General features: G+C 46.3%; 1 protein-coding gene across 3 annotated transcripts; it reads right to left on the bottom strand.

Annotated features, from left to right (window-relative positions):
- Positions 1–30,400: 30,400 nt before the first annotated feature.
- LOC146175402 (xaa-Arg dipeptidase-like) lies at positions 30,401–70,970 on the bottom strand. 3 transcript variants are annotated; one of them, XM_084581733.1, is made up of 7 exons: positions 70,774–70,970; positions 63,886–64,127; positions 60,281–60,426; positions 50,030–50,179; positions 48,848–48,989; positions 34,671–34,913; positions 30,401–31,964 (listed from the first exon to the last, which is right to left on the bottom strand). In XM_084581733.1, the coding sequence occupies exons 2-7, from the start codon at positions 64,115–64,117 to the stop codon at positions 31,651–31,653; spliced, it is 1,227 nt and encodes a 408-aa protein (XP_084437859.1). In that variant the 5' UTR covers positions 64,118–64,127; positions 70,774–70,970; the 3' UTR covers positions 30,401–31,650. The 3 variants fall into 3 exon arrangements, with proteins under 3 accessions (XP_084437859.1, XP_084437858.1, XP_084437860.1); XM_084581732.1 differs by lacking the exon at positions 70,774–70,970 and having other exon boundaries at positions 63,886–64,418; XM_084581734.1 differs by lacking the exons at positions 50,030–50,179; positions 70,774–70,970 and having other exon boundaries at positions 63,886–64,418.
- Between the last annotated feature and the right edge of the window lie 1,119 nt (positions 70,971–72,089).

Here is a 72,089-nt window from a genome sequence, read left to right as displayed (position 1 = left end):
CACAACAATGCGCGCTAGTTATAAATATATTATAACGGGAAGCTTGGAACTGTGACAACTATTACTGAAAGATTAGACAATGATGTGCAGAGCAAAGTGAGTAAAACAAGACCGTTTTTCTTATATTTTCCGTTGGCGTGTCATGGGCGCCCGAGCTTTCGTGACACATACTGCGCAATCGCGATGCTAAAGCTATGATGTATTTAAAGCTAAAAAACGCGCATATAGGCTTTCTACTCCCCTTGAGATGACGATATCACATGGGTGGCTATCCTATTCACCCCCAACGTCTCTCCTCCTTTTCATATCGAGGAGCCCTACACAATGAAAGTTCTATCACTTTGTGAAACGAATGTTAGCCACAGGGTTTGCTCCGGTACAGGGCATAGTTAGTATGAAAGCTATAGCATGTATTTGCTTTCCTTCTAACCATGCAAACCACCGTTAGCGCAATGCGAGTTAAAAATGTGGCTGCGTTTAGGTTCCCCGATGGAGTTGCAGTAAGAGCACTTGATTTTGGCGACGTCGTACCTTCTGGGTGGCCGAAAAGGCGCACCTCAGGACGTCTCGGGTGCCCGGGTACGCAGCCATGGCCGCATCGATGTCGTGGAAGGCGCCCTGCTCGAGCATCCATATCTTGCCCGCGTTGTCCTCTTTGGCCGGCGTGCCGAGAACAACGACCTGAGCGGTTTATCCGCGCTTTCAAAGGCTGTCGTTGTCAATGTTTTCCCTCTAAACACACGTTAGGCAGCCACCTTTTGTGAGATGCGGGTTTTCAACGCAAAATATAATAATTACGGTGTCATGCTGGCAGGACAATCAAATGAAATTTACGATTGAGGTTATGACAGTGCACAGTTTATACGCAAGTGATATCGGGCGAATGTGATGTGAGGCGCGCTACAATAAATTTATTACTGAGAAAACACACTCCTCAAACTTTTGCCCATGCTGCACATCAAAATATAAAATGCTAGGGAATGACAAATTAACAAGCATTCAGTCATCAAGATCGGATGCTGATGAATGCTAAAATGCCGTTCGCCGCGCACCACTGCACAATAAAGTTATTGTAGTAGCAACCGAAGTAAGAAGGAAAAGAAAATACACGGGCTCACAAACTGGCTCTGGCTGTGCCCCCACTGCTGCCCCGTGCGGACCGAGGTTTGGCGCGGCTTGATTTGGTTTATGGGTTTTAACATCTCAAAGTGTCAAGGCTATGAGAAACGCCATAGTGGAGGGCTCCGGAAAGTATTCATGTGCCGTGTGTTTTGATGTCATGTACCCGGATTCCCTGCACGTTTGGTTGTATGCATGTCGAAAACACACTTTCACCCTCAGACGAACGGCCTGGTCGTACAGGGCTTATCGTAGTTCGCGTAACTGCCACTTCACTGCATTTGTCCTCCGTTACCATGGCCCACGCTACCATTGCTGTCTGTCTCCCAGTTGTTCGGCAACCTAGAGAGTGCGTCAGCGTTACTATGAGCGGTCACACTTCGATGTTTGGCCCCTACTTTATAGCTCTGCAGGGCATAAGCTTCGATCCCTGAAGTGTGCTCATGGAAAGAAAGGAGACCGACCGCTTGTTGTTTTCTACTCTAAAGGTGCCCTTGTAGAGTTTTTAGAAAGGGCGAGTATATAAGGGAGTCGGTGAATTCGCGTGGTGCCATTAGGACTGCCAGCTATTTGGGTCAATTTCCCAGCACCCAGCAGAGGCCTTATCGCACTTACCCTCAGGCAGGTGTCAGGAAGAAGTGCGCAGACATTTTTTTTATTACGTCTTTATTTCTCCTTACGGTAGGCGTTTACCTTGCGGCAGAACTAATGCTGCTATAGGGCAGGGTAAAGCATAACCGAAACGTAGTTGTTGTGGCTGTAGGAAGAAGGAAAAGAAAATGCACGGGCCTGCTACTGGCTCTGTAGCTGAGCTAGCTCCGCTGCCTCGTGCAGACAGAAGAGAAAATAGAGAAGAAAGAAAAGGAAGAGGGAAAGAAAGACGCGCGCCGCAACAACAGCCGTCGTCCACCTCCAGCGGTGGCGTGTGCAACGACGGCCCACAACAGATAAAATTTCGGTGCCAGGCCAGACCCCGCTGCAAGCGGCGGTGACCCACCTGTACCAGCCCCATCAGGGGAGAGCCTACCGAAACGTAGGCATAGAGCGCCGGGGTGGTACAGTGGTAATACGACCGACTACTGTCCGGAATACCCGGGTTCGAACCCGACCTCGGCGGCTGCGTTTCGATGGAGTCGAAACGAATAGGCGTCCGTGTGCTTTACGATGTCAGCGCACGTTAAAGATCCCCAGGTGGTCTAAATTACACCGTAGCCCTCCACGACGGCTCCTCTTTCTCTCATTCCACTTTAACTCCCACCTTCCTTCCCCTACGGCGCGGTTCAGGTGTCCACAGACACAAGTGTGACAGATACTGCGCCTTCCCCTTCCTGTGAACCAATAAATAAAAAAGAGGGATTGAATTGGATTGGAAAACATTTATTCACCGGCAGAAAGTGGTTCAAGGTTAGTTCTTGGTCGCGCTAGATGGCCGTCAGCCCGTGGCTAACCGCGACCTCGTTGGCCCGCTCCACTGCCTGGAGTTGGATCTCCGGGCCGGAAGTTAGGAGCTGGATTAGGTCCGAGGGAGGTGGATCCTAAGGACAGTTCCACAGGTTGTGGTCTAGCGTGGCTCTGTCGCCGCACTTGTTACACTGGGGGGAGTATTGCCCGGGGTACATGAGCGGACGTACCGCCGGGTTCGGGTGGGAATGGGTTTGCAAGCGACGCTATGTGGTCTCCTGGGTCTTCGTGAGCGATTTATGCGGTGGAGGGAAGATGCGTCTTTCGAGGCGAAAGTGGTGTGTTATGTCGTGAAACGAGGTCAGGCCATCTTTTAAGAAACTCGGGTAAGAGGAGACCGCTGCCCGACCGACGAAACCTCGGGCGTAATTGTGGGCTGCCTCGTTCCCCGGGTTGCCCGAGTGGGCCGGAACCCAGAACTCGATCTCCCTTGGGGGGGGGGGGGGGGTGTGGTGGGTGCTTGTGAGGGTTTGGAGGGAGGTGGGGGAGACGCGGCCCCTCGCAAAGTTGCGTATGGCTGCTTTGGAATCGCTGAAAATAATGTTAGCTAAGCTGTTGGCTATAGCTAATGCAATGGCCGCTTCCTCCGCCGTCTCGGAGTTGGTGGTGTATATTAACGCGGCAGCGTTAAGGAGCTCGTGTCGCAGAAAAGCCAATGTCGTCGGCGGCGTTGGCCGTGAGCGATAAATCCCAGCATGCACTTCATAAACGGCAAACACAGAAGAACCCCTCCTCGAAATGTGCGGCGCTGCCCCGACACGTGGCGCGCCACACGCCCCTGACGTTTCGCCGTGCACCCTCACGGGTTGTAAAATCAAGCGTCTTTCCTTTCTTTAGATCCCTATCTTCACTCACCCGCTTCTCCCCTTCGGGCCGCGCGGGTACCGGTGCGAGGATGTCCCAGTACCCTTGCGTTTAATAAGTTTTCTCGCTCTCTCCCCTTCCAACATCCAGCGTGCGTCACTCGAACAGTGGTGTTTAGGCGACGCGGCTCCTCTTTCCGCTCACAGCGTGATTGCTAGGTGCAGCGTCTGATGCCGGACGCCTCTGAAGTGATCGCTGCGCCGTAGCGCTTCTGCTGGGAAAGCGTCCCCTGCGATGTGTGCCGAGCTGCTTCCGATGAATCATGCTTCTGCGTGGTGCTCCCAAGCGAGATAGAGGACGATTCCATCAAGGCGTCAGCCCCATGATCGCGTCTGCCTTCATGGCGCGTCGCTGCCTAGCTTTCTCCCTCCGAGACACCGAGTTCTTTGGTTCGTTCCGCTTGCTCAGGCGCACGTTTCGTTGCCGCGCCGAACACTGTGTGACTCAAGAGCATACCGAGCGAATGAGTGGGCGGTGCGAACGAGGTGCAATAACGCTATCGCGTTCCACTCTTGAAGGCGAAGCTTAAGCATCCTCCAATTTTTTTGTGGCGGCTGTTAGGGGCGAACCGGTCCCGGTCACTGCGCCTATCGCGTACGCTTTGTGCGGTGTTAGATATTCCGCCGCGTCCACGTAAGCGGCCGCGGGGTAGTGCTTGTATTTGGCGTGTAAGGCGCGGGCTCACGCCTTGCGCCTTCCATCGTGGTGCATAGGGTGCATGTTCTTAGGTAGGGGTTTAACAGTGAGCATTCTGTGTATTTCGGGGAAGAGTTGTTTCGAGTCCTCGGTTAAGGGTTGGGCGTTGATCTTTGTACGGTGCAAGATGACCCTACCTGCCTTGGATCGCGTGAGACGTGCGTATTGGGAAGTGAGGTGTGCTTCGCACAGTTCGGGTATTGTGTTGTGTATGCCAAATGCTAGCAATCTGTCGGTAGGCGTGTTGTGCGGAAGACTGAGCGCTGTCTTGTAAGCTTGACGGATGAGGCACTCTATCTTGATCTTTTCCGCTTGATAGAGGTGCAGGTACGGTAGAGTGTACACGAACCTACTGAGGACGAATGCCTGGATAAGTCGGCAGAGGTCGTTCTCCCTCATGCCGCGTCTCTTGTTGGCTATTCGTCGTATGAGCCGGGTGGTTTGATTGACCATGGCGGTCATTTTGCATATCGTTTCGGTATTCCTGCGGTTGCTCTGAATGAGCATCCCGAGAATTCTAATTGTTGATACTTATTTGATAGGCTGTGCTCCGACAGTTATGTGTAGCGGAGGCGGGGGTGCCTGGCCTCTGTGGCTACCTCTCGGACTGTCTCTAAGCACAAGCAATTCTGATTTGGGATGCGAGCATTCGAGCCCCGCGCCAGAGGCATCGGACTCGATTACGTTGACGGCCTCCTGCAGCATCTCCTCTATTTGGCTGTCACTGCCGGTGGACATCCACAGAGTTATGTCGTCGGCGTATAAGCTGTGTTGTAGACCCTCGATTGCGGCCAGTTTCGGGGGTAGCGTGGCTAGGGAGAGGTTGAATAGGAAGAGCGAGAGGACCGAGCCTTGCGGCGTGCCTCTTCTTCCTAGGGGGATAGGATCCGACGTGAGACCTCCGAGCGAAAGCTCTGCCGTTCTCTCCGAGAGGAAAGAGCAAACGCAACTGAACGCTTTCTCCCCTGGGTCGATGCGCGAGAGGTTCGTGAGAATGGCTTCGTGTGAGATGTTGTCGAAGGCCTTTTTTAGGTCTAAACCTAAGATGGCCTTCGTGCCTTTCATGTATGTAGGGTCTAGGACGTCTCTCGAGAGTTGGAGCATGACGTCTTGCGTAGATATGTTCGCTCTGAATTCTACCATCGTATGTGGGATGAGGTCGCGGTCCTCCGCGTAGCTTTGTAGCCTGTTGAGGACAACGTGCTCCATGAGCTTTCCCATGCACGAGGTTAAGGGTATGGGGCGGAGGTTCCATAGAGAGGTTTTTGCCTGGTTTTGGGATGAATGTGACCCTGGCGTGTTTCCATACCTACGAGATCTCGCCTTCCCTCCAGTACGAATTCATCAAGTCTGTCAGTGCCGCCACCGATGTCGAGTCTAAGTTTCTGAATGTCTTATTGGTTACTCTATCCGGTCCCGCCGCTGAGGTGGTGCGGAGTTTCCCGAGTGCGAACCACACTTCGGCGTCCCTGATGTCGGCGTCTAGAATCTCGTTGGGGAGTCCCTCGTATGTGGGAAGCGGGTCTGTGTGTGAAGTGTTAAGGTAACGGTTGCGCAGGTCTGCAAGCAGCTCTGCGTCCGTGCCCTGGTATAGGTGGATAAGCTGTGCAAGTTGATCACGTTGTGTGGACTTTGTCTGCGTGTGATCTAGCAGGTGTCGGAGCAGGAGCCACATTTTCTTGCTTCCCAGTTGTCCGGTTAGACTGTCGCAGATCTGTCCCCATTGTTGTTTCTCCAGTTCTAGCGTGTACGCTTCGATCTGTCTTTCTAGCTGAGCTGCTCGGTGCCTGAGCTGTCTGTTGTGACGCTGGGTCTTCCAGCGTTTGAGTATGCTGGCGTGCGCCTCCCACATGTGCGGGGGTTTCGTGTCCGTGGTTTGATGTGGGTCCGTGGTTTGCGTGTCTACCGTGGTGGCTGACGTCCCCCTTGAGCGAGCTAGTCCACTCAACCAGGTCAGTTGTGTGCGTGGGTGCGGTTTGTTCCCGGAGGCATCTGAACTTGTCCCAGTCTGTGATTCTGGTGCACGCGGGTGGGGGTTTGTGTGGCATGGTATTAAAAATCGTCGATATGATGTAGTAGTCGCTGCCTAGCGTGTGTCCGGTGTTTGATCATAGCGCTTCGCGCACGTTTTTGCTGAGGGTGAGGTCTGACGATGTGTCCGCGCTAACACTATTGCCGATGCGCGTCCCCGCTTGGGGGTCGTTTAGAATAGTGAGGCCTAAGTTTTGGATTCTCTGCCACAGCCTGGTGCCTTTGGGGTTGGTATTGCGATAACCCCAAGCCGAGTGGTGAGCGTTAAAGTTGCCCACCACTAATAGTTGTGCTTTGACGGCCAAGCGCGTGACTTTACGGAGGAGGTCAGGAATTCCCGGCCCCCTGTCTTTTGGCGAGCTATACAGATTCAGTACGAAGAGGTTGGCGTCCCCCTTCTTTCTGTGTAATTCAGTCAACTCTCCGAGGACGTTTCTGTGACACTCGAAGTCGCACAGACACGCAGAAGTTTGATCTCGCCTTCATAAGCTGCATCGCCCCGGAGGCTCTATTTTTAAAGAGCGTTATAAGTTGATACGCTGACGACAGCGTATTGCGCCGACTGTGCCTATCCACTGAAGGCAGCACGTTTGGAAGCTCGGCGGATCGTTCAAAAAGCAAATGATGCCAAGCGAAATCACTAATAAAAGAGACAATTTGTCGGCACAGGCACGGTCAGAATGTCTGAGTGATGGCTTCGATCCTGGATATCCACAGATCTGAGAAACGCGGGCGGGCTGACGAGAAAAAACGCCGCTGAACACAATTGATGACATTGCCCCGTTAGGAGACGGCGGCGCTGAATGGGTGTATCTGGACGCTCCTCGAGACCCTTGATTCCATCCTCGTACGTCAATACTCTTGTCAACACAATATGTGAAAAGCAATGATGATCGTTCAGTAAGCCCCGCCGGGGTGGTGCGGTGGTAAGACGCCCGACTACTTTCCGGGATACCCGGGTTCGAACCCCACCTCGGCGGCTGCGTTTCGACGGAGGCGAAACGAAGAAGGGTCCGTGTGCTGTGCGATGTCAGCGCACGTTAAAGATCCCCAGGTGGTCGAAATTACTCCGTAGCCCTCCACTACGGCTCCTCTTTCTCTCTTTCCACTGTATCTCCCACCTTCCTCCCTTCCCCTACGGCGCGGTTCAGGTGTCCACAGACAAAAGTGTGACAGATACTGCGCCTTTCCTTTCCTGTGAACCAATTATTTTATCGTTCAGTGAGAGCGGCTGAACAACGCGTGAACACTTGAGTTAACGAAAGGCGAGCAATTCGAGCAGAACCTAGACTCAACGCTCAGTACAGTGACCTTTCGGGGCAATCACGACTAGTTTTGCGGCGGAGTAAAGAATGAAATTCTTTTGAGCAAAAGCATTAATCCAAAGGGTTAGAGCCAGAAATATCCTGTAACGCTTTTGTTGTCGGTATGATTTCTGTGAGGTGACAACCACATAGCGAGTAATTCAAACTCAGGCCTGTATAGCGGCTCCAACGCGCGAGTCTCCGCGACAGTATTCCAAGTTCTCCAGACGACAGAGACAGTGATGGAGGATATACGACTAAACAATGACTAACCATGACCTCTTGTAGTGCTCTCACACGCACAAAGAAAATCACCAGGGTGGATTTGACTGATTTTACCCGGTCGGCTAGAACTCAGGTACTCGGCTTCAGTAGCCGAGTGAATTCAATTGACCCAGCGCAGCAAGTGACGTCGCTTGTAATCACGTTTAGGTAGCGTTGAACTTTGCCATTAGATGCGACGGCTATTAGATGACACTGCAAGAAGCGTTAAACGTATATTTGTTTGAGCAAACTCGGCAAAGCTTTACTGGTTCGGGCTCCCTCTTTATTTCTTAACGTTTTCTTTTAATTTATCCGCCAGGACAAAAGAAAACCCATGGCCTAGGCGACGAAGTGCGCGGTTGCACAGGAGCTGATGGCGGAGGGCGCGGCTTAACCACCGCCATTTGACGCAGCGTCCCCCAGATGGCGCCACATATACTGCTAAAATTGCAGCGTTCCAGGCCCATGGCTGTGAAAAGTTTCTGCAGCCCCGTTTTCCCACGGCATTGGAGTTCGGATTTTTTTCTAGATTCGACCAAAGGAAGAAAACTTTGACAACGTTTCTGATTAAAGTCATAATATATAGGCCACCCCACTAATCTTGTTTTCAGTTTCTACAAGGAGTACCTCAGTATGCCATTGCCAGCCAAATACGCAACACCGTGCGCTTTTCTGTTTGCAAAAAATAGTATATTTATAAACGGTGCTCTGTACAAATGTAGCACAAAACTTTTCCCAAGTATTGTATGATGTAGAGAGCCTAATTTTTATTTTGCTCAATAATATAGATAACAACGTTGAAGGACGCTCCAATCTAATTAGTTTTGAGCTAATATGCATACTAAAACCAAACAAAAATAGAGGCGTTCAACGCTCCTGAACCCAATTTGTAGCGAAAGCTTTGGCTCAGGGCATTGTTGTGGCTGTAGGAAGAAGGAAAAGAAAATGCACGGGCCTGCTACCGGCTCTGGAGCTGAGCCACCTCCGCTACCTCGTGCGGACAGAAGAGAGAATAGAGAAGAAAGAAAAAGAAGAGGGAGCGAAAGACCCGCGCCGCAACAACAGCCGTCGTCCGCCACCGATGCAGTGGCGGGTGCAATGACGGCCTACAACAGATAAAAATCGGTGGCTGGCTAGCAACCACCGCAAGCGGCGTTGACCTACCGTCCCAGCCCCGTATCACCCCCTCCTCACCTCTCCCCTGGCTCAGGGCGACTAGCGTTGCATCGAACACAACCAGCGTTCTGTTAAACGCATCAATGCTCACCGGCGTTCTATGCAGATCCCACTGTCATGCCCAGCGTCGTTGTTGTTGTGGCTGTAAGAAGGAAAAGAAAATGCACGGGCCTGCTACTGGCTCTGAAGCTGAGCCACTTCCGTTGCCTAGTGCGGACAGAAGAAAGTTGAGAAGAAAGAAAAACAAGAGGGAGACAAAGACGCGCGCCGCAACAGCCGTCGTCCACCACCTAAGCGGTGGCGGGATGGGGACGGAGAGGTGGTGAAGGGTGGCTGCTCCTGGCCCTACGTGGCTGGGACGACAGGTCAACGCCGCTTGCGGCGGGGGCTAGCAGCCACCGAATTCTTATCTGTTGTAGGCCGTCATTGTACCTGCCACCGCTTAGGTGATGGAAGAGTTATGTTGCGACGCGTGTCTTTCTCTTCCTCTTCCTTCCTTTTCTTTCTTCTCTACTTTCTTCTGTCCGCACGAGGCAGCGGAGGTGGCTCAGCTACAGAGCCAGTAGCAGCCCCATGTTTTTTTCTTTTCCTTCCAACAGTCACAACAACAACAATGACGGCCTACAACAGATAAAAATTTCGGTGGCTGGCTAGCCCCCGCCGCAAGCGGCATTGACCTACCGCCCCTGCCCCGTAGGGCCAGGAACAGCTACCCTTCCCCAACTCACTTTCATGCCCAGCGCATGCGATGCCGGCATATGCTTTCCTGCTTTGCTCGGTCAGCTCTCTGCTATCGGAGCGCGCAAGCGAAGCGCGGAACCGGAAACTACCTTTATCCTCCTCTGTGCGCCTACGCGCGCATAAGCTGGGATGCCAGGACCCTCCTCCTCCTCCCTGTGGCGAGCACCACGTACCTGCAAGTCACTGGGCGACCCACTAACGGTTTGCGCATGCGCAATGAGGCTGCATAACGAGTCACATGATGACAAAAGTCGGCGCAACAGCGGGACACCTTTCGAACGGTGCAGTTGGCTACCATGGTTACTGCGCATGCGCGGTTGGGGCCACAAACAGGCATGATTAAACTTGCTTCTACTATCCTAGTGTAGCTTTCGCTGAAAAAGCTGTACTCACAATTTCTTGAAGCCCGATACAAATGTGCGACTTGCATACATTGGCGATAAAATGTTTGAACGTTTTTGTACGGAAACCATATCTTTGAAACTGCGTGCGAAATTGAAAGTGTTTCCATATACAGTCGAAACTCGATTTAGCAAATCCCGATTTGACGAATGTTGCGATTTAACGAAGATGTCCCGAATCCCCCTCAGACACTCATATGGTCAATGCTTTGAGTAGCTCGAAATAACAAAACTAATTTCGCTGTCCTTCTTGATTTAAAGAAACTTTTGCTAAAAATGAAGGTGAAAAAGTCTATTTTTTGTTTATTTTGCCAGAAACGCTCAAGATTGTACTGACTGCGAGCTAACGATAACATCGTCCGGCAACTACGCCCCGCTTTTGCGAAACTGCGCGGTGCGAAACGCGAGTTATATTGATTTTCATTCACGAGATGTCGCCAGTGGTAGAAAGCCGACCCGTCGACGCGGTGTCGGCAGCGGTACCGTAGCATGCCAACACCGGTACAAATTATGGTTGCCCTTAATTTGCTGCGACAGTTTGCCGGAATACATGAGGGAAGAACGCACGAAAAATCCGGGAAGATGTTGCTTACAAACCACAAGCAAGCAAAGATCAGCAACGTCTTTTCTGGGAAAGAAATTTAACCACCTTGGACCTTTCTTGTCCGGGTATCAATTTCGTTGCTACATTTCATACGCGCTATCGGGGTCGGTGGTTGCGCGGGCCGCAATTTCATTGCAGCAGCAGATATTGCATTTAAAGATGACGTAACAGTATACAGCTTCCCTGGGCCTTCGTTTAGGCTGGTTGTTACGTTCTTCCAAACATGATTTCATTTTCAGCTCATTTGCGCATCGCAATTATGATGCCGCGTGGTACTTCCTTCATTCCGCGACACCATATAAGAATCGACTGTATAGGATTAAGTAACCGAGAAATGCCTCCCTCGATTTACCGAATTTGGCGATTTAATGAACTATTGCGCGGCTCCCCTCAATTTTGTTAAATCGGGTTTTAACTGTGACCGGACATTTTTGCGCGGGAAATATTAAGTTTGAAGGTTAAATAAAGGGCTACAAATTCTTTCGAAAACGTAGGAGGGGGTCTAGCGCAAATGTTGTTACGTTTGTCGTAGAACAATTCAGTGAATGATCCCAACGTTGTTTTACTTCGCCTGTGTGTAACCGGTTACGCGTCATTGGCATATCACTCACTTCACGTCACGTCTAAGTCCTCTCGTATATCACCTGCGCACGTACACCTGCAGCCGCACGCAGCGTGGTACAATAGTAGTACACCGGCTTCAGTCATTCGGCTCCTCCGTAAATCTCAAGCAAATGCCCTCAGATTCGCAACTTCGGTGCAATCGTGTGGTGTCTTGCGACACCGACGTCTTATTGAGCCCAAGTGAAACAAAAATGCACTGACGTAGGACACGACCACGTACGCTAGGTATACCGTCCTTGCAAAAGTAACCAGGCAAAGGGCTTGCTTGTATCCATATGACGGAGTCCTTATTCAAAGACCAAAAGGTCTCGAAGATTGAGCAGAAGGTTCTTCTTACTTTAAACTTAAACAAACCCTACTGTCCGATAATTCTTGGTAACTACAGCCCCTGCGCTTCCATCCATTATCGTAATGCCCTTCCCTAATATGCGGGGAAGTTTGATAGCGATGGTTTCGGCGCCTCTCAACATTTCAATGCCCCCTCCCCAACAGCGCTCCGCTCACCATCTCCTCCGAGTCATCTGGATATGTTATCTGGATTCACATCTTTTCAAAGGTCACTAGCGGTGATTTCTACAAGACTTAAAGCCTAAAAAAAGAAAGAAATAAAGGTTTTACAATCAATCACAGATGTCATCACCTGTGACTTCTGCCACTTCAATAACACTGCACATTGTGACGCCACTGCCTCAGAGACTCCCGGTATATAGTTGTGTCATACCCTTAATATCATGTCCGCATCACCGCTAACTCCATCATATTTCGTCTCCAGATGAACTCGCAACAAAGCAAGATCAAACAAAGCGCAGCTTGCAGTGCTTCCCGTGAACATTTGTACAAGCAACGTTCTGTCCATGCACCGCACCTTTCCCCGAATGTCTGTGAACTTGGCCATGACCTCCTTGACGGCGAGAGCAGCGCCGAGCGAACTCTGGGTGACCAGGTTGCGCCCACAGGCGTGACCAATGTCGGGGAGTGCATCGTACTCGGCCATCAGCGCCACCGTCGGGCCTGCAGACACAGTTGTCTGTGAACACCTTAGAGACTTGCCTTTACATTGCCCTCATTCGTGTATATCTACGGGTCACTTACATTGAGGCGATGAACACAGAAAAGGGTCTTTTAGGTGACAGTTTCCCGCGGTAAGGCGTACGAAAGGCGCGCTTATCCTTCGTCTGGATATTCGGTGTGCCAGCCGTTAATATGTGCTGACTTTATGTCCATGCGAATGCATCAGGGTTTTCGTGACGTTCAGTTCGGCTCCCTTCTTTTTGCAATAAGTGTACTAAACCTGCTGACGTCTCACCAAGTCTGTTCGTCATTTTGCGCATCCATAAATTTTAAGCAGCACAAACTGTGAGAGTAGCCAGTTCAAGAGAGTAAGCGATTAGTTTACCATCACGTACCGTCAGCACCACCCGGCGCTGCGTACTCAGCCCTGAACGCCGTGTCCAAGTAGTAATGACGGCTCACATTGAAGTCCTGGCCTTCCAGGTACTCGCACAGCCGATCGTGTGCCTTCGTTTCCCGCATCGCCGTTTCCGGGTTCTCCCACAGGAACTTGCCCACGTTCCGCAATTCACTATCTTGCTTTTCCAGTGTGGTCGCCACTAGTGTGACGAAATCCGCAGCCGGCACACTTTGGGATGCTTGCGAGGAACGCTGAAAGTTCAGCGACGGTCAGTTTCTTGGTTTTCGTCGTCGAATATCGTCCGTATACAAGTGATTTTGCTACGAAGCCATTAAAATCATTTGATTGTTCAAGTAATATCGAATTATTAATTTAAATTCAATGAAAGGTTCATTATTTCATCCTTAACTGAGTGATGCATGGAATGATCGATCGACATAGCCGCACTGGATTGCTTTGTACTAATTTAGACAACTACGTAGTGTTTAACCACCACACAAATAAAAATGGCGCTGTTGTATTTGTGCTTCTCTGAAATAGGGCCGTCACGGCCGAAATAAAACCCGAACAGTTTTTTCTGAGCACCTGTAATTCATAGCCATTGATCCAGAGTGACAGTTTAGCTACGATTATTTTAATTAGCTGAAGTAATAGTCGCAGTAGGCAAGAGCGCAAAGTCGTGGTCCAGTTGGTTAGGAAAATTTCCTAAGATGTAGTAAGCTTCTAATAAGGCAGCAGCTGATCATACTAGCTAGGCTTCGCTTTAAATTCTCCTACCCGTAATATCCTTACCTACTCAGCACCCTACTCCTTCTCGGTGTAGATTAATGCAGCACTTCTGAAGCCTTAGAGCTAAATTCCCCGATTTGCCCATTAGGAGAAGCTGTCGCCGTTGTCAGCGAAAAATCACAGACGTGGCACATGACGGTGGTTGGTAAATGACAAGGCCGGGTACTGAGGCGAGGTCTCGCGTCAGGTGCCCGCACCGTGATTTGGCAGAAGCTTAGCAAGGTTGCTCCTAGGAGACAGAGGGGGTGATATGCGACTCGAGTCCATTAGAACCATTGTATACCTCGAGTTAGGCACAGTGCACCACTCAAACATGTTTTGTGCGGAATGATTAAAGCGGGCACTTGTATCCATGCTGGTGGTCGTTCAGTAGCTACGACTGAATGCTATACAAATTAGGATATTAATCATTAGGCGAACAGCCAAATCCAAGTATGCGAACGTTAATCTGCAAGGGAAGCCGAAGAGGTGAGGCGTTGCGCTATTGTGTCACATCCATAAAAAGGGAGGTCGAGTTTCGCCCCCAATTTTATTAGGCCTGTTCATACGCCACCAGGAGATGCGCAAATGAAACTTGCCTTGGAAGACATGCCACCGTGTAACGTTGGCTGATGGCGTCGTAATCGGAGGATGCGTGCAACGGAATCTTACGAGTGCTGCTGGACACCAAACGCCGCAGTGACCTCGGACGAAATTACTATAAAACGCTTCTTCCCTCACGCATGCATACGGTAATGTAAAATTCTTCTTCTTCTCTCTTCGGTGCACAGTGAGGACCAGAGTTCAGTGCACGTGTAAGAAACGAATTCATGATAGATAACTTATTAATTAGGAATCAGTGTTGCTAAATGAATTTTCAGGTGATAGGAATAGTAACCAATGAAAGAAGGATATTTAAAGAGTGCAATTAAAATTTGTAAGTAAAATCTAGATAGAGCCGCCCTAACAAATAAATCTTCCGGTAGCAATATTATATCTATGGAGTAACTCACACACAGGTTTTAGGGTGTGCCCTTTGACGGTTGCATCAAAAGAGGAAGACAGGGACTGGGTAAACGGCAGTCCTAAGCGAGTAAGAGGAATTCCTAAATAATTATTTCTTTGAGCAGCATACCTGCGGCAGGAGAAAATATAATGCTTTATGGTTTCCATGTAATCCAATGACGCACAAATATTCAACGGCGTATATCCAGAGCGACATAACTAAAGCCTGAGGCAAGGAATTCTACATGAGCCTCATGGAGATCTCACATTGCCCCGAGCTACAATACCGAACATTGCAATGGAAATTTGAATGTTAGAAATCCGTAATCGCAAAGAGTGGCTCATCCTCAAGGAGTGCACTATTTGAAACCGTTCAAACCAGGATATATTTAGCAAAATATAGTTCGGTTGAATTGAAAATAATGAAGGGCTGAATTCACTAAGACATTGGCCATTAAATTGGAAGTAATGCCGCAGTGCAGCGGAATCTACTGAAAATGCCCTTTCTGTAAATGTAACAGAAGGAAACACAAGTGTTTGCTTCAAAACACGCATCTTTGGGCTGTCCAGCACTTCTAAGACTGACAGGCAGTTAGAGAGTATGATTAGGTGAGTAATAATGCAGGAAACGTTTTGAAGGGTCAAACCAATTGCAAGCGATTCAGCAGTAAATATTTGTTTGTAATATGGAATCTGTACACAGAAACTCCAATTGCGTGCCTGGGAATAAATACATATTACTGCTTTTTCATCGTATTGGAAGGCATCTGTGAAAATAGCTGCCTGCCGTGGATACTGTAATAAGTAATCTTCCAAGTGGTCATTTATTACACTAGTTGTCAAGTACTTTGCCTTAGATGGCCCCGAATGGTCCAAGAACAGTGCAGAAGTATCTTGAATATTATCAACACGTCTTACTTAACTAAGGGAAACTGCAATTTTGGACAGCAAGGTCTGAGTAAATACAAATTGTTGTTGCTTATACTGCGGAAAATATTTATCACAAAACTGAGCTTCGTGTGCAATAAAAATGGGAGAAGCCGCTTAGTCACAGGCTCAGATGCTCTAAAAAGGTTCCCAGAGTGAGAAGTTCAGAACGAGACTATAAGTCTCGTACACGGACCTCTAAATAGACGACTTAATTTGAAAATGATTTTGGTAAACCAAACATGGTCGTAAAGCGCGCCTCTCCAAGAGCAACAAAGCTTGTAGTTTTTATCAAGGACTGCCAGAGAAAAGAACACAACTGAACTCCAGAATTGGTCTCACATGATTTTACAGAGAAACAAAAGGGTATCGATGCGCATACTGAATTTATCATGGCTAATTCTAATCAGGCGGTAAAGAGCTCGCTCACTTTTCAGGCGATTGCTTTGGATGTGAAGCCGCCAGTCTATTGAGAGTAGTATGATACACACAAATATTTTGAGGATTCAGCCTGCGAACCGCAGCTCGGCAGGAGGCAGACTCCGCAGCAGAAGCCAGCCGAAGATGCGTCGGCCGAGTTCACGGCAAACGTGGATGACAATATTATGGCCGCTCCTGTGCCCCATATTGTATGCCCTTATCATCTCATAACAATAGGCGACTAAGAGCAGCGGTGCTCTCAGAGGAATGGGAGTGGAGAGGGCGCTGTCAGAGATGTAAAAAGAGCACAGATGGCACCAAAGCTACCGGTCGCACGGTGGCCCGCACCACACGAAGGAGTTAGTATTGCGCACCAGCGCTTCGATCGCGACACCCTAGAGAAAGCTTGGGAATCGGTTTGTTTATAAGACTTTAAAATTGAACATTTCTGCAAATTCCACTGGCCTGTGTTGGTTGCGAACTAAAGGCCATAAAGACAAAAAAAAAGGGGGGGGGGGGGGAGGGAAGGGGGGGAAATCTGGTGTCACTGTGCTGCCGAACTTCCGCCGTTATACACGCAGGCGATCCAAAGTGTCCGTGCTGAATTTTTGGTCAGGTTGTGCCGAGGCGCCTCGGCTTTACGAAACGCAGATATGTCCGCAGGTTTAAGTGCCTGTATCACGACTGTACGCGCTATTGGAACTGTCATCGGATCTCGTATGCCGAAGCGTCTAATTTCGAGACCCATGAAAAACTGTTTACTAACATTATCAAACACGCACTAGCCTTAGGTATCCCGTCAATACTCGCTATTTAACCTAGTTTCATTAGCACCGAATATAGGCGCGCTCAAAAATGGTGCTCCTTCTCTTCCCCCCTCAACTCAACCCACGCCGGCTCGCAAGACTAGACTAGAAGCAACAAGTCACGATGGTGCCCCCCTTCCCCCCCCCCCCCCCCCCCCGTTTCGTCCCACTCGCCTCACTTGGGAGCGTGCAGTGAGCCGGCACACCTAGCAGCCCAACCGACGTCAGTGGGGAGGCTTTAGCCCGGAGATGCGTCGCCCAAATCGGTGGCGAGCGGTCATCAGAACCACAACGATTATTAGGAAATTATTGCCTCCACGTCAAGCTTTCAAATCTGACTCGAGTACTCACTAAGTCCAGTTCATACATGAATTGCTCGCATTAGAAATGCACCCCAACTGGCATTTCAGGGGTCCTTTAAAGGTTCCCATTAAGAGTAGAAAGCGATTGCGTTCGCAGCGGGCAAACACCAAGCCCATTTTTATTTACCACTAACCAACGATGTTTCGTTACAAGAGAAAAATAGAGTACTACATAGCTTATTGAAAACTAATTAAAATGATGGCATTGTGGAACAGTTGTTTGGACGAAATTTTTATTTGTGCTAAATGATTCTTCAACTGAGAAAGTGTAAGAACAAACCAACATGTCGTCTAGTGCTCTGTTACTCTGTACTTTTGATATGTATTTTCTCGGGGTTTTATGAAACCAATGTAAATAGTCTATGTAAATACAACAAATTTTCGCCGTAACAAATACATTTGAAACCTTCATCATGTAGGCGCGCTGAACTTTAACTCAAGACGATTCACTAACACAAGACAAGACTGGTACGTGCGCGAACTTTCAACTGTCTATTACAAGTACTTCTCTCCTTATATACACACATACAAAGAAAACATGTACAAACACGTGTCAGAAACATGTTTATAAGTGCAATTCATCAACCCGTAACCCCTGAAGCACTGCTTTCCATCACGTTGCCTGTTAACAATTGGATCTCTCTGCGCGTCAGCACTATGGACGGGTCGCTTACGCATTCCGTGGAACCGGCCCGTGCCATTTCATATGCTTCAAAGATTATTCTTTCGCGCCGGTCTGTGAAATGTGCGATTACAGCAGTTTCTTAGAATATTGGGATGCATTTTTTACAGCTGTTAACGTGCTTGGCGAGGTTGCTTGGGTCGTTATTTTTGCCACAGTTCCTTCTATGTTCACCCAATCTTATGTTTATGCATCTTTCGGTCTGTCCCACGTATCTCCTGCCGCAAGACAGGAATGCTGTACACAACACACTTATCACAGTTTATGATCTTCTTTTGGTGGTCGATTCCGCATGTTGTGCTCTCTTTTTCCTATCCCGGGAGTTAACTTTTCTGCAAATTTAGATTAGTTTTGGGGGGCCTGAAAAGACAACGGGGGTTTCATGCTTTGCTGCAATTTTCTTAAGTCGGTGCGATACCCTGTGTACGTACGTTACCACGACCGGCCTCGCCCATTATTTTTCCTTCGTTTTCCCAGTTTCTCGTCCGGTTACCTTTTTAATCAACTTCTCTGCTATTGCACCAATCAAATGTTCGGGAAAACCACTTGCGGCCAGCCTGTTAACTTGCAGTTGTACATTTCTCCCCATTTCATGATCACATGATTCCTTAACGCACTGTCAGAGGGACGAGTATGCTACACTTCTTTTTACAAGCTTAGATTGGCATGTGTCATATCTCATTATTGGCTTTTCACCTTTAGTTCAGTACATCCAGCATGTATGATCCGGGTACAAGTGTATTTCAATGTCGAGGAACCTGATAGTGAAGTTTGCCGGCAATTCATGCGTAAATTCTAGACCTGCGAACATCGTTCTAAATTGCTGTAATACAGGACCAATATCAAGCGACTTGATCATACGCTAGGGCAAACAAAGTAGAAAGTCATCCACATACCGGAAACATGCCACAAACCCAAGGGCCTCTAGCTCGCTGCTCAGCGTACGGTCGCCTTTCGCCATGTACAGATTAGAAATCAAAGGCGCTATAATCCTATGCATGTCCCGTCTCGTTGGCCGTACACTATGCCATCATGCTCGACAAACAACGAGGTCATGTACACACGCAGTAATTCCAAAAACCACGTGCACTAGTTCCACACTGCTTCTCAAATTTTATAACCCCATATTCGTCTATGCACTCCTCCACTGCTTTGAGTGCGGGTTTCTGCGGAATGTTATAAAACATGTCTTTAACATCGATGGATAGGCATTCTACAGGTTCATTTTGCTTGAATAATCCAATAATTTCCTCCGATCCTGGCACCATGAACGAGTCATTGATGGGGAGCGCGGATAGGTGTGCCTGAAGGTACCTGGCTACATGCCTTTGCCATGTGCCCCGGTCCTCGACGATCATTCGGAACGGCAACCCTTTCTTGTGAGTCTTCACGGCAAATAATGGTCTCAGTGAAAGCTCACTACTTCGTTTCACCTCAATCATTAGCTTATCAAGACCCATACGTCCACAACTCTTCGCCACCCCCAAGCGTACCTGGTTAAGGTGCTCCTCACAGAGGTCCGTTGCCTCGAAGTTACTGTTGATGGCTTCCAGAGCTTTCTGGTTGTAGTCATCCTTGTTCATGACCCCGAATATTGCTGTCTTGTCTGATAGCAACAGTCTAAAGTTCCTCTGCTTCAAGAAAGACACTGTTTTTCCCTCGGAGCACCCTCTATTCTTCGGTCTTGAGTATTTCAGGATGCACTGCAGTCCTTCAGACACACGAGAGTCCTTCTGGTTAGCTGGCACCCGGTCCGCGACTGTGTGCGCCATGCAGACTGATCAGCTGCAGAAGCTTCATGTGCGGCTGCGGTGCGAACTTGGGGCCTTTATCCTTTATTTTAGTGAATCGTCTTGAGTTAAAGTTCAGCGCGCCTACATGATGATGGAAAACCAACTAACCGCCATTACAGCATTACATTTGAAACCAAAACTTTTTTGTGGTCTATAACAGCATGCCTGTCTCACAACCAAAAATATTGAATTCGATTTACACCGCCACCCAAATAAACTCAGCTTTCGTTTCCTGGGAGCTACTTTCCTTTTGTTCCATGAATCTCCATGAGAAATTTGGCACTAATCCGTACTTTTTGGAGCGTAACCTCAACTGTGCCCATTCAGTGAGTTTGTGGTGATGCCGCAATCGACCCCTGCCCCGCCGGGGTGGAGCAGCGGTTAAGGCGCTCGACTACTGTGCCCAAGGATGCAGGATCGAATCCCAGCGTCGGTGGTTGCGTTTCAATGGCCTCTAAGCTCCGACAACACCGCGGAATGCTTGCTCGACGTCGGCGAGCTGCAGAAGTAATCAGCAAATCTAGCTATTGCCCAGCACCGCCGCCTTCATCCCGCGCAAAAGTGCAATTTGCTGCCTTTTCCCAGTATACCATAACGCCCAATGATAACTCTGCAACATCGCTGCTCCGCTGTATGGTCAACCAGTTGCCCAACCTGACATCTGTGATACTGCAACGCTTGGACTAGTACCCGAAAATGGCGAAATCCGGTCGTCCTGGTGTACTACAGTTGAACTGCAGAGGCATTTCCACGAAGGTGGGCGAGCTCAAGACCCGACTGCGATTTAACAAGCTCCGGGTGTGGGTTATGTTACTACAGGAAACGAACGCCTTGCCATCAATTCCGAGCTTCAGCGGCTACGTGTCTCTCTCAATGACCGACCGTCGCATGCAGACCGCTTCTCCCCCGGGAAAGGCGGCGGTATATGTTGAAACGCGTATTCCTCATGTGCGCCTTTCTCTCGAAAACTGGTGCACATCATATCAAGAGGTAGTAGCAGTTGCTGCGAAATTTCTTAAAGGAACCGTTGTGCTTGTTTCATAGTACGTTAGACCGGCTGGAGGCGCCCCTTCCCGTATTAATCTTGGCTGCTTATTAAGTGTGCTTCGGCAATACCCCGGGTGTCCAATTTTAGTCGGATGCGACTTTAACGCCCCTCACCCGGATTGGGCGTATCCGACTGCAAGCCCTCGCGTGGTAGGCGTGTGCGGGACACCTTCACTGATGCCCTGTTTGTTCTGCTTAATCACCCTGGGACAGCAACACGGCCTGTGCGTCACATACGTAGTGCTGCCAATGCTCCGACGTGTTGGTTGGGCGCGGAAACTCCCTCATGGCACAGGGAGCCAGACTGCTGGGGAAGTGATCACCACCCTATCATCATCGGTCTCCATCCCTCCCGTCTCCGTCCTTTACGCCGCAAATGTTCTGTGATCAACTGGGACAGCTTTCGCTCATGTCTCGACAGTATGTATTCAGATTCGTAGTCCATCCTTGTTGACCGTGTACAAAGAGCACTAAACAGCGCTACGACTACTACCTGGATTGATGTAGGTCGACCGGCACCAGATCTCGGCCTGCTTGACTAGTGGGCAGCCCATCATCAAGCTGAACTGGCTGCTACACGAGACCCTACTTCGGGGATAAATTAGACGAATTATCTTACTGTCAAGGCTCGAAGATATGAGCGCGATCTCTCGCGACGCCAATGGCATGCATGGTGTGAATAATTTTCTGATAAATCCTCGAATGCTTCACTCTGGTGAACGTTTTGTGCAATGGAACACGGTCGTCGTTTTACTGACGTAGCTGCAACAGCATGTTTTGCGGCTAATCTGTCACCGGGCGATTTCGCCAAAGAAGCTGCTGGAACATTTTTTCCAAAATACTATATATTGCCTCCCTCAGCTGCAAATTTTAATTTAGCAGGTATCCCTGCAGATGCATGGAAACTACCATCTGCTGCCGGCGCAGATGGAATTGCGGGTCCCTTTTCGATGTCTGAGCTGCTGTCTGCAATTTACTATACGAAACGGAAAACAGCGCCTGGCCTGGACAAAATTCAGTATGAGGTTTACAAGAACCTCAGTACTGCTGCACTCCCTCAACTACTAGACACCATAAACAAAGTGTGGCTTGATGATGTCGTACCCGAGAGCTGGAAAACCGGTGTCGTGATCTCTATTCCCAAACCTCGGAAGCCTTCAACAGACCTCGCCAACTTACGATTAATCTCCTTAACATCAGCGCTTTGCAAGCTTTCAGAGGAAATGCTACCCACACGACTTTCTTGGTGGCTTGAACAGCACAGTTTTTATCACCCTGCTCAAATTGGATTTCGTCCATACATAGGTACAGAGGACGGGTTGGCGGTCTTGGCATCAGCAGTTCTATCATCTACCCGCATTCGTAATGTACGTACCATATTAGCAATGGACGTTGAAAAGGCATATGACAACATCAGTCATGCTGCAATCCTGAATGCCATTGACATGCTTGATCTCCCTCCGAGAGTGCGCACTTTTGTCGCATCATTTTTGGACGGAAGAAAATTTGCAATACGCCTCAGTGGTGACACAGTTCGTTCATTCGTTTCACTACGTGGCGTGCCCCAGGAATCAATATTGTCTTCGACATTTTTCAATATTACTTTCATCCCATTGGCGTGGCGCTTACATGATATCCCTGACATCAAGTTTTTGCAATACGCAGATAATATCACGGTATGGAGCACTCACCATGGTCTTTTCACTCAAGAGGCCGCCCTTCAGTAAGCATTAGATGTAACCTCTGATTACGCATCCTCCGTTGTCCTTCAACTTTCTGTGTGCAAAACTACATACACATCAGTCGCCAACCGCTGGGGGCGCCGTAAACTTACCTCAAATCCAATTCATCTCTCTCTATCAAGCATCAAACTAAAAGAAAGTTGGAGCCTGAAAATTCTCGGCTTAACAATTCACCAATCAGGATCAGCGACTGCTTGGCTTTCTCAGGCAAAAACCAAGCACTTCAAACTATGAGTTTGATAAGAAGAATTGCGCCTAAAACAAACAGGTGGCGCTGGCTCGTCTGTTGCACACCAGTTAGTGAGGGCGGTTCTGCAGCCACGTATTGTTTATCAGGCTCAGTTCCAGCATCTTACAAGACCACAATGGGATCGCCTTGAAGCCGTAAACCGAGAAGCTATGAGGACCATAAAATGCCTTCCACGACTCACACCGCTAGCGTTACAGGAGAATGCACAGCTCAACACCATCGATGAACTGGTGCAGCAGCGCCGTGATGCTCGCAGACTCAAGGCCACATTGTCACATTCCACGAAAGCACTGAGGCCGTATGCAAAGTCACACATTATTCTTCAGAGTTCTCCCTCCCTGGAAATTAGTACAGTTAGAAGACAACTTTCGGAACCACTTATATCTTTCTGCGTTGAGCTCGTGGCAGTTCAGGAGGCACTCTGCTCCGTGGCTTGCATAGCCATGTACACTGCAGCCCACGTTGTCATCCGCACTGACGCACTTCAAGCAGTACGTTTGCCCCGATGTGCCAGCCACTGCCCTGAAATTTTCCAAGACATCCACGAGCTTGCGGCGGCATCCCACAGTCAGTACGCATTGAGTGGGTCCCACGGGACCTGCTGCCTTCCCAAAGTCAAGCAGATTTAGCGACCCGCCTCGTGAACCAAGACGCATCAATCCCACGGCTCCTTGAAGTGGACGACGCTGCCCTCCTTTTATCAAGAAAGGAACATCTCCGGCGCCGCACACGTACACTTATCCCTCCGTGTGCGGTATCCCTTCCATGCGGTCTCACCCGTGCATAGGAGATTGCGCTTAGGAGGATCCGGGTCGGTGTTGCACTCACACCAGCTGTCAATAGGACGTGGTCATATTTCAGACACTTATATCCCCGCCCAGGATGCCCGATCTGTTAAAACGAAGATGTTGAGGCCGACATTCACCACTTGCTGTGGGACTGCCCAGCACTGAAACCAACACGAATCCGGCACCTGAGGATAGCTGGCCTTTCATTAACCAATCTTGCCTCAAATGTCGCTTGGACGCAGGGACCTCATCATCGCTCAATCCTGGACTTCATAAAATCAGCCAACCTTTTACCATTCATTTAATCATTTATTCATCCTTCATCTCATACCTTACTGATGCCCTGAGGCAATAAATATCGATTAAAAAAATACTCTCTGGATTTACACAGCGATTTACCAAGGGTTTCCACCGACGGTGGTGTGTCATGAGCAAAAGCGCGATATCCAGTTTCGGCAGCATCAAACGGCATGAATTTGTTTTTGTTCACCTGCTCATGATTTTTATCGTTCCATCGACGTTTTACGCCCAAGACAAAGGAAGACGGCGGGAATTTTCTGCGACACGAGAATCTTGACGATGTCGCGTAAAAATCATATGAATTCGGCTGACGAAAAGAAAGCGGTGCTGCCAAGAGGCTTATAAGGTAGCGCTGGGTCAAAGTGCCGTGTATAGTATGCACACATGAAATGTGCTTTCAGTGCTGATCCATGGTTAAAAGAAATAAAAGTGACAGCGAGAGAACAACGAATTCCTGAGTTAAAAATTTTCCTGTGAAGTCTGCCCGCAATGAAGCTGCGCTGAACATTTTAGCTCGAGATCTACCATTTGCTTGTCGAAGGTACATGGCGCGTTTTCGCCTTATTTTCTCCCAGGTGGCTGCGCGTACCGTCACCAATGTTTTCTCTTCTACACAAACTAGTACCAGGTATGCTGCTGGGCGCAGTTGAAAAAATCGGCAGGAGCCGGCAGTGGCGCAAGAGCAGCAGTAACTCGTCTCCCGGACGCACTTCTTTCGAAAACGACCGTTAGGTTGCTTTCAGTGGTGGCGCTATTCGCAACCACTGAAAAGTTTACATGTCCGGCAGCACTGCAACACATAACAAAAAAACGTTTTCCCAAAAAGGCTCGAGGCGGCACTGTGCCTCAATTTATAGTCAGTGTGCAGAATTCTTGGTGATTTATCGAAGGCAAGCGGATTATAGCAGCCAGCCAGTTATGCATCATCGGACTGGATAACTACAGTTCCTAAACTGTTGCCCGGTGCAGCTCTGTGTGTGATGACATTCATCCGGATCACAGCACCAGCTGCCCAAATTCGCCCTCATAATAAAACGCCTATACTTGGACAGGCCAATGTGCCGGGAAGCCAGTGCGCATGCGTTACCGGCCTTTCTAAAATGTGAGAAACCATTTGCTCAGCATCTATTTACGTATACGCACTTCGACAGGCAAGTAGTTTTGGTGTATTCGCCGAACTGATTCCTTATTTTCGTTCTCCCCTTTTCGCTTGAGTGATGAAACGCTGCAGTTCCCAACAGCCAGCGAAAGTGTTTATTAATCTGAGCAACGTGAGATGATCGCATGAGAAACGACAAACCGGCTGCGCTTCAGGCAAATATGCATTTCCCTAAACACGCATTAATGTTAGAATACCGAAGGCCCGTCTTCTGTGGGGGTCAAGCCGCGTTCTCATTGGACCAGATGCCAATTTGTGTAGCAAGCGCTCTTTATAAAGTTTGGTATTTAGAAAACGTCAGTGTGATGTGAGGTGCAGCAATATAGGGTAAACGACTTTTTATGGAGAGAAACGTGCGTACAAATACTTTTGTGTTTGCAGCGACTAATATGTACTTACCAATCTGCTATTGTAGAACTATTCGCAGTGCGTACTCGGTGACCGACAGTTGCACACTATGGAATCGCGGTAAGCTTGAGAAGGGCAGACAGCATAGGACGACAGAGTGCGTAGTTTTATACCCTCCTTTTGCTGGTTCCGGACAAGCTAGAATTTAAAAAAAAAGAAAGATACAAAGGGGTGGAAGGCTGTGGGTTGGGAACCGATGTCGATGCTACAAGGAATACTAAATTCTAAAAATATAACCTCAGTTCAGTTCAGTCGTTCAGTCGTGTCTGACTCTCTTTACGGTCTCTCACTATCTTCCTAACATCACATAACTTTGTCTGCAGCGCCTCGAAGATGCCATCTAACCATCGCGTTCGCTGCCTACCCCTACTCCGGTAACCCTCAACCTTTCCCAACATCAAAGCTTCCTCCAGCGATTCCTTTTTTCCCATCAGATGACCAAAGTAGCTAAGCTTTAACTTTAGAATTTGACCCTCCAATCAGCAGTCAGGGTTTATGGTCGACAATATCGACTGATTTGATCTTCTGGCAGTCCAGGGAATTCTCAAGAGTCTCCGCCAGCACCACAATTCAAAAGCGTCAATTCTTCGGCGGCCAGCCTTTTTCACAGTCCAACTCTCGCATCCATACATCACAACTGGAAAGACCACAGCTCGAATTATACGGATCTTGGTTGGCAGTCTGATCTCTCTGCTCTTACCTAGGCGGTCAATGCAAGCCATGGCTCTCTTTCCCAAAGGCAGGCGTCTCCTAATTTCATGGTTGCAGTCATTTTCCGGAGGAATCTTGGAGCCCAAGAAGACAAAATCTGTCACGGCTTCCACTTCTTGTCCCTTGATGCCCCAGGACTTGATAGGGCAAGACGCCATGATCTTTGTCTTTTTAATGTTCAGTTTAAGCCCAAACATCTCACTCTCTTCTTGTACGCACATCAGAAGCCTCTTGAGTTTCACTTCACTTTCTGCCATTAAAAAGTGGTATCATCCGTATACCTAAGGTTGTTGATACGTTTTCCAGCAATCTTCACTCCAGCTGAAGACTCGTCCAGACCGGCCTTCCTCATGATGCACTCTGCATATAGGTTAAATAGGCAGGGCGAAAGTATGCAGCCTTGCCTCACTCCTTTCTCAATCGGAAACCAATCAGTAAGACCATGCCCAGTTCTGACTGTGGCCTCTTGTCCTTCATACAGGTTCCTGAGGAGACAGATGAGGTGAATTGGAACTCCCATTTCTTGGAGAGCTTGCCACAATCTGCTGTGATCTACGCAGTCAAACGCTTTCGCATAATCAATAAAGCAGAAGTAGATGGGTTTCTGGAACTCTCTTGCTTTTTCCATGATCCAGCGAAGGTTGGCAATTTGGTCTCTAGTTCCTCTGCCCTTGCGAAACCCAGCTTGCACGTCCGGAAGCTCCCGATCCACATACTGCTGCAGCCTACCTTGGAGGATTTTCAACATCACCTTGCTAGCATGCGAAATAAGCGCGATCGTGCGGTAGTTGGAATAATCTTCAGCACTATCTCTCTTTGGAATGGGGATCTAAACTGACCTCCAATCCTGTGGCCATTGCAGGGTTGTCCAAATTTGCTGACATAAGTTAGACAGAACGTTAACAGCGTCATCGTTACGGTTTTTAAGCAATTCAGCTGGAATGCCATCAATTCCGCTAGCTTTGTTCTTAACAAGGCTGGCTAAGGCCCATTCAACTTCACTCTTCAGGATGCCCGGCTTGAGATCAGTGATCACAGCCGTCTTATGTTGGGTTTGCACATCCAGGTCCTTCTTGTACAGTTCTGTGTATTCTCGCCACCTCTTCTTTATCTCTGACGCTTCAGTGAGGTCCCTGCCTCGTTTGTCCTTTATAACGCCCAGCTTAGCACAGAAGCTTCCTTTGATATCTTTGATTGTCTTATACAGAGCTCTTGTGTTCCTCAATTGGCTGTTGTCCTCAACTGCTTGGCACTAAGTGTTCAGGAAAGCATTCTTGTCTCTCCTTGCTATTATCTGAAAATCCGCATTGAGAACCTTGTATCTTTCTGTTTCACACATAACGCTCTTCTTTCTCTTTCACCCAGACAACCAGTTTGCTTTCTTGCATTTCTTTTTCTTTGGAACTAGATTAGTAGCAACTTGTATTATATCACGAACATCAGCCCACAGCTCTTCAGGCTGTCGCTCTTCTAGATCTAATTCTTGAATTTGATTCTTCACTTCCACAGCAGATTCTGATGAAATTTGATTCAGATCATACCTGTAAGGCCTTCTAGTTTTCTGCGTTTTCATCAATTGAAGCTTAAATTTGGCAACAAGAAGCTGATGATCGGTGCCACAATGGGCCCCAGGCCTTGTTTTTACTGCTTGTATAGCGCTTCTCCATCTCTGTCGGCAAAGAATATATTCAATCTGATTCCTGTACAGACCGTCCGGTGAAGTCCATGTGTAAAGGCGCCTCTTGTGCTGTTGAAAATGAGTATTCGCTATGGCCAGGTTTTTTTCTTAACAAAACTCTACTAGCCTGTGCCTAACTTCATTTGATTCGCAAAGACCAAACTTGCCTGTGATTCCGGATATTTCTTCACTCCCCATCTTAGCATTACAGTCTCCTATGAGAAAAAGGACGTCTGATGATGGAGTGTGGTCTAAAAATTGCAGGTCAGCATAAAATCTATCAACATCAGCTTCTTCAGCAGTAGTGGTTGGTGCATAGACTTGGATAATAGTTATGTTGAAAGTGTGACCTTGGATCCGAAGTGAAATCATTCAGTCGTTTTTGGGGTTGTACCCTAACACTGCTTTGCCCATTCTTCTGTTTACTATGAGAGCAACCCCATTCCTTCTCCTGGATTCGTGCCCACAATAAAAGACATCATGGTCGCCGGAATTTGAATTCTCCCATTCCGGTCCACTTGAGCTCGCTGATACCCAAGATATTAATGGTCAATCTGTCCATTTCTAGCTTGACGACATCCAGTTTACCTTACGTCATAGATCTTACATTCCATGTTGCTTTGTGATATATCTCCTTGCAACATCGGACTTTCCGGTCGCTTCCCGACACGTCCACATCTGAGCGTCCTTTTGGTTTTAGCCCAGCCGCTTCATTCGTCCTGGAGCTACTAGGAATCGCCCTTTGTTCATCCCCAGTAACATTTGGGACGCCTTCCAAACTGGGGGGCTCATCTTCCGTCGACCTATCATTAATGCTATTGTGACTGGCCATAGGGTTTTCTTGGCAGAAAATACTGCAGTGGGAATTACTGGAAAATATTGGAAAATACTGCCATTACCTTCTCCAGTGGATCACATTTTGTCAGAACTCTCTGCTGTGACCTGTCTGTCTTGGGTAGCCCTACACAGCAGAGCTCACGACTTCATCGAGTTTCGCAAGCCCCTCCGCCACGACAAGGCAGTGATCCATGAAGGGATGCGCTATCTCTATGTCTTCTCCTCTAACCATCCAAATTTTTATTCAAAATGAAAAAAATATTTTACATGTCTTCACCAATATACAAGTTTGCTACGGAGCACTATAGAAAAAAAATTTCCACCAGGACCTGCTGAATATTATTCACACAAACCCGAATAAATTTTGAACCCTACTGACACCAAGCACCAGCCGTTTACAAAGCATAACCTTGGTCTACCAAGATGGATTATCTGATCCCACTGAACATCGTTCAGACATCATGAATTAATATTTTTCATCACTTTTCACCCACGAACCTCCCTTAGACATGCGACCATTTCCATATTCAAAATTTTCTCAGATGCTTCCAGTTTGCTTTACAGCAGATGGTATTATAAAAATAATTGATAATCTTAAAACATCGAGCGTACCTGGGCTTGATGGAATACCCGCGAAATTACTTAAAAGTAGTAAATAAATTTCCTGTCAATTCCTGAAAGCAATCTGCGAACAGTCTATCAGCGGGTGAACTACCTAAAGATGATACGTAAAGTTGAGCCGATGTTCAAGGCTTATAACCGATAGGATCCATCCAATTATCTCCCTATTTCCCTGACATGCATTATCTGCAAACTTCTGGAACACGTAATTTATTCACAAGACGCATCGCATCTCGATCATAACTCTTTCTTTTTTACTAAGCAGCATGGTTTCCGCTCTGGTCTCTTATGCGAAACTATGCTTTTTGAATTAACTACTGATCTTCACTTAAATTTGGACTCTTACAATAAAAATGACATCATTTTATTTTGCTTTTCTAAGGCTTTCGATCGCGTGCCCCATCATCGTCTTATATTTAACCTTTCCGGTATGCCCACTGACCCTCTATTTTTAGCATGGATACACTGTTTTCTAATAGATCGTTCTCAGTACACAGTAATCGACAATCATTCTTCCGGTCCTACTAAAATACTGTCTGGTGTACCGCAAGGGTCAGTCCTTGGCCCTCTTCTTTTTGTTATCTTCATTAATAATCTTCCCTCTTGCATTTGGCCCTATATTCTCTTCTTTGCAGATGACTGAATCCTTTATCACCGCATTGCTACTAACAGGGATCAATTATCACTCCAGAACGACTTGGACATTTAGAGTGACGCTACTAAATTTAGAGATGCTCTAAATGTCAATACATGCAAGTATTTCGCAAACATTCTAACCTCACTTAAGCATTCAATGTTTTCAAACACCTTAACGCATGTCCAATCCTACCGATACCTCGGAGTCACAATTTCCAGTAATTTAACCTGGTCTGAACACATCTTAACATTAGCAGCCAATAAATACATCCAAATCACTCGGATTCATCAGAGGGTCGTCATACTTGGCCCCTTCTTCTGTCCGTAAATTAGCATATGAATCTTTCATCCGTACCAAACTTGAATAGGCATCTTCTATAAGGAACCCTCATTAAGCGCGTACTTATTTAACACCCTAGAAGCTATTCAGCACCGCGCAGCACGTTATATCACCTCACATTATGATAGAAACTACAGCATCACCAGGATTAAATCAACACTCAACCTTCTACCACTTGAGAACCGTCGAAAAGTCTCACGACTCTACCTCTTTCATAAATTGCATACTTCTACAACAGCCTTGAAATAAATCATTTCTACCTACAGCAATAGAATATTGGAACCAGCTTCCAGACTACTTTGTAAACAAGAGTGACGCTACTAAATTAAGTGATGCACTAATCGAACATTACAGAAAATGAATGATCAACCCAGTGCTTTGACTTGTATCATTTTATTTTTCTTGTTACGCCTACCTCCTTTAGCCAACGTATTGATTAGAAGTATGTATTTGATGATATTATTATCATATTACCATGATATTACTGTTATTGATTAGAACTGCATAGTGACATTTCACACTGTATTCGATCTCTTATTTTTTTATTGTAGTCTGATGCACTTTGTGGTAACATTGCGTCATTCTCTTCACATTGTATTTCAATTGTTCTCCCCCCCCCCCCCCTTATGTAACGCCCCAAAGGGCCTTTAAGGGTACAATAAATTATTGAATGAATGAATGAATGAATCTCATCGCCTGCTTGTCCTCTATTACGTCAGCCCAGTGCTTTGTACTTATCCGCTTTGACATAGGACTACGCTGAGCGAGAGATTGTCTACCGCTCGAGCGCAGTGAAGTCCTATCCACTTGACTTATTTGCTAGGGTAATTAGCCCTCAATTACAATAGCTTCAACCCAGCTGGTGATGTTACTGTAATCGCTAGGACAAATTCAGCTTTCAATGGCAGTGCACCTTTAACACAAACCCGAGTTACTAGAAGGTGGTCATGCGACACTAAATTAGTTATTACAAGGTAAGCTCACGATTTTCGATAGCCATCAAGTCGTTGTCATGGTCAAAGTTAGCCAGCTTTTTCGAGTGCTATTTTTTTTATTCCACAACGCAGTCCGGGGCCAGTCGTCTACTTACGCGGGAAAACAAAGAAATACATCGTCCGGACATCCTACGTGAACGCGCAAAGGTTGTGTGTACAGAAAAAGGTCAGCAAAAACCAATAAAAAGGACAATATTATAGTTGTAGAGATCTTGTATTTCAAAATAATGTTCTTGTGGAGGACGTTAGGACCGCGTCAAACTGCTTCACTGACCACGAAATTGTGTTTGCTAAACTATTTTAGAAAGTGTAATTCGAATCCAACGCCGTCGCCAATAAAAGCATTACTTTAAGAAGGTCGTCTCTGTGAAGCGCATGCAAGGTGTGGCCTGGAAGAATGGCCGCCGGATTAACAGAGCAAAATGACGTTTAATATTTGAGACGCAGGAAATAAAATCCTCTCGAAACGTCCTGCTGCTGCACGGTATTCCTCGATTAACTGAGTTAAACCATCTATTTTTTTTTCTCACAACACTGGTGGACGGCCGCCGACATTAGATTTTCAGTGAACAGTGTCTTTGACGTGGTCGTGTTAAAATGTGTTCTATATGAACAAAAAAAAAAGTGGTTTTCAGGGTGACAGCGGGCGTGTCGGGATCCGCTATTTAATTTACAGCGACTAGTTCTTACCACCTTGCAGTTGGCGGCGCGCCTGTTTCCATTCGTGAAACTCCGCCCTCGCTTGAGACATTAGCGTCGGGTCAGTAAAGAGGTCCAGTGCCGTGAGGGCCAGTATCTTGGCCACGCGCAGCGTGGGCGTCTGAGCCTCGGGCGAGTTGGAGGCCTCAGCGAACGCCGGCGTGTGGTTCAAGCCATCGGTCCGGATCCGGAACAGGGGGTGGATGGTTGGTATTTCGTATGAGACGTTGCCGGCATCCGTGGATGCTCCGCAGGGCGCTATGAACGACAGGTCATCGTCGGTGAATACGACTCCTGCGTATAGAGAGCGCTGGTTGCTGCCGTGCACGCCATTCAGGCACATCTTCAGAATAACAGTACATCCAATTTCGTTGGCGCCGACTGCCAAGCAGAGAGCACTGTTACAGAGCTAATTGCATAGTTCCCATCAATTAATTTATTAAGACATGCACTCTTATACTTCAACGCTTCGCCAGTTAAAACGCCGCAAAGAAAGAAACTCTACAACCGAACTGCGGAACACCGCTTTCTCCACTCAGAAAGCCGCCACTTCGCCGCCGGCAAAAATACGTCCCCCCGATTGACGCCAGCGCCGCTGTGCGGCCGCCCAAAGTTCATCAGTGCACTGACGGAGAGGTTACATGACTATAAAGCGGTATTCAAGGGCTCTGCTTTTAGGAAATGACGCATTATGCGGGTGGTCTGCATTATGATAGAAGACAGCATATGAAAATGCCCTATTACTGCCACTGCGCCACAATAAAATGTTCTAGGGGGCGCTTTGTACCACAGTAGCACGACGAAGCGAAATTCAATATGGCGGGATAATTGTTGAGTCTTTAGCGCGATATTCACTGAAGGCGAAGGAATATTCTTCCAACGTCTTGCGTTGGGCTGGCGACGAACTACTTCTTCAATTGGAACCTAGTTCAGCTTGTCGCTCCTTACGTTTAAGCTGGGAAGCGCGAGTCCGCTTGATTGCTGTAGAAACATTGCGTGGCACCATTCATTCAGTGCAGCGGTCGGGAGGCAATTGACGCACTACGACGAGGGCTCCAGCATGTAGTTAAGGTTCCCAGATCGAAATTACTTCACAGCCATCCACTACGGGACCTCTTTCTCTCTTTCTTCTATCGCTTCAACCTTTCTTCTTTCCTTTACTCCGTGGTTCAGGTGTTCGCGGAAAATTCTTACAATACAGCACCTTTTATTTCTTACAAACCAATATGAAACGCCGCTGATTCCTGCTTTATTTCGTCTGCTTCTGTATGCTATGTGGGGCGGCGTTCGAGGAAACTCCAAATGAAAGGCGCCGCCTGGTTCGGGTGCTCGGCGGGGTCAGCTTCGTATATGCATGAATTACCTGATAAAATGATCGACCATGACGTCACGTCCGGTCATGGTCAATGACGTCACCAGGTGGTTACGTCCCTGTTACTAACTACCCATAACGATCATTATCACTCACTATATCTGCCACTAAATAAAGTTATTCGCTAACAGCTTTAAAGGTAAACAGATCCCCGCGGAATCTCGCGAAGTGAGACACTTCTAGCGTGGACGCACGCACGCACGGATGGACGGACACTCATGAGCCTATAAAGGCTTTCACCTTAATACTACACTACCTCCGAGAAGCACCAATCCAAAAAATATCTACCCTGCTCTGCACGCGGCCTGCTGTGCTTCCCGGATAATGACATTCCAATCAATGCATGACGCCAACACTGGAGTCAGATACATGGGTGCCGCATGTATATACTGGGAACACTAGACGACAGCGGTGAGTGTTTCCAACGAACTCAGCGCTGTGTCTGCCAGGTCACCGGCCACCATCAACCTGACAGACGATGAATGCACCGTCATCATGATGATCGCCTTTTCGCGTGGCCATAATTCCGCCTTGTGAGGTATCGTCCATTGCCGGCGCCTTTTTTCCTTACTCGAGGGAGGTCAAAGACCCATTTGCAAAACAATTCCCCTAGTTAATCATAGCACCAACCCAGGTGCAACATGGCACCCACTGTATTACTGGTGAGAGTCTGGAGACAGTAGGGATCGAATCGGCACTTTCCGCATGCAAGGCACGTGCTCATACTGCTCATACCGGGATCTATCGTGAACTGCGGTCCCCTACCAGCAATTTTGAACATTAGACTTACATAGGCGGCACACTTCGTCCCCTGAGCTATTCAGCACGGTAACGTCAGCAGCGAATTATATAGCACTCATGTATTTCCCACTCTGAATGCCCACCTTAAACCGGTGGTACTTATTAGCAGTGAGAACACGTTTCACTGCCTTACGTACATGCCGACTAATACTGTATCTTTTCAAGGGCCATGATTGCTTGACACTGCATTAAGTATTTTCCAGTACATTAACATACACGCCCCTAATTTAGCGAATCTAGCACAGAGATTTGAAATAAGTAAAATCCTTTAATGTAGCCTGCGAACAAAATACAGATAATGGCAAACTTTTGTGCATATTTATCACCCGATAGAGGCCTTAATTATGGTCTATCAGCCTTACCGAAAGCCAGTCTGATAGTTCAATGGAATCAAGACTAAGATCGATACTATATTGTCAATTAACAGATTACCTGATCTGGCTGTAAAGGTTCAACTCTCTGGCATTTGTTTTCTTATGCATTAGGATGGCATTAGCGCACACTCATGCTTCAGGTACGCGTTGGGGCGTTCTATTCTGGGTGGCAAAGGAAAAAATAAAGACCAAAAGCGCCAAGTGACAATCACGCGACTACATATTTGCTGAAAGACAGTGGGAACATCTCGTCAGCGAAAATTGCCGCCCGATACATACCGTGCCTCACTAACTCCAGGTAATTAGGATTGTCATTTCCCCAGTGACACGATAGTATGTAATGTACCCCAACAGAGTTCTTACTGAAATTATTTTCTGGGTCATCTCGCTCTCTGCCATTGCGAAGCGGCGGTAGCGACAACTACTTTCTGCCAAGACATAAGAGGTACGCACCCAAGGCTTGCCCGTGTTTCTTGTAAGCCTTTAGCATAGTAATATTGTCGACCACATCCTTGTACATGGGGTGCTTTTCCAACGTCATAGTGCAACCAGTGGCCACCGCTGCGGCAGTGAAGCAACCCTCGACTCTGGAGACCAGCTCGTTGAGCTCGTCAAGTGTCTGGGCTCGGACGGTGAACTTGACCTTGGTCGAGCCGGGAATGACGTTGGGATAGGTTCCCGATTCTGTGATGATACCTGCGATAGGCGGACAATGTTCCCCAGCATTGTAATTACCAGGAACCGCCCCGGCTCCTTCAAGTGTTTTTCAGCATTTCCCTCTGTTATGATCTACGCAAGCACGCACTTGATCAAACAATGGTAATATTTAGCCAATATCCAGTCCTATCCGCCGTTTCTTGCTAGTATGGGTGTCTAATGAAACCTTCTTTTCCTCTATTACGTATATTTATTTAAAAGCGCACCGTCACTTTGGGCCTACATTTCTCACTCAGCACCGGGACTCCATACTCTGAATGAAAGCCATATTTACACCTCAGCAAGGGACGATAGCTTTGCACAGAAGAAGACAAGACCTTTTGTCTAAATGCTGGCATGCGAACTGAGGCTTCCCCATGACCCTCGCTCATTTCGCGCTGTGTGCTACAAAAATCTTAGTCTCCCCAGTCTCTCTGCCATGATTCCTCTCGAATGGTTTACCTATAGTGCCCCCAATCTTAGTTCTCTTTTAACATGCACGTGAGATTTTAGTATACATTTATCACGACGTGGAATGATTTACAATCACCACGCCGCGGGAGTGCAGTGACTGAAAAGCCCGACTACTGTGCCGGTGTAGCCGGGTCCGATCCCGACCGCCGGCGGCTGCGTTTCGATGGAGCCGACACGAGTAGGCGTCCGTATGGTGCGCGATATCAATGCACGTTAAAGAACCCCAGGAGGTCGAAATTTACGGCGTCCTCCCCAACGACGTCTCTCATAGAAGGAGTCACTTTTCGACATTAAACCCTACAAACCAACCAATGATTTACAATTGGATTTTGCCTAAATTGCGCTGCTTTGGTTTTAAGGCGAAAGCCTTTAATGGCTCATACTAGCGGCTATGACCCTGTACGTCGGGCCACGAGAAATGTCACATTTTTTTCGCAAGATTCCGCTGGGTACCACACGATTGTGACGTCATCACTTAGTGACGTCATCAACTAGTTTACCGTGAGAAAAATAGTCAAAAATAAATAATTCCTAAATTAAAAATAAATAAAAACCAGGAATCGAACCACCATTTATTGTTTCCCCAGCCGAGCGCTTTAACAAACTGCGCCACGCCCGGGATCGTGAAACGCACATCATAATTCTCCTCATCTACCGGTAGGATGATAGTAGCAATTACAATGACGCTGCAGATATTGATAGTGGCAATGATGACATTACCAATGATAAAAACGGTGCATTTAGTTGATAATGATAGCAAACGTGATGCATCGTGTGCGCCAAACAAGCTTAGGATTTCACATTTCTGCAGTGTAGATTCCGCAGTGCTCTCGGACCCAGGTGGTCGAAATTACTCCGTAGCCCTCCACTACGGCTCCTCTTTCTCTCTTTCCACTTTCATTCCCACCCTCCTCCCTTCCCTTACGGCGCGGTTCGGGTGTCCACAGAGCAAGTGTGACAGTTACTGCGCCTTTCCTTTCCTGTGAACCAATTTAACTTTAACTTTAACTCTCGGAATTTTTGATAAGCCGTACCATCTTTCCACTTTCATTCCCACCCTCCTCCCTTCCTTTACGGCGCGGTTCGGGTGTCCACAGAGCAAGTGTGACAGTTACTGCGCCTTTCCCTTCCTGTGAACCAATTTAACTTTAACTTTAACTCTCGGAATTTTTGATAAGCCGTACCATGGCTTCGGCATAGCAGTTCAAATGAGAAAACACAGAGGTTACGTGAGGTGTGCGAAAGTCAGGCTTTGTTCTTTTAATTTTAATGTCTCGAAGTATTCTTATCTTGGTTTCAGGGTGTTTTTAACAAGAAACTTTGCTTGAGTAGTTTGTTCTCTAGCACTATCGTTTTCTCTGTGGGCCTATATAATCGCCCGATAGTATAATCAAATATATATGAATGAAGAATTCACTCCAACGATACTCCAGTATGCCCCAAGCGGCTAAATGACAAAACAAATTTTAAAAAATGCATCATTTTTTTATAATCTTCACGTGCCTTCAACATTGCCTAGCCTCAACTAGCACGCCATAGCCGCAGTTGGGCTCTACAACCTCAGTTACAGATAACGAACCTCGGGTGAATTTCTCGCAGAATCACAGTCTACTGACGTTTTGTGGATCATCTCAAAGAAAGAACGCAGTCAAATTGGTTACTCCGCGACACAAGACGCTACACATGGTTCTAACCTAAGCATCTAAATGGAAGATATAAAGGCGTGCCGATGAAGACGAAACTTAAATGTTGTTCTTCCCAAAAGGTTTAGCTCTTCTAAACCTAGATCTACAGAGCGAAAAACTCTGTTGGTTGATCGGACGCGGTCTGACGACGCCGAAGAAGAGCTGACGCACTCGGGCCGGGACACACCTTGTCCAAGGCAAAACAGGAGGAGAAACCACCCGCGGAGTAAATATTATTTTCCCCTCTCCTTGTTACGCGATATTGCAGCGAAGCGAAGCATCTATTACACCCTCTCCTAGTCATGTGGTATAACAGCGGCGGAACCGGGCGAAACTGCACTCTTAATCTGATTGCATATACGTGTTAAAAAAGTTTGAGTTGTACGTGAAAGTTCCGCTTTTATAAGTGAAGGTTCCACTAATAACTGGAACTTTTTAACACGTATACAGAACCGGATTAAGTGTGTAGAGTGCCTCGATGCGCGCGTTCCCCTCCGCCGCCAAGTGGAGTGGAAACAACAGCGTCGTCTGCTACGACGTCTGCCATTACGGTGCCCATTCCATAGGCAGCCATAGGGCGGCGGAGGGAAATGCACGTATCGAGGCACAATAGCGATGGGTGTAGGGCAGCAGAATATCGAGTGCATTGCGAGAAGAGGCCTGCTGTTTTAACAATATGACGAGAACACAAATTTTTCGGAATGGCAGAGCGAAGGTCTCAGATTGATATTCTGTCGTAATTATGTTTAAAGCGCAGTTTTCGACTGGAGTTCCTGCAGGTGAAGCTACCGTCCAAGCCAGCCACGTAGAAACCTTAAAAGAAAATTTTGTTGGGCTAGTTGGTAACTGCTCATCTTGGTTAAATGCGCAAAACACACAACGAGTCAAGTTCATTGTGACTGTTTCGCGCATTTAACCAAATTTTGGCTTCCAATTGAAAGACAAATTAATTTAAACAAACTGAGTGTCGCGTCGAAACAATAAAAACTGCAGTCGCACCCTTACTTTCAAACAGCTCGAATGATTAATCAGCTAGCCCATTCATGAAGTGTATGCTGCAACGGTGAGTAGAAGGCGATGATCATGATAGTCAAATAATTAATCTGAGGTTTATTAGAAGCCCTTTGTAAGGAACATTATAGCAGTGTTGAATGGTTGCTTCCGGCGTCAAGGAAATTGTAGTGAACGCAGCTGTTATCTCTTTTGAGGCTGCGTTGCCTGCATTGTATGCGGGTTTTTAGGCGCGAAATGTTATTTTGGATAGCTTATTGGTGGACTTGAGAAATGAGCCAGATCGCAAACACACCTTCTTACATCTATTATTTAACTGTTATCCCTACTCGGTATACTTACTCTCAAGTTCAGCACTGCTCGCATTTGAGCAATTTTTACGCATCGAAAGCCACGCTGGCAGTTATGACGCGGAATATGCTCGTAACCTGCGCCTCTATTGAGACGTCTTTTGCTGAGGTGGCAGAAGAGGCCGCGATAGCGCTTGCACTCGCGCAGACCAAAGTGGGAGGAATTGTCACCGACTCGCAAAAGGCGTATAACAATTACAGAAAGGGATGGGTGTCTCTTGTGGCACTAGGAATTCTAAAAAGTAAACGCGACTTTCCTGAAAGGAAAGTTGAGTTGATATGGACACCGGCTCACTGTGGGCTGGAGGGCAACGAGCTTGCCCACCAGTTCGCCCGAGAGATGGAGCACCGGGCAGAGGAAGGTGAGCCACAGTCCATTACTAGTTATAAGGAAATTACGAACTATTACAAGACGGAGAGGCGACGTTACCCCGACCCTCACAAATCACTTACCAGAGAACAGCAAGCGATGTACAGGCAGATACAGGCAGGATCCTTCCCGCACCCTTGCCTTCAACACAAGATGTACCCGGAAAGGTACCAGAAGGAATGTGATTTCTGCAAGACTGAGATAGGCACGCTCCAACATGTCATTGGAGTATGCAACTTCATCAAGGAAATCCCCCACCTCTTACCTGCCCCACTACCCCACCACCCCATCCCTCATCATCCCTTACCGAGCGATGGGAGACCTTGCTAGCCAGCCCCGCCATAGAAGACCAGCTCGTCCTGATCTCCAGGGGCCAGGCGGCCAGGGATGCATATGGGTCCCGTGAAGAGGGAACCACACCCATCGACGGCGTCTAAGCAGACGTCGTATTTAGCTCGAGCAAATAAAGTTGTTTCTCTCTCTCTCTCTCTTACGCATATTTCAACTAATGTCACACTCACAGCCTTTTTTCTTTAACAATATTTATTACCTCAGGGCATCAGTAGGGTATGAGAGGAAGAATGAGCTAATGATTAAATGAATGGAAAAAGGTTGGCTGATTTAATGAAGTCCAAGAGTGAGCGATGATGTGGTCCCTGCGTCCAAGCGAGATACGAAGCACGATTGCTTGCTGAAAGGCCGGCTATGGTCAAATGCCGGATTCTCGTCGGTTTCAGAGCTGGGCAGGCCCACAGAAAATGGTGAATGTCGCCTTCAACATTTTCGTCTTTTGGATATATCGTGACTTCACGACATCGTCAGTGATGAAGTCGTGGTGAAAGATTGTTGAAATATCGACCACCTGCATCGTTATCGAACTTTTACACGGCACCATGTTTTACACTCATTCGAATCTCGGAGGCCGCGCTGGATCGCACCCACGCCCTCAAGATCAGGAGTCGAGCGCCATATACTATAGCACGCCAATACATCTGGTTCACTTTTAATGTTTCATTGTAGTTTCAAACCTAATTTATACTTTTTTGTTGTAGGGTATTACACACTAATACGATGATATGAACCACTTCTGGCACGTTTTTTTTCTGTTCAGCTTGGATATATAGCATGCTGTTTCATTTTACGTTGCACATTATTGTACTTTATGGCCGTTTTCTGCTCAGCAAAGTGTTTCCGCACCTATTCTGAATTTTCTTTTGATTTCTTTGCCCTTACTGTAAATGTGATGATAGGACGAAGAACTTTTTTAAATACATAGCAGATTATTTGGTGCTTCACGGTTGTTGTTTTTTTTTTTGCAAATCTTGTAATCAGCATTTAGAAATTTTCGTTGTTAGACGGCATATTGCGTGAAATTCTCGTCACTCATCACTTGTCAGATGTTGAGATAACTCACCGATCGTCGAGTGGGGAAAGATAAGCGAACTGTCTAGGCCCTATACAATAAGTGATCACATGACTCAAGCCCATATACCAAACTACGGCTTTTAACATTGAAGTTAGCAGCTAACTGTCACTGAACCAGTTCCGGTTAGTCTTGACATGACATGCTTGGTCATATGCCTCATCGCACACGCAAAAATTACAAGGGTTCAACGCTGCTGAACCAAATATTGAGCAAAAGCATTAGCTGCGGGTGACCGAGCGTTCTTCTTCTTCTCTTTTTCTTCTTCCTCAGACCACATATAAAGCCCCGCTTTAACCAAGCCGTATGAACGTGCCTTAGTGGGTTACGTGAATGCCAGAGTCCTAGCAGGCTGATTCTGACATAACCGTCCCATGTGAAACGAGAGACCCAAATTGGCAGCTCCTGCCAACTGATCCGCGGCTCCGACCGGGCCACGCCTGCCGCTTGAGTTGGGAGCCCACCTCTCACTTTGGTGTCACCTGGGGTGTGATGTCACGTGCTGCACCGCGGCTGCGACCGCGCTACGCCGACCGCTTCAGTTTGCCCAGCTCTCACCCTAGTGTCACGTGGGGTGTGACGTCACAGCGTCACGGGGGTAAGACGTGACTACCACCGCGCTACGCTGAAGGCTCGAAACATAGAGTAGTATTGCTTTCGCAATACAAACACGCACGCGCACACGATCCTAGTTGGACAGCGACCAAACAATAACAATCACGAGGAAACAGCTCAACATAAAATGCAAGCTTGGAGCTCACCTGACATTCTTCGGCGCTTTGCGCATGCTCCCTCCATTGCGCACAAAAACAAATTGCACAAGGCGCTGGTAGAAGAGAGTGCACAACGTATGCGCACATCTTTACACACTCGCAGCCCATGTAATACAAGAGGTTAAAAACTAAGTATTTAGTGATATCCAGAATAAACGAGTTAAACGCCCAAGCAAAGATAAAATACGGCACCACTCTCGGATGTACTTATCAACTACGCCACCAGTGGCGTGGTCGTCGCCCGTAGTTGACAGTGACAGTTGACAGCCGTGTGGTGCGACCGCGTGTACCATCGCTCCTCTGATTGCACGTGGCTACCGGAAACGGACGAACTGGTGACAGCGGGAGCTTCCGAAGCGTCATTCCTTTATTAACTTTATTTCGTTTCCAGCTAGTTAGGTTAGGTGTAGCCTAAAGAATAAATTTCAGCTCTTTGTCCTAGCGGCCTGGTTTTTCGTGCCGGCAGCTAGTTTTTCTCGGCGTTCATTCTTTAACTATTTTGTTCAGATATATATAATTTTCTAGGCTATTGGCATTCGCAGAATTTATTTTAACGCGTGTTTGTTAGTCGTTTTTGTGTCTTCCTTTCGCAGTTTGTATATTCTGAGAATTCGTAGTAGAAATAGTTCAGTTGATTCATGCTTAAGACGTGCAATCAAAAGAAGGTAAATTGTACTAAGTGTGAGGCGCAAGTTAATCTCAATGAAACGCGTTTTTACTCTGTAGATGAAGCGGAAGGCAGTGACGTTTTGTGTCGGTGTTGCGCGCTGAGTGCGCGCCTAGATAGATTTGATCGAGAAAAGTGCAGTTTAGCGTCTCCTGTGGATTATTTAGAAAATGAAATACGTTTGTTAAGGGCAGAAAATCAGTAACTGCCTGGACAGCTTCCTCAAATGTAAAAAAAAAGTGGCCGACTTTATCCTTGAAACCAACGAGGACGAACATTCCAGTGCGAGCCACGTGACTGGGACCAGCACTGGCATGGAAGGCATAAGCAAAGTAGGTCAGGCGGATCCGAACCGACAGAGTTATTTGAAGCAGCTACTCAGAAGTCGGGAAAATAGGAAGAATGAAAATCCCAGAGAGAAGGGCACAGATAGCCGAAAGCAGGAGCCAACAGCTGGGAGAGGGAGAGAGATGCCCAAGTGCTTATCGCCGGAGATTCTAACATGAGCAGGTGCAAGCAAGATATCTTGGAACGTGTAAAGGGGGATAAGCGAGTGTTAGTTGCATCCTTCCCAGCGAGGACAATGAGGGCAGTGTTGAAAAAGAGTAAAGATAGGCTGTTTAAAACTTCCGCAGAGCGCAGTATGGTGATAGTAGCCGCGGGGCTAAACGATATCCTAAATGGTGACGCTGCAGGAGTGGTAGAAAGTTTAACTAAGGGAGTTGACGAGATCAGGGAGATAGCACAGCAAGCGCAGATAGTTGTATGCACAGTACCGGAGATGCTAGGATCGAACGGAAAGCTGGAAAAGGACGTGGTGACAGTAATTCAGGACATAAGAAAGTTAAGCCTGGAGAAGCGTTTCTAAGCGGTTGAGGTAAACAGGGAGGTGCATAAAGCAGGTTTTGGTAGAGCTTTTCAGCCAGATGGCATTCATTTTAACAGAAGGGTGGGAGCAGAGTTCGGCTGTCGCCTGGCAGGCAGGGCTGTAGCTTTCTTAGGGGGTCCGCGAGGACTCCGTGCACAGAGGTAGGTAGAAGTGAAGAAAAAGAAAGTGTAATAACGGAGGCTGAGCCCCAAAAAATGGCAAGGAGAAGGTCGAGAAATAAAAGTACAAAAAAGAAATTTAGCACTAGGATCAGCTACATAAACATGCAACGAGGTAGAAAAAGAGCGAAATGGCTAAAGATAGAACAGCAGTTGAAGGATGAAAAAACAGGTGTGTACGCTCTATGCGAGTCTCATCTCAGGGATCTAGAAGATCCGCCGTTTATAGAAGGCTACGTCTGGGAAGAGTACAACAGAACGAAAACGGAAAAAAGGGGTGGAAGGGTAGGTATGTTGATACACCAGGGAACAAATTGGTAAAGAATAAAATCATCTTGTAAAGAACATATCTGGGTATCAGGAGCAATTGCCGGCATAAGGACATGGCTAGGGGTAGTTTATTTAGGAACAGGACACCAATGCAGGCAAGAAAACGAGAATCTTGTTGAATGTCTTAGTGCCGATATAAGCCAGTTTGGAGACGGGGCCGATATTATTCTCCTTGGGGACATGAACGGCCACATCGACGATCTGGATGGATACACGGATTGTAACGGGAAGCTAATGCTAGATATATATGAGCGACACGATCTAGTTATAGTAAATGGAGAAACAAAATGCGAAGGCTAAATCACGTGAAATTCCGCAACAGGCAGACGACCATTGACTACTGTCTAATGTCGCAGGAAATGTATAGCCTGGTCACAGAAATGTAAATAGACGAATAAGGTGAGTGTAGTCTGGGGAGTAATCATAAACGTATTAGTCTGCAGATGGGACCCTTGATGAAAAGAGAAATGGAACTTAGACAAAACGTAAACGCAAAATTAAACGACGATCAAATAGCACAGATAGCAGCAGACATAGAGGAAGCAATAGAGAAAAGCCCCATGGTAAACTGGGATTATGAACAGTTAGACCTACTCATAAGGAGGAAAATTAAGGAGGTCAAAGTAGCACACCGCTGGAATGGAAAGAGGAAGCCACGGAGCTGGTGGAATAAGGAAATCAGGGAAGCTATTGAACAACAACGGGCTGCTTCAAGGGAACACCGAGTGACAAAGAAAGCACAGGTATCTCAGGAGGAAATCGACCAAAAATGGGAATCATATGGACAAAGCAACTTCCAGGCCAGGCCTTCTTCCAATGTGAAATAAAGCAGTCCACCGATTGCTGGATGGCTGACATACACGATGCCTCTAGAGGCGGAGCAAGAAAATTCTGGAACCATATAAGCTGGCTAGGGAAGAAGAATCAAAGAAAGCAGGATCGGATTCAAGATAGCGAGGGAAATTGTTTAAAGGGAGATAACGCAGTGAGCTACATTACATCAGTTATAGCCGAGTCATTTAAGAGTGCCGATAGGGTAATCTCCGCAAATCAGGAAGCAACAAAAGATAGCAGAATACAAAGCAGCTTAGAGTTGACCAATCTAAGCTGAAAAAGGCAAAAAAAAAATATTCCTAAAAACACATCTACTGGAATCGATGGAATTCCGATCGAGCTGATTAATGAACTTGGTCCAAAAAGTAAAAAAAAAACGTTGTTAAAAGCTCTGGAAACAGTCATAACGAATAAGCAAATTCCGGACAGCTGGCGGCAGAGTAAAATGAGTGTGATTTATGAAGGAAAAGGAGAAAGGATGCACATAAAATCCTACAGGCCGATTACCATAACATCTGTTATGTACAGGTTGGCCATGCAGGCGGTGAAATTAAAGGTGCAAGCATGGGTAGAAAGTAACAAGATACTAGGAGAACTTCAGAACGGCTTTAGAAATGGTAGGCGCTTAGATGATAGCCTATTCGTGCTTACCGAAGGCATCGAAATATCTAGAGTGGGAACTAGACCTTTGTATTTGGCCTTCCTGGACATAAACGGGGCGTACGACAACGTAAACAGGGAACCCCTGTGGAACATATTAAAAGAAGAAGGTATCGGTTATGAGATAATAAAGTTCCTACAGGAAATATACCGGGATAACAAAGTAGAAATTACGTGGGAAGGGATAAGAAGTACGGAAGATGTCAAAGTATATGCAAAGGATTAAGACAAGGCTGTCCTCTATCACCGCTGCTGTTCATGCTCTATATGATAAACCTGGAGCGGAGGATACAAGACAGTAACCTAGGTTTTAACCTGTCTTATAGATTAGGTGGAAAGGCGGTAGAGCAGCGCCTGCCCGGTTTGATGTATGCAGACGATATTGTGCTGCTAGCTGAGAGTCTGGAAGAATTGCAAACTCTAGTTAAGTATTGCGGGACGAAGGGAACGCTCTAGGCTTCAGTTTTAGCGCAGTTATGTCGGGTCTCATGATTTTAAACGGCTCAACTGATCAGGGTCTTAAAATACAAGGCCATGAAATATCCAGAGTAGCAGAATATAAATATTGGGGGGTATGGGTAAACGAAGGATTGGCATACATTGGAAAGCATGAGCAATCACTTAAGGCTAAAGGGCGAATAAATGCCGGGATAATGAAGCATATGGAATTGTGGGGATACAACAGGTATGAGGTTTTGAGGGGTATTTGGAAAGAAATTATGGTGCCCGGACTTACTTTCGGAAATGCGGTTTTGTGCTTAAAATCAGAGGTACAGTCCACATTAGAAATAAATCAGATAGCCGTTGGACGATTAGCACTAGGTGCCCACGGCAAAACCACAAATGAGGCGGTACAGGTAGATATGGGCTGGGCATCTTTCGAAGTACGGGAAGCTCAGAGTAAAATATTATATGAGGAACGCCTGAGAAAATTCGACAGTAACAGATGGGCAGCTAAAGTATTTAAATACCTGTACTTAAGAAGCGTTGACGCGCAATGGAGGATAAGAACTAGGAAACTAACTAGTAAGTATTCTAGTCACAAGGACGGAGAAATAAAGAGCATTAAGCAACAGGTGAAAAACTGAGAAGGTAAAAATTGGATAAATTCGATGGAAAAGAAACAGAGTGTAGAATTATACCGAAAGTGGAGAATGCAGATCAGGAAGGAAGCTTTCTTTGATAACTTAAGAGCGCCGTGCTTAAGAGGCAGTGCCCTACATTTTGAAGCTAGATCAGGGTGCCTTAGAACACGCAGCTACAAAAAAGAAATTTAACAATGAAGATGAGGCATGTGCTGTATGTGGTAACTCCAGTGAAACAATTGACCATATTATACTCGAATGTAATGGTATCCACCCGGAAGTTGATGCAGGCGCAGTAACTGTTCCTGAAGCTCTGGGGTTTAGAGATACCAGTGGCCGGGTGAATAAACCGGGGGTGGAAACTAGCAACAAACGACTGGAAGATTGGTGGCTTAAAAGCAGAGAAGTGACATAATTTTAGTAATGTAGAAACAAAAATTTAATAAATTGAAGGATGGTTTAGTTAACCAATCTAAAACAATAATTAAGATATAGGGAGAAAAATGAGCATGATAGCTACTACTACCACCCTGTTTCAAAGGGGACGCTCCTATATTCCATCCATCCATCGTCAAAGCTCTTTGTTGTTGCCATCTGTAGAACTTCATAAATATAAAAAGGTTTTTCTGATTTGGTTGAAATTCAGGCGTTTTTAAATTTCGCCCTTATGTCGCTGTTCTCGGGTTGCGATGGTGCCTGTGTCCAACTTAATAAAGCTGCCCAATTTATTGAGTGATATGTGAATAATGCACACACATTAGTATCTAGTATCAAAGAATGAAATGTACATCTAGCCAGATATGCTGAGGGGAAAGGAAAAGTAAATTACGCTTTTTACCGGATAATCGTGAAAACAGACAACCGCTTTCATTAGCCGCCTCTAGACGAGGCAGCCATCCGTAGGAGCACTGGAAGTGTCATCTGCTACTAGTCACTTTTTATAGTGGAGCATCTCAGGTATGGATCTATCGCCTGCATAACCAAAAGGCATTTTCCGAGATCACATTGCCGTTTACTTTTGTCCGCCAATAATACTTACTAGCTTTCCATATCCCAGCACTAATAAAAGATTTTCACATGTCTGTCACATCGAAAAAAAAAAAAGGCCATTGTAGCGGAGTCAGCGCTTGTGCAAATAACCTTGTGCATCTGGAAACGAGGACGTTATATAGAGTAAGATAACTTCTCAAATATAATCAATAAGCGTAAAGTTTTCAGCGTAATGAAGTACAATGTAGAGAAAAATCAAGCATGTTCTAAAGAACGGTGGAAGAATTAAAGCCGTCAAGAAGACATTAGGCACAGGCGAAAACCAGATTTATGCGCTAAGGGACAAGGCGGGCCGTGTCATTGCTAATAAGGCCAAGATACTGAAAGTAGCAGAGGAGTTTTATACAAAACTACATCGTAGCCGAAATAATCATGAGATTGGCAGTAGTGAAGAGCAATCAGACGTTCCGCATGTAAACATTAAGAAAGGTTTAAAGGCTATGAAAAGCGGGAAAGCAGCTGGGGAGGATCAAGTAAATACAGATTTCTTGAAAGGTGGTGGGGATATTATGGTAGAAAAACTGGGCACACTCTATACACAATGACTTGCGACATCGGCGGTACCAGAAGCTTGGAAGAACGCTAGCATTATCTTAATTCATAAGAAAGTGGGCGCTATGGACTTGAAGAGTTACAGAACAATCAGCTTACTATATGTTACGTACGAGGTGATCGCTAATGAAACCCGGGCAACCTTGGACTTCAATCAACCAGAGGATCAAGCACGTTTTCGGAAAAGCTAGAAATTGTGCTAGAAACAAACTCTGCCAGCTTTCTACGTTTTTCAGAAAGGATACTCTATCATTGATCATATCCGTACTAACAATCAAGTGGTAGAAAAATGTCCCGAATATAACAAGCCCCTATACATAGCATTCATTGATCGCAAGAAAGCATTAGACTTAGTCTAAACCTCTGCAATCATGCAGGATTTGCAAAATCAAAGTACAGATGAGCCATGTGTGAAAGTACTGGAAAATATCTTTAGCGGCTGCACAGCAACCGGAGCTCTGTATAAAGAAAGTAATGAAATTCCCATGAGAAAAGGTGTTAGGCAAGGAGACACGATCTCTCAGTACTATTCACTGCTTGCTTAGAGTAAGCGTTTAGAGACTTGGAATGGAAGCAGTTAAGGATAAAGGTTGATGGAGAAAATCCAAGTAATATATGATTTATGGATGACATTATTCTGCTAGTAACTAAGGGGCCGAATTGCAAAGAATGATTGATGACCTAGAAAGGAAAGGCATACGGTTAGGCCTAAAATTATATGCAGAATACTAAAGCAATGTCCAACAACCTCGGAAAGGAACAACAGTTTACATCACAGCACTGGAGGCGAATGTGTCGACTATACGGGAAGATATATAAGCGCTGATCAGGACTATGAAACGTAAAATAGCTAGGAGATCAGGATGGAGTGGATTTAGCAAACACTCGCAGATTATGCCACTTACCTGTATCCCTCAAGATGAAAGTATAAAACAGTTTCATGTTACTTGAACTCACCTATATAGGGCTGAACTGTTGAGGCTAACGAAAAGGGTTCTACTTGAGTTGAGGGCAACTAAGAGAGGTATGGAGCAGAAAATGGCCGGCGTAACGTTAGGAGATAGGGCACGTGAATAGTGGGTCAGATAACCTGAGTTAATGACATTCTAGTCGAAATTAAGAAGAAGAAAATGGGCATGGGCCGCGCATATAGTGCGCAGAGAGGATAACCGATGGTCGCTTAGGGTAACAAAATATTCTAAGGGAAGGAGAGCTAGCAGGAGGAGGCAGAAAGTTAGGTGGGTGGATGAGATCAACAAGTTCGCAGGGGTAGTTGATTAAGCTAGCACAGGACCGTATTAATTGGAAGAGTATGGGAAAGGCCTTCGTCTTGCGGTGGGTATAGTGCGACTTATGATGATGTGAAATAAATTCATCTCTTTTTCCCGTATTTGTGGTCCGAGTGGGAAGTTGTTGTTATTCCTGTAGCCAGAATAGCCCTAGACTACCAATTGCACAGCTACCAATATATCAGGTGTCAAATTCACAAGGTTAGCTGCATAAAAGAACAGCTTGTGATTGACCGGCTGGTTTTGCTCTAGCCAATCACGATGACGAGCAAAACTACAGCGTTTACTGTGCCGCATATCTTTAGTGTTACTATGTGGAACCTTCCGTACAGACCGTGTATTCGGTTCTCGGGCTTCATCTGCTGCCGCAGCAATGACACGTTGACGTAGGCGGCCACAGCAGCGTCCATGGCGTTCACTCCTTCCCAGGGGGACACGGCGGCGTGCATCGGCCTGCCTTTGTAATGCACTGTAATCTGCGAGACGGAGCCAAATCAACGGTCACTTTAGAGCATCATTCAGAAAGGGCTGCTCCTTCTCGTTTCTTGTAAGTTATTGTCAGAGTTTAAAGAAACTTCTAAAGGTGTCTGAATTCTCCTAGTCTTAAAAGAAATAAAATAAATACAACTGAAGGTTAGAGCGATTTCCACCAGTCTAAACATGTCATTCGTAAGTCGCGGATGGCGATTGCACCATTCTGTTAGGATAATGCGAGGTGGTAATGCCGGCCTTTTGAGCATCATTATGGAGTAAATCTTTCACTATCTCGACCATCATTATCAAAAGCACTCTCCACCAAACAGATTCAGTCGGCGCGCTGCAGGAGCAAATTAGGCATAATGTGTTTATGCCGGGTGCCACTGACTTGCCCGCCTCATATGTCGGAGAATTTAATAGGCTTACTCTAGGATGAGGCCCAACCTGTCCTTTAGTCTTGTGACTGGGACACACATGAGAAAAATGAGGACTCTCAACTTTCTGAGTGTGCGTCGGTTTCTCAAGCAATCTCCTCGCCGCCGAATGCAAATATCTGAGAAGAGAATGTTAAATGAGTGCAAAGAGCATTGAGTGGGGAAACTCGGCACAGTTTCTGACGAGGCAGAGTTTCGTACTACGATAAATCAGGCTCCGAGAAGCAGTGAAATATATTTTGATGATATCCACCATGTTTTGCAGAGGGGAGAGAGAGAGACAGCGCGTGCTGCTGTTTAAAATAAATGCACTTGTCACTATCACTCACAGTTTAGAATATAATAGCACCCTAGCCCTTATTCAGCTGCACTTTAGGATTTAGCAGGAACGAAGATTTCAAAAAATAATTTTCCCGGTGCAAAATTTTAAAATATCTGAACTCAACAGCTACCGCATTTCCCCCTTTTTCACCTAGAAAAACTGCATAGAATGCATTCAATGCCTGTTATTCGATACTTTGCAGGCTATCACCTTAGATTTCGCGTAAAGGTACAAATGGGAAGAGAAGCTTTTAACAAGCGGCGGTGCTTGTGTAGAAACGAACATGTTGCAAGGCGGTGAAAGCCAGTCGAAGCGTGTCCTGGTTCATCGGGTGCGCAATCAAGGCAGCGTCAATGTCGCTGAAAGCCCCCTTCTGCACGAGCAACTCTTTCCCTCCGCCGCTCTCTTCGGCAGGAGTGCCCAATACAATGAGCTGCAAGAGAAAATGAATTAAATTTGCTAGTTCCACGCTGAGTGACTAAAAAGTAGTATTTCAGTGAGCAAGGCAAGAAAGCTCTAACCTTGCGTGAACAATGCTCACTTTGGTGTTAAAAATACCTTAATTGTCGTTTTCCAGATAGGGCTTTTCTGTTCAAGCATGAGTGAGGGAGGCCAGCATAAGTGCGTATTGTGCCTGAGTAGTACTTCTATCCTAAGTCATTTAATGACCACTACATCAAAATCATGGCGTACGTACGATCACTGTTATTCCCCCAGTAGGAGCCTATCGTCTTCACATCGGCAGAAACAGCCCAAATAGAACATTAACAATGCGAGCTGGGTCTAGTCGGCTTTTATTATGGAGAAACCGCGCGCACGCTTGCTCAGGGCAGAAAGGCATACGCAGGAAAAGAAAAAAAAAATGTCGTGGCTCAACTCAGTTGAACCATTCTGTACATAGAAAAAGCTCGGTCAAGCATCGTCTAGCAGCCGAAGTGCCAAGGGCGACCACGGCAGTATACACCCGTTCGCAAGAGGACGTTCTGGTTTCCGTAGAGCTAGGAGCAGTCACCCTCCCCCGCTGGTTGTCTCGGATTATCTAGGAGTAGAGCACTGCCATATAAAGGCGAAAGCCTTTTTATACTCGTTCTGCTGATAGCGCCTGTGCCGCATGTCATGTGTCTGCGTTATCGGATGCCTGAAACATTGTCTGTCTGTGACGTCACTTGTCACGTAAGTGCTTGCTATATAAAGATGCTGCTTGCGTGAAATAAAGGGTTGTTATCTTGCCGGGATTGGGGCCAGTCTCAGTTCCTTCCTGCCCGCTGCCCGGCCGCGCTAGGCAAGGGCAAGGGCCCAAACGCCACACTCATGACTCGCCAGCATGCCTAACCGCGTTTTAAGGTCGAAGGCTCTGTAGGCTAATAAGCATGCGTGCGTCCGTCCGCACAAAGCGCCACGCTCAACCTGTCAATCAAATCCGGTGGGGTACTGCTCAGAAAAAAAAAGCATCCCTCCCCGGGAATCGAGCTCCTATCCCTCCGATCACCAGCCGAGCATGTTTACAGACTGATCCACGCCGAGCACGTGAGGAGCATCTCAGTTCTCATGATCTTGCGTCATGCCAATCGTGGTTGCCATGGTGATCGCCGCCACTGATATCATGGCGCATCGTAACAACAACGTGACGTCATGGGAGATGGCGGCGGTGCGATGACGGTCATTTTTTTAACCTACACCAGTGCAGCAAAAATCTATTGTAGGTATAGGGAACCTGCGCTGGAGTTTGGGATGGATGGAATGGATGGAATATAGGAGCGTCCCCTTTGAAACGGGGTGGTAGCAGTAGCTATCATGCTCATTTTTCTCCCTATATCTTAATTATTGATTTAGAATGGTTAACTAAACCACCATTGTATTTATTAAATTTTGTTCCTACATTACTAACATTATGTCACTTCTCTGCTTTTAAGCCACCAATCTTCCAGTCGTTTTTTGCTAGTTTCCACCGCCGGTTTATTCACCCGGCCACTGTTATCTCTAAAGCCCAGAGCTTCAGGAACAGTGATTGCGCCGGCACCAACTTCCGGATAGATGCCATTACATTCGGGTATAATATGGTCAATTGTTTCACTGGAGTTTCCACATACAGCACATGCGTCATCTCCATTGTTAAATTTCTTTTTGTAGCTGCGTGTTCTAAGGCACCCTGATCTAGCTTCAAAAAGTAGGGCACTGCCTCTTGAGTTATCAAAGAAATCTTCCTTCCTGATCTGCATTTCCCACTTTCGGTATAATTCCACACTCTGTTTCTTTTCCATCGAATTTATCCAATTTTTACCTTCTGTGCTTTTCACCTGTTGCTTAATGCTCTTTATTTCTCCGTTCTTGTTACTAGCATACTTACTAGTTAGTTTCCTAGTTCTTTTCCTCCATTGTGAGGCAACGCTTTTTAGGTACAGGTATTTAAACACTTTAGTTGCCCATCTGTTACTGTCCAATTTCCTCAGGCGTTCCTCATATAATATTTTACTCTGAGCGTCCCGTACTTCGAAAGATGCCCAGCCCATATCTCCCTGTACCGCCTCATTTGTAGTTTTGCCGTGGGCACCTAGTGCTAATCGTCCAACGGATCTCTGATTTGTTTCTAATGTCGACTGTACCTCTGATTTTAGGCACAAAACCGCATTTCCGAAAGTAAGTCCGGGCACCATAATTCCTTTCCAAATACCCCTCAAAACCTCATACCTATTGTATCCCCACAATGCCTTATGCTTCATTATCCCGGCATTCCTTCGCCCTTTGGCCTTAAGTGATTGCTCATGCTTTCCAATGTATGCCAATCCTTCGTTTACCCATACCCCCAGATATTTATATTCTGCTACTCTAGGTATTTCAAGGCCTTGTATTTTAAGACCCTGATCAGTTGAGCCGTTGAAAATCATCAGACCCGACTTAACGGCGCTGAAACTGAAGCCTGAAACTGAAACTGAAGCGCAATACTTAACAAGAGTTTGCAATTCTTCCAGACTCTCAGCTAGCAGCAAAATATCGTCTGCATACATCAAACCGGGGAGGCGCTGCTCTACAGCCTTTCCACCCAATCTATATGACAGGTTAAAACCTAGGTCACTGTCTTGTATCCTCCGTTCCAGGTTTATCATATAAAGCATGAACAGCACCGGTGATAGAGGACAGCCTTGTCTTAATCCTTTGCATACTTTGACATTCTCCGTACTTCTTATCCCTTCCCCCGTAATTTCTACTTTGTTATGCCGGTATATTTCCTGTAGGAACTCTATTATCTCATAACCGATACCTTCTTCTTTTAATATGTTCCACAGGAGTTCCCTGCTTACGTTGTCGTACGCCCCGTTTATGTCCAGGAAGGCCAAATACAAAGGTCTATTTTCCACTCTAGATATTTCGATGCATTGGGTAAGCACAACAGGCTATCATCTAAGCGCCTACCATTTCTAAAGCTGTTCTGAAGTTCTCCGAGTATCTTGTTTCTTTCTACCCATGCTTGCACCTTTAATTTCACCGCCTGCATGGCTAACCTGTACATAACAGATGTTATGGTAATCGGCCTGTAGGATTTTATGTGCATCCTGTCTCCTTTCCCTTAATAAATCAAATTTATTTTACTCTGCTGCCAGCTGTCCGGAATTTGCTTATTCGTTATGACTGTTTCCAGAGCTTTTAACAACGTTTCCTTACTTTTTGGACCGAGTTCATTAATCAGCTTGATCGGAATTCCATCTATTCCTGTAGATGTGTTTTTAGGAATATTTTTTTCGGCCTTTTTCCAGTTTAGATTGGTCAGTTCTAAGCTGCTTTGTATTCTGCTACCTTGTGTTGCTTCCTGATTTGCGGAGATTAACCTATCGTCACTCTTAAATGACTCGGCTATAAATGATGTAATGTAGTTCACTGCGTTATCTCCCTTTAAACAATTTCCCGCGTTATCTTGAATCCGATCCTGCTTTCTTTGATTCGTCTTCCCTAGCCAGCTTATATGGTTCCAGAATTTTCTTGCTCCGCCTCTAGAGGCATCATGTATATCAGCCATCCAGCGATCGGTGGACTGTCTTATTTTGGACGAGGGCCTGCACTTGAAGTTTCTTTTGTCGGTATGATTCCCATTTTTGGTCGATTTCCTCCTGAGATACCTGTGCCTTCTTTGCCATTCGGTGTTCCCTTGAAGCAGCCCGTCGTTGTTCAATAGCTTCCCTGATTTCCTTATTCCACCAGCTCCGTGGCTTCCTCTTTCCATTCCAGCGGTTTGCTACTTTAACCTCCTGAATTTTTCTCCTTATGAGTAGTTCTACCTGTTCATAATTCCAGTCTTCCATGGGGCTTTTTTCTATTGCTTCCTTTATGTCTGCTGCTATCTGCGCTATTTGATCGTCGTTTAATTTTGTGTTTATGTTTTGTCTAAGTTCCATTTCTCTTTTCATCAAGGGCCCCATCTGCAGATTAATACGTTTATGATCACTTGCCAGACTACACTCCCCTTCTTCGTCTATTTCCATTTTTGTGACCTTGCTATAAATTTCCTGTGACATTAGACAATAGTCAATGGTCGTCTGCCTGTTGCGGAATTTCACGTGATTTGGCCTTCACATTTTGTTTCTCTATTTACTATAACTAGATCGTGTCGCTCACCGAAATCTAGCATTAGCTTGCCGTTACAATCCGTGTATCCATCCAGATCGTCGATGTGGCCGTTCATGTCCCCCAGTAGAATAATATTGGCCCCGTTTCCAAACTGGCTTATATGGTCACTGAGACATTCAACAAGATCCCTGTTTTCTTGCCTGCATTGATGTCCTGTTCCTAAATAAACTACCCCTAGCCATGTCTTTATGCCGGCAATTGTTCCTGAAACCAAGATATGTTCTTTACAAGATGATATAATTCTTTGCCAATTTGTTCCCTGGTGTATCAACATACCTACCCCTCCACCCTTTTTTTCCGTTGTCGTTCTGTTGCACCCTTCCCAGACGTAGCCTTCTATAAACGGCGGATCTTCTAGATCCCTGAGATGAGTCTCGCAAAGAGCGTACACACCTATTTTGTCATCCTTCAACTGCTGTATTCCGCGTACCACCAGCGCCCCCTAGGGGCCGTCGCGCCACTATCTTGGTAGGACGGTTGAGACTGCTGCGGCTAAAGGCGCTGAAAAGCGTCTAATTTATCGCGAAACCAAAGGCATGCGCTGCGTTTAGAAGCGCTCGGTTGAGATAAAAAGATTGCTCTGTACAAAACTCAGTGGCGGTATAGAGCTCAGGTGGATTAAGGAGACTGTATGAGTACGGGGGATTGTTGAGCTTCTCGTTTGAGAGCTGCTCATTGCGTTTCGTAACGTGGCTTCTCCTGCCGTACTGTACTTATAGAGTTCTGTTTATTCGTTTCTATCATTTGCGCAACCTGAAGAGAAAGTGTTGTGAAGGGCGCCTTTTAGAACGGGGCGTGAGTGGGGCCATTGCAAGATGGACGTTAAGTCAAAATCAACAAAGCGCGAACGTAAATGGCATCCTGATATGCATATTGCGATAATTTAGATGGCAAACCGGGAGAGGTAATAACCTATCCGAATACACAGTATTTTGTAGAAAATGCAAAGACTCGGAAATGCCCTAACCGACATGATCTCGGACATTTTTCTGCATTACGCTATCGCAACTGACCTAGTGACCGTTCAACTATTTGCAATGGGTCAGTAAGTGAGCTGTGATTGAAAAACGCTACACAGTTAGAGAATTAATTCGTTCGTTATTTGCTTCGAATAAAACATGTACTGCTTCACAGAAAGCGCTTTTTGTTTTTGAGTTGGATGTTTTAGTTTGGTGCCTGAAGTAGAGCTGAAAACATTCGTGCAATATTTGTTTTAGCACACGTACAAATTAATAGGCAGATGTCAAAAATTTCAGCGCAACAGAGACAACACACAGGCAAGATAAGACAGGACTTGCGCTACTTGCAACACTTTATTGGCGTGAACGAACAGCAGTATATATAGCACTGGGAGGGGAGAGGGTATGAACAACGTGGGACTGCTGCATCCTGCATCCCGGAGGACATCATCGATACCCTCAAGAAAGGCCCCAAATACAGCGTGGAACCGAGCATTCCGGAGCACGAGCTGCTGTCTCTAAAGCGAAGACTGGCCAACAAAACCCGATGAAGAGGACAAGGAAAGATGTCTGTTAGATGGGGTTGATAGCCTCATCAGGACTGTTCCTAACACCGGAAGCCGTCCTAGAACGCCAACAAAGCGTGTCGTGAAATTCTTCAGGGACCATGACCTTCGGCTCATGCAAGCCGACAAAGAATGCGGTTTTGTCGCCATGCCGTCGGGCCTGTTTAGCGTAAAAGCAATACAAGCCATTCACCGGAATTCCAAGGTGACAAAATTGAATCCTGCGAAGGTAAAATGTCGAGCTATTTCTTTGTGTAAAGAACTTGGTTTACTGAAGCTCAATAAAGGTATCAGTAACTGTAAGAGCAATAATTTGAAAGTGTTTTTTACCGCTAAGACTCACAAAGGACATGTACCGTTCAGGTGCATAATTAATGAACGCGGTGCTTGGCAGAACGTGGCTTGCAGATTTCTGTTGAAACAGCTAAATACTTTGGTGGTCGATGACCCTTTTTCTGTAAGAAGCCGCCTCGAGATTATCGAATTTTTGCACGAAAATGATTCAACAGGGTACTTATTTTCAGTGGATGTGGTCGACCTGTTTTATTCTATCCCACAACAACAGTTGTGGGATAGAACAACAGTTGTGCAGTCCCACGTTGTTCATACCAGCTGCAGAAGTGGATGTTCGCCACCTGCTATGGACTTGTGCAGGGACAAGGGAATCAAGGACAAAGATTCTGCGCGAAGTGGGTCTAACCACAACAAGGGAAGATGACTTTTCTAAATGGCTCACCGACAACGCTAAGAGCGGGAGCCTGCTCCGGTTCCTCACGGAAAATCATTTACATGAGTATATATAATATGCCTTATGGCAAGTTTGCGTACAACAACAAAAAAAAAAAAAAAAACAGTTGGTGGCATCCGTCGCTACCTGCATTGAAGCAAACGGCCTGGTCGCCTTTCAGAGTTTCGCGGGGATATCGGCTGACAAGTTCCTTTCACTGTTAGAATTTTATCTGCGTTCCACGACTGTTTCGTTTCAGAATCAGACTTATCTACAGAAGAATGGAATATGTATTGGGTCTTGCGTGGCACCGATACTGTGCAACATTTTTCTAGCAGGTATTGACAAAGCCTTATCAGGTGCATTTGACGAGAACACAGTTTTGAAGAGTTTTAGGTACGTAGATGGTTTTTTAATTGTTCTCAGCAAACAGTCACCTTTGACCTACCCACAGATCATGGAGGATGTTTTAGCTGATTTTAAAAATCACGCGAGTTGTTTAGATTTTACTCTTGAGCTCCCTAAGGGAGACAACCTGTAGTTTTTAGACATTAACATCACCATTACTGACGAAGGCGCCTGCTGGAAGTACTGCCCCCGTGCTCGCAAAGAATTGTTGCCGTTTGACTCCTGGCATTCCAAGACAGTAAAACGAGCCATCGCCACGATGTGCTCAGATTCATGTCTAAAAACGTCGTGCAGACACAAAGCGCAGAAAAGCTTTGACGATCAGATCCGCAAGCTAACACAGGCAGGCTTTCCTTCGTCGGTTTTGAGCTCTGTGAGCGAAGAACTATTAAAGAAGGGGAAAAAGAACAAAACAGAACACGAGACGAAGACGTAACTCCAAAAAAGAGAATCAGACCAGTGGTAATTCCGTATTCTCATAAAGTTGCACATAATCTGAAGCATGTTGTTTCTGCCCCTAAGAAACTCGCTTCATTGTGCCGAATGACTGACCCTGAAAATGGTGTAAAAAAAGTGTGTCGAACAAAGCATGTTAACCCGTTTGTGAACTGTGCGGTTGGGGTGGTGTATAGCATCCCACTGACGTGTGGAAAAGTTTATATCGGACAAACGGGGTGGTGCATCAATGATCGTTTAAGAGAACACAAATTGTCACTGAAGGATGGCACAGGTTCGAATCTGCCGCTCCACTGCAAGGATTGCTGTACAGAAAAAATGGCTTGTAAGGCAAGGCTTCAGGACACCAGAATAGTCAGTAAAAGTAACGTCACTATCGCTCGTGAACTGATAGAAGCCCACCATATAATTAGGAATGGGAGTGCATGTGTTACCATCCCTTCGATCGTGATGTTCCAAAAGGAATGTAAGTTTTTAGGTATGTTTTAGTTTGACTTAAATTTTTGACAGCTATGCACCAACCTGCCCCGCTAAGTGTCTTACTAAATAATGGGCAGATATTCGTCATATTCAGTCCAGAACTTACCTATTATAAATATCCCGCTTTACAATCTAGCTGCTTTCAGCATGAATGATTGTTTAAGGCACGCATACTGCCTACTGACAATGGTTGGTCGAGTCTTTTATTTGGGTACGAAATAGTATAGATACGCCGATCTCTGGTCGCAGTCGGCGCACGGGGCGGGTGGAAGGGAGTAGGGGATACGTCAACGTATAAACACACACATCACACCGTTAAATGGCGCCTGCTACAGTTTTCATTCTGTGCAAGGAACAAAGCATAGCAACTTTGTTGTTTCAAGTTCGCACTGACGTTTTTTTGTATTACCCATCACCGATACGGACACCATCCTTTGATGCAGTTCATTCTTGGCACTTAAGATACAAAATGTGGGATTAGACTAAGGAGATTTAAAGTATGCGAACTCTGCCCCACGCTCGCAGGTTGTAGCGTACCGTTAATTTCCGCCTAACATTTATCAACAGGACAATTGCGGCCACTTAACTTTTTACAGTGATAAAGTGAGCATTTTAAATAAATGCTTTGCAGCGGACCTCGGCGTTATTCGCTGCGAAAAATAAACAAAAGAGAAACCCATCAGTTGCTTATCGTTCGCTGTCGTAAATAGCAAGTGCTGGCCTTTGTTTCTCCAGAGACGCATTCAACGGCATCGCCCTAAAAAGGGTGCATTTCTCAACACGATCGAGACACCATTTTACTTGAGAAATATTTTCATCGTGAAGCTAGTTGAACCATTACTGTTCCTCAAATGGGCAGTAGATAAGTACTGCACGCGTTCAATGGACTTAACGCGCGCAGTATTGCCAAATGCTACTGAATGTTGATATAGCAGGGAGGTCGTTTTATTTTGTTGTGATATATTTACCCTCCACTAGCGATGCTTCATTGCAGGAGAATTTTATTTGCTAGAAAGTGTGTCTGTAATTCACCGTGCAACGGCGCTATATTTTGCAAGCGCCCCATAGAGAGGAAAAAATAGAGAGACTGAGCTGACGACAACCCTTTGAATCATTCGCGTAGCGACGTTATAGCTTCCATAATGCAGCTGGGGAGGTCAGGTTGCCCCTTTAAGTAATCAAAACGGAAACCCCAATTTCTTAAAATTATTAAACCTGCGCACAAAATAGAAAGCTGAAAATCCACCAATGGGCGCAGCCACGGTACGACGAGCAGCGTGCTCCGTCTTACTATGCGCTTGCTCATATTGAGACCACGTGGCGCTGGGTGTCTGATTTTAGGCGCGCCCCCTGGGCAGCGCAGGTTCCCTATAGTTGATTTGATACACTGGTGTAGCAGGTGTAAGTTAAACAAATAGCCCTAACGTTGTGGGGAGAGAGAATGGTGCAATGGAAAAAGCCTAGAAATTGCGTGCGCGTCGAATCCGCTTCAGGAGCTTCCAGCTTGTGTGGTAATGTCACTCGGCTACGAGAATGCCACGCGATAGGAGCGATGCCGTCAGGCCAATCCCACACTTGAATGAGCACTGCAACGGCGCGCGCCCAGGAACGCCAAGGTGAAAGCCTTTATAGGCTCGTGAGTGTGCATCCGTGCATCCATCCATCCGCAAAAGGTGCCACATGCACGAATAAACTTTTATAAACCTCTTAGGACACACTTTGACAAATCCTTTAATGTGCTCTCCACACTATTTGGCAATGCAAAAGACCTCTGGCAAAGATTATCTTGCAGTGTGACGCGGTACGCATTCCTGAATAAGTTACACACCACAGAAAATCCTATGAACACTAGGCGGAAAAAGCCTCGATGCTTACGTTGCCAAGCTCAATGCCATCTCTTCGAGAAAAGGCGATAGGAAGGGAAATCGCAAGGAAGAACAGGGAAACGAAAGAAACATTTAATCCTGTTGTACTTCCGCACATGCGTCCACATGATGACCCAAGATTTCTTTTATGCAGGAATTGCAGCAAACATGTATGCCCTGAATACATTTGCGGGCCTTTGTGCAAAGGCTGAGGTAAGATTTGCGACCAACAGGGGTATTAAAATGTGCCACTAAAATGCGATACACAGGGCGAACCAGAAATTCTAAAAGCACTATAGGTTGGTGTAAAAAGCGAACCCGTCTGATAAGATGACGCAGCTACTCTGGCAACCTGCTTCCCGTTCTCGTCATGCCTTAAAATTGCTCCACTCATTACTGCTGAAGAAACAGCTAAGTTTCAATGCCGGAGTCCGTGTCTACTTGGCTACGCACCTCGCCTCTTGCTGCGGGGGTCGTTTTCATGGCTTCCATCACGGCGAGAGCGGCGCCGATGGAGGCTTCAGCGATCAGGTTGTGGCCACACGCGTGCCCGATGCCTGGCAATGCGTCGTATTCCACCATAAGAGCGACCGTGGGACCTGTACAATGGATGTAATTAGCAAGCTTTACAGCCATTGCTTTATTTGTTTAGTGTCGCGTAATATTTTTCTTAATTGGTTGTTGTTTATTCCGAACGTCATGGAGGTCAGAAGGGCTACGACGAAAGGAACATCAGAGAGGATGACTTAGCAAAGTAAAGCAACGATAATGAATATAAACTAGTTGGGAAAATCAATGAACAATCTAACCTGTTCAACATGTTAGCTAGTAAAATATGGTGGCGGCCACTGTTTCCCTTCCTCTGATGAGAAAAAGAAAGTGAACATTTATTAGAAAATGCCTCTCTACAGGGGCGGCCTTACTTATTTAGTTTCGTTAGTGAGAAGTTGGGCTAGTTGGTATGTGTTCATAGTAAACGAGCGTGAAAAGGCGAACGCAGCAGAGAAGACAACAAGAGGTGTTGTCTTCTCTGCTGCGTTCGCCTTTTCACGCTCGTTTACCATGAATGTTTAGTTTTATTGTTCATTTTTGAGGACCGTGGAGCAACTGGAGATCTATTATTTCCAAACACACACATCACTAGCACCAGAGCTGACCTAAATGAAAATATATATTTGGTGACCGCAATTGACTTACTGCTCAAAACATTCACTTATTAATGTCTCCCATTCCGAAAATAAGTGCTGAAAATTTTCTGATCTCACAACAGAATTTCTGTGCAGGTTTTGACAGTTAGCATGTTGTAACAACAGGAATTTCTGCAGTTACATCACAGACGCGCTGCAGAATCACAGACTGCAGGAAAAGTACTATAGAAAAAAAATGCAGTGGTACAAATAATTACTACAATTGTACAAAAAATGTCCATGTCTACGACAGGATCGCAGAATATCTTGTATTTTTGCCATGGTTCTGTAGATATTTTTCGACTAGGCCTCAATCAAAACAAACTAAACACACCGCCAGGGTGGCGCAGTGGTTACTGCGCTTGATTACTGCTTCCAAGGATGCGGGATCGAATTCCGGCCTCGGCGACCGCTGTTCAGCGGAGGTGAAAATAATAAATTGGTTCACAGGAAGGGAAAGGCGCAGTAACTGTCACACTTGCTCTATGGACACCCGAACCGCGCTAAGGGAAGGGAGGAAGGTGGGAATGAAAGTGGAAAGAGAGAAAGAGGAGCCGTAGTGGAGGGCTACGGAGTAATTTCGACCACCTGGGGATCTTTAACGTGCGCTGACATCGCACAGCACACGACGCCTCTTCGTTTCGCCTCCATTGAAACGCAGCCGCTGAGGTCATGTTCGAACCCGGGAACTCCGGCACAGTAGTCGGGCGTCTTACCACTGCACCACCCCGGCGGGGCGAGGTGAAAAGCAAGGCGCCCGTGTGCTGTGCAATGTCAGTGCACGTTAAAGAACCCCAGGTGGTCTAATTTCCGGAGCGCTCCACTACGGCGCCTCATAAACTGAGTCGCTTTGGGACGTTAAACCCTATAAATCAAACCATCAATCAAACTAAACATAAACACATGTTCGCTAAATGGTCACTGACTTTTAATATTGTTACGGGGTGGCATGACAAGCGATGGAACACGGCGACACAACAGAACCAGAACGACATGATGTCATGACGATGAAATATGCTTTAATGGCCAGCGGGCCTGGCGCGAGCGCTCCGCCCCGCGCCACTGTCCGCTTCGTCATCTTCGTAGCAATATTCATGCAAACATGCCAGTTTAAGTACGAGTACAATCTTATGCATGCCCAAGAGCAACAAATATTTTGGTTGACTTTGGCGCCCATACATTAGTAGCATCATCTCAGCGTGCAATACTGCACAGTTCACTTACGCACCATCTTCGGCTTTAAGAGCCAGATGTAAAACTGGCTTCGTAAAACAAGCCCTTTGTTTTCAGACTTTTTTTTTTTTTTTGCAGGCCTAAGATAAAGACCTTGAGTTATTCTCTGAACTCACATTTCGGTGCGAACACAGAACAGATTTTGAATTTTTAAAGCCATTTATAGCCAGAGGATACGTTAACTAGAAAAAATGTTAAGTAACCAGAAGCGATTTGTTTCTGTCTCATTAGTACGTACTATTTCGTCAAGAGTATCAAATAGTGTTCCAGACAGAAATGTTTATGTCGAATTAAACATCCTGCGTACTACGTTATTGTCTCCTGCGCAAACCTATGCAACCCCTGCCTACCTTCGTATACTGCGAAACATCCGTCACAATGACAATTTTGAACGAGCAATGGTCTTGAAGCAGGACGTCATTATGCTGGGCCGAGTTGGATACAGTGACGTTAATGATACAGCGATGCAGTGTTTTTAAACTTATCACTATGCGCCGCGTTACGAACCAGAAAGGTTAAAAGAAATTAAAGTGATCTGATAATTAATTACTCCCCTGTGCAACGAGCATGAAATATCCGCTAATTTTTGGGCATCTCCAGCTTTGCGTGGTTGGCAAAATGTTACTGAAATGCAAAAAAACTCCTCTTGAAAGCGAAAATCAGGCAAAACGCTATTTCGCCTTGACTTTCTCTTTGTTTATGCTTTGCAATGTGACGTTCCAAGCTAGCAGGTGCTTTTATGCCTCTGCTGCTTAGGCAAAATAAGCCTGCATTATTTGTGAATACACTATTAAGTGGCTGATATGAATCTGCCCTCAAGAGCCCGCATCAAGCCTATTTATTAAATGATTTAGAAGGCGATTAAAATCGTGCCACTAGGTGTCCCAACAGTCTTCAAACACTTGCCACGTAGGGTTTCATCTCTGAAAGCAAAATACGGACTGTCTTTGCTGGAGATATAAATATAGGAAACAGTGGACAAAATACCCGGGACAACAAGATGTTCACAGTTATTGTCAGGTAGGCCCGAAGCATAGCAACGAAGTGATGATTCGAGGAATTCTGGTTCACATTCACATTAAATATATTCTGGTGAATCGTCTTCCCAAAAACAAAGTGGGGAATAAGCTTTTCGTGGGTTTTTCTTTCTTCTAAAGCGCTCAGTTCCCTGCCTAGCACAAGTTATTTTTCCACGCCGAATTGAGAATTTCTTTGTTACGAATTATTTATCCTCTCTCCTCAACTAAGCAGCGTATATCTAAGCCACGGCATGCTGTTCATCGCATCGCGCCGATCATCCCCTTCAAGTTGCCAGTCCACCAATTGCCATCTTTTAGGCTTCAGATATTTATTTTCGAGGAACTAAGGAACAGAACGCCTATGCTCGTAAAATCTTAACCATCTTCTCGTCGTTTGCTCTTCGCAAACGCATAGCCAATCACATTCAACCCTAAATAAGCGTAGCTGTATTTTGTCTATGAAAGCGAAATACCGGCCTTTATGTAACATATACAACTTTTCCCCTCTCTCTCCCACGGAAAAGAATTGAAACCACTATGCATCTCATTCCTTGCTAATTTCCTTTTTGTCTCTGTGTCCTAGGAGAATAAGGAATCCATATGAACCGAAGTGTCTCACCATCTGTTCCTCCCGGAGCTTGAAATTCGGCCCTGAGCGCAGTGTCCAAGACGTAATTTCTATGCACCTTGAATCCCCGCTTTTCCAGAAACTCGCAGAGCTTGTTGTGGGCCTTGAACTCGTGCAAGGCCAACTCCGGGTTCTCCCACAGAAAGCGACTCAGCTGCCAGAGGTCTTGGGCGTTGCTCTCCACCATCTTGTCCACCAGCGCAGTGAAATCTTCGACACTCATGATTGGCTCCCTAATCAACAAAGTAAAATTTCTGGAAATACTATATCCGGATTCTCTAACGCCTCTTCCAAACTGTGCAGACAGAACGGCACAACCACTTGTAAGCGAAGCGTATGCTAAACCGGTCTGCGTCGCCCTCTCTCCTCGGTTCGTTTAAATGAAGTCCCGGTCATTGTGTGAAAAACACGACCGTCCTTTTCTGTCTGTGCAGTCACCTGCACAGTTTTTCATTTTTCAGCTGTGCACTGACAACGCGTGCACTTTCAGTGAAGCATTCGACCTACTTTAGCTGTCAAAAACAAAACGTTACATTCCTCCGCCTCGCTACGCTTCCAGACAAACTTGTGTAGAGCAGATGTGCTAAAAGCGGCCATGCGGACGGCGACAGGAAGGCGCAGCTGCCACGGCCTCTAATAGCGCTAGAGCGTTCAAAGCCCAGTTTTTGAGAACATCCAGTATAGTCAGCGTGGGCGTTGTAAGTGAATTATTACGGGCGTGTCTCTAACAAGTAATTGCTGGCAGGTGACATGGTCGGGATTTGGCAGCTGGTTGCGTGACGTCATAAGGCCAGCTGACGTGTTCGATTTGGCAGTAGTTGCTATCGGGCAGCTTGTTTTTGATAGGAGGATGAGAGGACGATCAAACCCTCCCAGACCCGTCAGACATGCTGAACCTAGACCATGCAAGCACGTACGTAGGGTTTGCTGAAAAGGAGATCTCGTACCTATGTCGGATGTTATTTCACACAATGTGCTAGTGTGCTACTTACGACTGTGTACTAATTAGCATGTGTGAGTTAAAATAGAGACGCAAATCCCTTAAGGATCAACAGAGCAGCAAGTTGTTTGCACGTAAAGAAGCACCCAGAAGGGAAGCCGCACTTGTGGCCATTAATGCTTTCGAGTCGAACCCTTACTGGTGGAGCTTAAGTGTTCCCCAAATTTTTAATCCCCTGTTGTCCCATTGCGCAAACTTTGTCTTCAGGCTGCGTTACTACCTCTGTACCCATAAATTAAAACCAGTTTCAGTCAACATCATGGCGGAAGAAATAAATGTTTTACAGCTGCTTCCTTTGTATTGAAACACATATTCAGCCCTAATCGACCACAGACTCGACCTCTGAAAAGTTTATTCTTTGATTATTAACAAGAAATGGCCACCTTGCGGTTATCTTCCCAGGTTTTTGATGTGCAAGCCATTGCCTTCTTTTTAAAATAGGATATCCCAATTTAAATCTATCTTTCACTAAGGTTCTCACAAAGTGCAGTGAGAAATGTACTTACAAAGCTGGTGAAAAGCGATGGTCATGCACCTGCACTAGAGCTAACTTTCTTGCTAATGAACAAGAAACAACTGAAAGATTTAGAGACTGTATCCTGCCGGTTCTGCAGTATAAACTAGCCGTTTCAAATCCATTTTGGCAGAGCAAGAACATCATTGTCGCATGATATGACCAATTTATTCATGTTTCATATTTCAGAAAAAAGAGCCTGCATGACGGGATTCATGCGCGGTTTGTACTTTTGACTACTTGACTACATTAACTAAAATTAATTGGCATGTCGGGAATTGTGAATTGTTTGCACCGCCCGAAGCTCATTTCTCTCTCTCATAGCCTGAGTCGCATTGGGACGTTAAACCCCACAAACCAAACCAAACCAATCATTTTTCTCAATAATTAAATTTTGAAGAGTGCTCTTACTGCTGTTTCTGTGGAGTAATTGTAGTCATGCAAATGGGAGTCGAGAAGTGCTTTACAGAGTAGATTTTGGTGCGGCAGTAATAATTACTGATAGTGTTTCAGCATACTCAAAGACCATGAAAACGTATTGGGCAAATGATCCCGAAAGCCAGCTGCTGCATTTCGATGGAGGCAAAACGAGGCGTCCGTGTGCTGTGCGACGTCAGTGCACATTAGAGATCCCCAGGCAGCTGAAATATAGTGCCTAGAATATACTCTAGGCACTATAGCTGAAATTACTCTGGAGCCCTCCACTGCGGGACACCTTTTTCTATTTCCGCTTTCATTCCCTCCTTCCTCCGTTTTTTTTTTTTTCGTTTTTTTTTTTCTTTTTTTTTGTTTTTTTTTTTACGCTGCGATTCAGGTGTCCACCGAAAACATGGGGCAGCGAGACATTGCGCCTTTCCTGTCCTGAAAACCAATTATCTGTCAATATTGTCACGAGTTGGCATGACAAGCGACGTAACATGGCGACACAACAGAAACAGAACGACGTGATGACATGACGATGAAATATGCTTTAATGTCCAGCGGGCCTAGCGCGAGCGCTCCGCCCCGCGCCACTGCCCGCTTCGTCATCTTCGTACTTCGTAGCACTACCCGGGGGCACCGAGCGATCGTCCCGATCGATTGCTAGAAATCCATTGCATGAAGTGACGATGGACACAGACACAGGATTAGGACATGAAACGCTGAAGACCACAATGAATGCAAAGATGGGATGAATGCTCGCCCCTAAGCATCAGGTCCAATCGTCGCCGTTTGCCGAAGGCCAAGGCTTATGAAAACGCCGAACGGCTTGGGTGGAGGTGCTGTCCGATCTAGTGATCGTGAGGTCGCTTCGTCGTGGGGTCGGTCGGGTCGGCTTTGTGCTCTTCCTGGTCGTCGTGTGTTGTGGTCAGGGCTAGGGACGGGGCTGGGGAGAGCGGCTGGTCGGGTCTGAACACAAAGGGCTGAGGCAAAGCTGGGCGGCGATCTCCACGGGCTCTCGGCTGATGGACCCAGCGTACGGTTGGCTTCGACGGTGCAAGGCGAGGATAGGGATGAACCGCACCTCCTTCCAAATGTTACGAGGTGGCATGACAAGCGATGTAGCATGCCGACACAACAGAAACAAAACGACGTGATGATATGACGATGAAATATGCTAAATGGCAAGGCACGCGGGGCCCTACCTCTCGCCGATCTCCTTCTCAATAGCAACCCGGCTGATGTTGAAGATGAAGTTATGCGCACCTTTTTCCCACACGCTAGCCTAGCGCCTCCACCAGCAGTTCCATCTTCCCAGTCAGAAACCCTGATTCGCAAAGGGAGAACTGCAAGCAGCCCTCGGAAGAGGCCGAGCTCGCGCTACACCCGGGCATGACCGAGTCAGTTGGCAGGAGCTTCGCAATCTCGACTCGGCAGCCCAGGATGCCCTTCTCGACATCATTAATTCTTACTGGGAGACCGGAACGGTACCGGATAATCTCAAGCTTTCTCGTATTCTTTCTATCCCTAAACCTGGCAAAAATCCTCGACTTCCTAGTAATTTTCGTCCTATCGCCCTGACTTCACATCTCTGTAAACTCATCGAGTGCCTGCTGCATACTCGAATTAGTCACTACATTGAATACGTCAGTCCTGGATTTCATCCAACTCAAGCCGGCTTCCGCCCTTACCTCGGAACGCATGACTGCCTTTGGCTTTTGCGAAGAGCTCTGAATAGAGCTCATCATAAAGCGCTACCTGACTATCTCCTGGCTGTAGATATACACAAAGCCTTTGACAATGTTCGCCATGAGGTTATCCTGAAGGAACTCGCCAAACGCTTTCCTAGTACTCGTGCCCAAATCTGGATCCGCCATTTTTTGGCATCTAGACCTATTCGGCTACATGGCAAAGCTCCGGGATGGGTGCACAGAACCTATTACTTGAGTAGGGGTGTACCTCATGGCTCCTTTATCGGACCCATATTGTTCAACTTGGCCATGACACGCGTCGCCGAGAATCTGGAAATCAGCACAAGCGCAAGATTCGCTATATATGCCGATGATATTACCGTCCGGACGGAGGCAGCGGATTACGTAGACAAATATTCTATGCAGACTGAACTTCAGGCGGCCCTTCTTTGTCTTGAAGATACACTAACCAAAATTGGCCTCGAACTCGCACCACATAAAACAGAATTGATTAGTATCGACGGAAAACATAAAACCAACCACAGTATGCAGATCCATCTTCACATCGGAAGCAACACCATCATCTCCTCAAATGGGCAAATCCGCATTCTTGGCCTGCCCATCTCAAGCTGCAACAGTCCCCAGAAATGGGTACATCAGCTGCAATGCATTTGGCCAGCACTGCTACACACTATTCGTCGCCTGTCTAACCGGCTCAGCGGTGCGCGGCAACATGCCTGCCGTGCGAAGGCCCGAGCAGCGGCGGTCGGAAAAATCCTCTATGGCCCACCCGTCCTCCAACTGTCGAAGACTGACTTCGCTAAGGTCGAACGCCTTCATCGCGCAACACTACGCACTATTACCTGTCTACCTAAACACACACCTATAGCCGAACTTGAGCGTTTGGCCGGTCTTCCACCGCTCACTACCATCGTTACCGAGTCACAGACGCGTCATCGAATACGTCTAGAGAACACTGTCCAAGGGCGTCGCCTGCTGGCCTGGTATGAACAGCGTAACGACAAAACACCAGCCCTATATGCATCTCTCCCCCCTTGGGAGATGCCAGTAGTCACACGCCTCCATCGCCGACCTATAAACCACGATTTTGTCATTCCCCGGAAGCTCCTCGCTGCCCATCACCGACAAGAGCGAATTCCTGATACGGCTGACATATACACCGAAACATCGATTACAAGCGAATTTGCATTTATGGGGTGGGTATGCGATGACAACCCTTCCCTTTCAGGCGCTTATGCCTGCCACCTACCTCAAGGTATCCCTCTTCATGCTGAACTCCTCGCGATTTGGAGAGCCTTGTCAGGAGTGCCTTGCACTGGAACTGGTTCAGTACGTATTCTTCCTATGAAGCTTACAAGGAAATCTCTACTCCGGGTTCACAAGATGCAACAGCTACGGCCATACAGCGTCTCCTTAAACGCCACCAACTCGTGACCAGATCTGTCGCTATTCACTGGACCCCAGGTCACTCGGACGAATCAGGGGGCAATGCGGCGGCACACGCCGCGGCTGCCTTGGCAGGTGGGATGTCCACATTTACTTCCCCACCCCCCTTGCTTCATCCTTACTCGGCCTTGGGCGGGCAACTCACCCCTTCTCTTGCCCTTATGCACTAAACTCGGACCAGTCTTCGTAGCCTTAGTCAGCATCGCATGCAGGTGGCCACATCAGACCCACCTTTTACGAGAAAAAGCCACCTCACCCGAAGTCAAGAAGTCTTTTTGAATAAGCTCATCGCCCATGCAGCTTACACGCCACGTATTATGGCCCGCTGGCGTCAGTATGCAGAGAAAATGATTACGTGCCCCCACTGTACGACTCTCACTCGCGGCAGCATATCTCATGTACTCTGGGATTGCCCTGCTTTTTCTACTGGACGCTCCGAGATAAAACCCTACCGCCTGAACTGCCGTTCCCTTCTAGAAACTGATGCTAACACACAGATGATATTTGCCAAGTATGGCTCGCTTAGTGGCCTGGTTAGAGCAATGTGATTTGAGTGACGACCTAAACAATGAAGATTCTGTCTACTCCCCTTTATCCCCATCCATGGCCATCCTTCCCATTCAATAAAGGACATTCAATCAATCAATCGTTTCGCCTCCATCGAAACGCAGCCGCCGAGGTCGGGTTCGAGCCCGGGTACTCCGGCGCAGTAGTCGGGCGTATTCAAATAAGGACACATTTAAACGCAAGAGGAAGGAGGAGGATAAAGGGGTTGCAAGGAGTAGTTTTTAGAAGAGAGTGAGCAGGTGTGTATTAGAGTACTTGAATAATAATAACTTTTCAAGTGATCTCAAATATTACGTATTCAGCTGTGTTGTGTTGGGGTTACTGGCGCATGAACAGCAAAGCCTGGCATGCACAACACATGGTTAAATAACGTTATTTATTTTTGTGCATTATGGCACATATAAGCAATTAAGGAGATCATAAGTAACATATTAGTAACTTTAGTAACATTCGATAACTTCTCGAAGTCATAGTACCCAGAAATGCGGCGAAACGTATACAAACACGTGAATAGAAACAACACATTCGTGTTGTGTGAAACACAACACAAAACATTTCTGGGTACTATGCAGCACCAACTCGTCCCTCAAGCTGTTCTTCACGAAGTCATATTCAACTTTTCCGGCTGAGAGCAAAGCTGGTGTAATATCCATGTAAGTTATCGCAGAGTTGATATTTATAATATTAATAATATTGGCACAAAACAATAAACCTCACATTGTTCTTATATAGACCGTATTGGAATAGCTTTCATAATAATTTTCTATCGTTGCTGCATGCCAGTAATGATCCATGAAATAAATCTACATATATATATATATATATATATATATATATATATATATATATATATATATATATATATATATATATATATATATATATATATATTAGGGTAATACAGTATATTATCTATCGAATTGATTATATTAAATAAATTTACCTTAAATAAATATTGCTCACGTTATACAGACGCCGGTTTTTGCCGGCGTAGCTAAAGTTTCCATACTCTTCGTTTCAGGCACTCAATCGAAGTGAGTTCTTTATAGGTTAAGCACCACTAGCAGCCTGGAAGGTAACGAGGAAATTAAATAAGAATAATGTTTATTTAACATCTTGAGGGTAGGAATGCACTCTGTAAAAAACAGGAACGATGACATCAGCGGGGCAGCAACGGTGGTGGAACAAAAATGCAACGCCAGTAATGAAACATATCTTACCTGCAGGAGGCAAAACGTTGCTCTGAATTAGGCGGCGTGTTGTTCGCTGCTTATACGGCTGTCATGTGAGGGATTTCCGTTACGCACTAAGCCAAGAGAAATTTCCAAGAAACGTCATTTCGTTGTCGGAAGGGGTGGTGCCAGCGGCTTGGGGAGCTGGGTGTTGACACCGAACTGGATATCTGATTCTCAAAGGTCTCTGCTCGTGTGAATGGACATGGAAATTAAGCCTGCGCAGTTTTTTATCACCGGGGAATCGTCACAGGATTCTTTCGGGCGACTTGCGTGCAGATAAGCGTCACAATCCCGTAGCCTAGATATGAGCGCACGGCATGCAAATTAGGGTTCGTGATATGAAGGACGCGCTTGAGTAAGGCTGTTAGGCAACAGCTCCAAGAAACGCGGACTTATGTAAGGGAGAAGTACAGAGCACTGCTCTCGAGCCCTTTCCCTTTGACGAGCCCTTCTCTCTTACACACGCCTTTCCTGATGTTCAATATTGCGGTGTTGCCGCGCAGTGTATCATCAACTCGTGCATATGACCTTAAGTATGATGTTAAGTTCAAGTAGCCATAAAAATCTGTAAAAACAAACTGTTCCTCTGATGTAACACTTCTAAACGGTGCTTTTTTGTGGTTAATGTTTGCAAAGTGCGTAAAATTGCATCATTTGGTATTAATAATTCGGCACTACTGTTTCGCTTCGCACAATCTTATCACGATAAGGTCTCTCTTCAATCAAAGAATCTTGATGCTGATGTTCATGCAATAGGGCCTTTAAGTGAAAGTGAAAGTTCATTAGATTGAACATATTCACAAAATGCATAAAAATACAGACGAGGGTCCCATAGTCCTAAGACTGCACCGGGACCCTCGAAAGATTACTACAACAAAATAAATAATAACAGCAAAGTTAGCGAAAGGTTATAACATACAAAACATGGCAAATCGGTATTTTTACACAAAAACAAAAGCACTAACATAGAAATTAGGCGAATCAGTCGTTTTACACAAAAACAAAGGCACTAACACAGGTATCAGAAATAAAATATAAAACATCAGCAATTCAACAACTATTCCTTCAAGTTATTCTTAAATGTGGGCAAGGACATATAAGTTTTCAGTGTTAAAAGCAATGAGTTCCAGAATGAAATGGCTGCAAAAGATGTCGTCATTTTTCCATAATTAGTACGAACTTTCGGGAGTAGTAAATTGTTATTCGCTGCAAATCTTGTAGAGTTATAGTTCTAAAGTAGTAACGGATTAACAAACTGGAAATGCAAGCTGCCATTCAATAGCTTAAAGAACGCGATTGCA

This window comes from Amblyomma maculatum, chromosome 10 (assembly GCF_055883805.1).
Source record: "Amblyomma maculatum isolate TAMU_Amacu chromosome 10, ASM5588380v1, whole genome shotgun sequence".
NCBI classification, from domain to species: domain Eukaryota; kingdom Metazoa; phylum Arthropoda; class Arachnida; order Ixodida; family Ixodidae; genus Amblyomma; species Amblyomma maculatum.
The sequence above is the reverse complement of the archived record's forward strand: the minus strand, read 5'-3'. Positions and strand labels throughout refer to the sequence as shown.

What these genes read in the sequence shown, in the direction of transcription:
- LOC146175402 (XM_084581733.1), bottom strand. Translation starts at nt 64,117, where the DNA reads ATGAGTGTCGAAGATTTCACTGCGCTGGTGGACAAGATGGTGGAGAGC. An exon ending in AGCTCCGGGAGGAACAGATG is followed by an intron (nt 60,427 to 63,885) that starts GTGAGACACTTC and finishes TCCATTGTACAG; the next exon opens with GTCCCACGGTCGCTCTTATG. An exon ending in CTTTCACCGCCTTGCAACAT is followed by an intron (nt 48,990 to 50,029) that starts GTTCGTTTCTAC and finishes TCCGTCTCGCAG; the next exon opens with ATTACAGTGCATTACAAAGG.